Source organism: Lathyrus oleraceus, chromosome 3 (genome assembly GCF_024323335.1).
Source record: "Lathyrus oleraceus cultivar Zhongwan6 chromosome 3, CAAS_Psat_ZW6_1.0, whole genome shotgun sequence".
NCBI classification, from domain to species: Eukaryota; Viridiplantae; Streptophyta; class Magnoliopsida; order Fabales; family Fabaceae; genus Lathyrus; species Lathyrus oleraceus.
Window position 1 is genome coordinate 39,911,408 of NC_066581.1, and position 72,089 is coordinate 39,983,496.

The following is a 72,089-nucleotide window of genomic DNA, read 5'->3' on the forward strand; positions in this document are numbered from 1 at the left end:
AATAGTTTACCGGACCTCACCCTAAAGATGCACTCTGTAGGATTTAATCGTAGCTTCTATTTCTCGAGTCTACCAAACAGTTTTCTCAGATGGTCAATATGCCTGTCTTGAATTATAGACTTGGCAATCATGTCGTCCACGTAAACCTTTGCTACACCCCGATTTTGACCATGAATCACCAATTAACACATTCATCATAGTCGTTGCATCTTTGCATATCATAACATGCATTCCAAACCGCATAATGCCTAGAATGTCATTTGAAATAAATTTTCGGATTTACAGATAAACATGCTGAATCAATTATCAAATATGTGTCAAAACAGCGGGTGAAAAAGTTTCAAAATCAAGCTTGCAGACATCAGTTTTATTAATCTACGTTTCACATAATTTAACCTGGTGTGTTCGATTTATTTTTCGGCTAACTTTTCGGTCACATTTTGGTCCGTCTGAGTGTTTTAACCGGGCGTTTTCTATTTCAAAATTTGACAAAAAACTGTATTTTTCCGAGAAGTTTATTTCGTGCTGATCATTTTGGTACATTCAATTTAATTTTCGAGCATTTTTGTGCCCGATTTTTTTTCACTTTGTGTCTATTTATTTTTATCTTTTTGTCAACATGTTCATAAAAAATAAATAGTTTTATCTATGTTTTCATTTAAATTTAATTCTGATTATTTTAAGTTGTTTGAATTTTACTTGATTTAATTAATTTATACTTGTTTTTAATTCAAAGATTATCCAAAAGGGCATCATGGACATTTATGAGATTAAAAACCCTAGGGAACATGTATATATGCTAAGTGATGCTGAAAGTGAGAAAGGGGTACTCTCCCATTTTGACCAATTTGCAGCGCATGAGACATAGAGAGCTACACTCATGCAAAAGATCTCTCTCATTTTTATGAGCACACCTACTATTTATTTTGTAAGAATCTCTCACCATATGCACATTTGGAAGAAACAACAAAAAAATTGTTTTTAGTTTCCATTGAAAAAAAATACATATATTTATTCTTCTTTCAATCTACAGTAACTATCACACTTCCTGCACAATAAAATAGGGTGCTGCTACTAACCAAATTCATAATCTTTTTTTCCATTAACCAAACATGCCACCGCTTCAACTTGGATAACTGCTCTGTCGGTTTGACCCTTTATTGTGTCCTCTTTTTAGTTTTTTTTTATAAATATTTTCATTTGTTTACTTTTGTTTTTTTTGACAAATTTTAGTTTTTATATTTATGTTACCTCTCTCTCTCTCTCTCTCTCTCTCTCTCTCTCTCTCTCTCTCTCTCTCTCTCTCTCTCTCTCTCTCTCTCTCTCTCTCTCTCTCTCTATCTATATATATATATATATATATATATATATATATATATATATATTAATATTATTTTCATTTTTATTTTATTTTTAGTTTTATTTCAATTTCGTAGCAATGTGGATTTTTGGATGGATGGTGCATGTGTGTGTTATGTTAATTTTCTATCTTTTTCTACTTTTTTTTTTTTTTATTATTTTGAGTTGATGTAAACAAATTATGACACTGCTATAATAATAATAAATAATGTGTTTGATTGTTATTTGGTTTCTCATTACAGTACGATCTTGGAGTTAAAATCCAATTTAACTTTCGAAAATCATTTGAACACATAAATCATATTGCCCGACTTCTTGTAAAGTGATTCTTACATGAATTCACTCTAAGTTAGTTTGGAGCTAAATTCAATCGCTTTCGATTTCGGTTGGTTTTCAGTCTTATGGCTTACTCTTGGGCCTTCTTACAATGAGCTATTTTTTTTTGCGTGTTCGCATTTACTTGTCTGCATTTGAATTACCCTCAAATCACTTCAAATCATTAATCAATTTCAATTTCTTCAAAGCATTTTCTTAAATAAAATCGGAAGAAAAAGATTACCTGGATGAAAGGTCTAGTCGTAATCCCTAATGTTAGGCCCAAGTTGTAAAAGCTCGCAAGCCATAAGTGTTTGTCTTCTATTCAAGCACTTGTAAGTATTTAAACTTCTTTTCTCTATAAAATCGGAAGAAAAAGATTACCTGGATGAAAGGTCCAGTCGTAATCCTGAATGCTAGGCCCAAGTTGTAAGAGCTTGCAGGCCATAAGTGTTCGTCTTCCCTCCAAAGCACTTGTAAATATTCAAACCATTTTCATAAATAAGATTGGAAGAAAAATATTACCTGGGTGAAAGGTCCAGTCGTAATCCCGAGTATTAGGCCCAAGTTGTAAGAGTTTGCAAGTCATAAATACTCGTCTTTCAAACCCATAAGTACTTTCGACCAATCAAACTTTTTTCTTCACCGCCATGCGATCTTAAAAACCTTTTCATAAACAAAAGACATCTTGTCTTAAGATGATGTAAAATAATGCTTCGTCCATAATTGTTGAGTTGAGATAAATGACGTTTTTCCGAATGTTGGTTTATAAATCCATTTGATGTGTGGGATACGTCGGCTCTTCATCTATTTTGGGTAAAACAATGTTTCTCGTCGATTAATACAAGACAGCTTTCGCTAAAATCGACCAACAAACAAAAAATTTATACCTAGAACTACGTGTGCCTTGAGTTCTCTATTGATATACATAGGAGCAGGATTGTGAAATCTTGTCAGACCCATTAATAAAAAACTTAGGTTTAGTCTCCTTCGTTTCAAAATCAAAAACATTTTCTCTTTTCTATTCTTCTTTCCCTCTTATTAACTTTAGAAGCCTAAAATTTTAAGCTAACACTAACACACACAACTAACCTAATGGTTCCCATTGAGTACAACGGACGTGAGGGGTGCTAATACCTTCCCCTTGCGTAATCGACTCCCGAACCCTGATATTGGTTGCGACGACCATAATCATTGTTGTTCTTTCTTGGGTTTTATCGATATTTCCTCTTTCCTTTTTAGGAATAAATAAAGTTCGGTGGCAACTCTGTTTAGTCTATCATGCGGGCATGCGATTGCGCTTCGCTAGGCCGTGTTCTCATTTTTCAAGGTGCGACAGATGGCGACTCTGTTGGGGATATGATTTTCTTAAGTGAGTCAAGCCTAGTTAGGTCGTTTATGTGCCTTTGTTTGTTTACTTGTGTGGCTTTTCTTTATTGTATTTACTATCTTTATTATCATATTGATATAATATGTTGTATTAGTTCCATTATGCTTTGGTACTTGGATACTCTAATTGCAAATCTTGTGGGAAAGACTATCTACCCGAGTCTCGAGTAAAACATAAGATAGGACGAGGTTGAGTAGTGTGGGTCCGCGAGATGAATTTCTTGTTGGGTCAGTATGAGAACCTCACTTAGAGTAGATCCTTTGGAGAATGTTGTCACCCGACAAGTAAGTTATCATAAGCTTCGATATCTTCATTAGGATCCATGACTCTAATGACCACTTGTATAACCTTAAATCCTTTAGCCAATTAGGAAAGATGGTTGCATAGTGTGGGTCCACGAGATGAATTTCTCGTTGGATCGATGCGAGAACCTCAACCAGAATAGATTCACTTTATAGAGTTAACGCCCGACAAGTAAGTTGCTGCAGGCAACAAACAATCTTGTGGATCCATGAATCTGGGAACCTTTGTAACCCTAGATCATACCCGGTGAGAACCTATTCTTGGAAAGCAATCAGATTCATCAGTACCTAAGACTTTTGAACCTGTGTATTGAAAAAAAAACAAATATGCATGGCTTGGATTGCATTCATTCACATTCCATTGCATTTGCATCTCATCATAATGCATGTCATTTTCCAGACAAAATACAAAAAAAAACTCATCGATCCTTTTTCCATGATCAGTAAAGTGATTCCCGACACGCGTTTAGAACAAAGAACCATGTCTCAAGAGATGATGGACAAGCTAAGGAAAAGTGAAGAAGCATTGAAGGAGGAACTCAATCTTTTGAAGATCCAAATGGGATGGGCCGTGGAAACCATGCCAACCTTTTTGAGAAAAAAGGGTCATCCCATACCCATTTCTATAGTGAAGGAAGCTACTACTCCACATCCATCTGGTGTTACCCCAAGTTGAAGGCAATTCTATGTGTCAACTCCTCATCTACCGACATATGGCCCTCCCTCAAGATTTCATCATCAACATCCTCCTCAAAATCATCGAAGTCAGGTTCAGAACAAAAATCAAAATCAGAACAAGGGGGACAAAGATCACAGTGACCCGATTCCGGTGCCATATAACAAGCTCTACCTGCAGCTGATCCAGGATGCTTTGGTGACCCCTTGAGCTCTCACACCTACATCACCATACTTGCCATGGTACAATCCGAATGCAACGTGTGAATTCCATAAAGGGGCAGTGAGACATGACTTAGGTTCTTGTTTAGCGCTGAAAGCCTTGGTAGGAGAGCTGATTAACAAAAAGAGCTTAGTCTTTGAAGAAGATCACCCTAAGGTCAAGTCCGGATACCATACTGGAACAATGGGGCACTCCATCGAGGAATGCAAGAGTTTTAAGTTCAAGCTACAAATATTGATTCACATAAGGTCACCAGTACTCAAGGAGGAAGGCTCAGGTACATATATCTTGATTTTTGGGCCAGGTAGTGAGAAAGGCAAAGGACCCCTGAAGCCCCTCGAGGTTTTGTACCACAAGGAAGAGGTCAGGGATGTGGCTAATAAGATATCATTGTTTCCCGATAAGAGAATTGAGATATCGCCTTGGATTTCCAATGTCACGACCCATGCCAACAGAAGCAAAGGAGAAGTGTGTAATGGATCCAATAGGGTTGCGTACAACGATGAGATTAAAGGAAAAGAATTTGAAGACCGTCGTGCCAATGTCAAAAAGATTGGTGTTTCATTTTTCTTTTCCTTTTTAACATTGTTGATACTGAGAAGAAGAGAAAAGGGAATAATAGAAAGAGGAAACGTGATAGTTGTTTTTAGTTTTCCTATTTTTTATGTTTCATTTTCCTTTTTTTAATATATCATATATATTTAATAATAATACAAAAAAATATACCCCAGAATTATAAGGTCCAGTGCTGAAGCACTGCCTGCATCTAGATGGGGTCAGGCCTGATAATAATTGAAGTTTGTTTCATTTAACATTTATAGAAAAGTTATTAAATACACCATTAGATTATTATAGTACTATAAACAAAACTTTTGTTTAAAACAAAGTTATCATTTAGGTTAATGTTTTAAAAATCAAAAAATATTGATCGATCGAATTATAAATTGGAGGAGTTAACGATATGATTTGATTGCGAGATTGAATAATTTATAAGTAAGTGGAAAGATTAAAACCGACCAAAATGAGTAAAAACTGGAGAAACAACTATTTTAAAAAGCTGACAAATTTAATGTGTTTTATTCTTTTGTTATATTGGGAAAAAAAGAAGTAAAATTTAAAAGAAAGCAAACTCTCTTAAGGGAGCTAAAAAATATATATCAATATCTATTAGTGAATTTTTTACCTAAATAATTCACTTTTGTAATTTTATTTTCAAATTATCCCAGTTTTAAAAAAAAAATCTATATATACCCCCACTTTCAAACAATTGTTTTTAATAAAGTGGTGTTGTCAGGTCAATTGACGACATCACTTAATTTTTTTAATGGTGGTGTGAATTAGATTGACGACTATATATGATGTTGTCAGTCCAATTGACACTAGCGTACAACTTATCAAAGGTGACGTCAATTCATATGGCACCAGTGTATATTGTGAATTATTTTAACATAAGTAGTAAACATTGATATTTAATTTAAAATAATTTTAGAGACATTAACGATGACAACCGAGTTGATCATACCGACCGGTTCCACACCCATAGCTACCCTAACTCGTTGCACTCGTTGTTGATTCAACTCATATGTTTAAGGATTCAAGGTCTCAGGAACATCACCAAAATCCCTAAGAAGTTCTTATGTTTCTAAGAAGTCTTGTGTATCGAGCGACACACTGCCATAACTGAGTTCGTAACCCATGTCAGAGTAGTTGGGATGTGTTGATGGGGTTATTGGTGTGCGACTTGGACAATTGAAGAGGGACATTGGTTTGAATGATTCATTAGAGAAAGGTTGAAATAGTTATTGTGGTATTTAATAGTCTGAAGCTAGCGGAAATATACCCGGACGTATCGCACACTCGAACATACAACAGAGTCGCCATAGAACTTTATTTATCCCAAAAGGGAAGGGAAAATATCGATAAAACTCGGGGGAAAGAGATATGTTGGGTAAGGAAGTCGGTTATGCAAGGGGAAAGTATTAGCACCTCAAACATCCATGGGAACCGTTTTGATTGTTCTCGCTCAAATAGGTGTTATATCTAAAGATTACTCGCAAAAGAAGGGGAAAGGAAAATAAATAGATAAAGTGCTTGGTGGGGATTAAGGTCTTCATGCCTATGTATCCTCATAGTGCAATGAGGAATTCAGAGCTCTGTAGTTCGAAGAACTAATGGTGGGAGGTGAAAAGAAGTGTGATCAAAGTATGGTCTAAACCAAAGAATAATGTTTTGAACTTCGAAAGGGGTGAAAATATGAACCCAAGAGTAAGGTGGTTATTACCAGTATGTGGGCTAGTAAGACCGCCACTATAGGGTAAAGCCAAAAAGACGAAGAAATAAGTGTTTAGGCACAATCTCAAACATCTATTGGTTCACAAGGTGACATAAGAAGGAGAGCAAAAAGGTAGTGTGTTTGGCTCAAATAATAGGTATATCACATGGAGTGAATGAAGGTAGAATACAACTGCATCATGGAGATGAACAGAATAAAGTGACCGAGGTTACAGAATTGAATACTTAGTGACAAGTGACTGGAGAAGTATTGTTTGAAACCGAAAGGTGAAAGTGTATTGGAATCCATAAGAGAAATGAGATTTGTACCATAGAGGGAAACAACTTTAACCGGTACGTGGACTAGTAGGACCACCACTATAGGGTGTTTAGCCAAAAAAGAAGGAATTAAGGGTTTGAGGGTGTATCCCAAACAACTCTAGGTAGAAATACAGACTTTCATTAGGCGTCCTAAAAGGGTGTATATGGAATCCCAAAGAAAGTGTATTTCAATGTCAAAGGAATAATATGTCACTAGGTGAACGATTTATATTCGAAGGTAGATACTAAATAGTAAAAGATATGGATGGTGCCCTAAGGCAAAAGAGGAATAATTAGAAGTATGCTCGCCAAGGATTTGCATCCTCGTGCCTACGTATTCTCATCGTGCAATGAGAAAGTCAGAGCAATCATAGTTCAGAACAACGAGAATAGAAATAGAGACATACAATGATGAAAAGTATGACTTGTACCAACAGAATGGTAACAAAAGGTATTTGTCCAAGCGACAGGGGACTCACAAGACAAACCCAATTTCAGAGGTTAACTGCCATGAAACAAGGAGAAAGATATTTGTTTAGGCGACAGGGGACTCACAAGACAAACACCAATTCAAGGAATGATTGCAGTACTATGTAGTACAATGAATATTATCACTGAATGAGGAACCAACAGTTCAAGATCAAACGAAGGGTAGTATCTTGGATCCAAGAAGGAGGTAGAATCTGAATCAAAGAGCAAGGTAGGAATTTACCAATACATGGACTAGTAAGACCGCCACTATAAGGTAAATCGAAAAGGAAGGACTAAATTAAGTGTTTGGGCATAGTCCCAAACAACTATTGATTGATGAGGTGAACTATCATTAAGACATCCTAAAAGGATAGACAAAGAGTCTAAGGAGAAGTATGATTGATCTCAAAAAGATGGGATAGATTGAATGAAGAATGATTGAATTATAAATAGGGTAGCAATAGATAAGATAGCTCGCTAAGAATCTAAATTCTCCTACCTACGTATCCTTATAGTGCAATAAGGAAATCAGAGCTTTTGTAGTTCATCCCACAAGGGCTGAAAAAAAAGATGATTTGAGGCAAAAGAATGATTGAATGGTCGAACAAAAATGAATAAAAATGAATAGAGTGATGAATGAAGTAAGAGAATGAAGTGACAAGAGACTTGACAGTCGATTGATAAGAATCACACTAAAGTTTATGAATAAGGGCAAACTCTTTGAATATTTGGGGCATACGCCCCATACACAAAGTCGCTCTAGACGAGGATAGGAGAGACTCCGTATCGTCATTCCCTATTACTTAAGGCTCGTAGCGCATGATACTTCTCTTAACTGACAAGTTGTTGGTGAAGAATATTCATTGTTGATCTCGTGTGAAGAAGACTTGGTAGTTTAATCAATTCGTATCATACTAAAGTCTATGAATAAGGGTGAACACTTTGAATATTTGGGGCATACGCCCCATACGCAAAGACGCGCTAGATGAGGATATGAGAGACTCCATCTCGTCATTCCTTATTGCCTGAGGCTCGTTTCGTACAAATTGAATCATGTTTACCAAGTGTTGACCTTTGATTTGTCTTGTATAATCTGCTGCTTGGTATGCCTGAGGATGCCTTGATAGAAGATCTTGACTTAAGGCTTCAAGTTCCACAACTTAAAAAGGGAAGTATTATTAAGTGACCAAGGGTCTTTTGGTCACTCACTTTAGACTGTGGAATTATACGAGTTCAAAGGATTTAATTGATCAAAATTGCTTTTGATCAATTTAAATCGGAGGGTTTTAAATGATTTAGGGAACTAGGTTAGTCCTATTCTAAAGGTTAGAATTAATCAAGCTATCCTAAGGGATCATGCTAAAGTAGAAAATCCTAAGGGATAATGTTTTGGTTGATTGAAAATTTTATGTTAATTCTATTCCTAAAGGAACATGTGATTTCATGGGAAAATGTCCAAAATTACCCCTAAAGGGTAAAATGGTCTTTTTACATGAAACATCAATTATGGACAATGTTAAATTCTCATTAAAATTCTAATCGGAGCCTAATATGGATTAAGTTCTAAAGTTGACTTTAATCCTAATGGTGGAGACTAAACCAAATCCAAAAAGAAGCACCTAGAAACTAATTAAGCCTTAATTTCCTTCTAATAAAATCTATGCTAATTAATCCTAAATTCCAATAAAATCCAAAAATCCTAAAAAATTGATTAATCTAAATAATCGTGATTAACAAAATTAATCCTAATTAAATCTAAAAAGAAATTAAATGTAATTAAAATCACACAAGTATTGGGGGTGTAGTTCTGGAACTGGGTGTGTGGTTAGCGAATGGGCCTTAGGCCCAAGAATCTTCTTGCCAACAAACAAAAATTCCAATGTAGCAGCAGTTAGGGGTGTATGGGTTCACTGGGGTGATGCTGAAAGGAAAAGCCAGTTGGGCCCAAATTGCAAGCCCAAATGCCAATGTCTGAAAAACTCCTTAACCAAAATTGAATTTGAATCCTTATGCGCGCCTTTAGTTCCCACCATCTCTGATCGAAGGCCTTCGTAGAATACCGTAGGCCACCGTGCCTAAAATTTCTCCGGCGGCGGTGGCCACCCAAAACAGGAATCAAATACCTCATTTGAATCATCTTCACCTCCTCAACCCAAATCCATCCTCCAATTTGAGCAGAACCGAGTTCAACGTTACAAATCTAATTGTAGAATTCAAGAATCCTAGAGGCATGAACACAAATTAAACAGCGGTGTCTAGGATTCAGAGTCCTAATTGTTAGGGTTTTGAGTCGCCTTAAGCTATGCTTCAAAACGATAACATGGTTGCAACGAAAGGGTGCAGAAAAGCCTACCTTCGAAGTCGAGGATCGCTCCGACGAGATGTTGAATCGGGGAAGACGAAATAAGCAGAGGAAAATCACTTGATCAAAAGGTACGACCTTACATCTTCTTTTTTATGCTTTCAGTGCTTCTTCTAATCAACTTCTTCTTATGAAATTCGGTGATACTGTTGAACTGCGAGTGATGCAAGGTTAAGCCCACTCTTCTTGAAGCTTCAATGTGAAGCTTCAATGGAGTCTGAGGAGAGCTCTGAGTGAGAGAGGGAAAGAGATTCGAAAATGATTGCATAGGATTGAAGGTGATGATTGCCAAGGTCTCCAAAATGATGGTGGAGATGTGGCTTTATAGTGGTTAGGCTTGGGATTAATGTGGCTTGGAGTTAGTTATTGTCAGGTTAGGAGTTAGTTGGAACGAACTCAGTGAGTTTGCTGTTAACTCACTGAGTTGGGAGTTAATTATATGATCCAAAATTGGTTAGTTGATTGGATTTAAGTGATTCCTATAGTGACTGGTTATAGCAGGTTGACTTCAAGTGGATTTGGCTTTGAAGTTTTATTTATGACCTATTATTTAATTGGCTCAGGTGCAAGGTGTAATAAGCAGGTTTAAGTGTGACTTGCAGCTGTAGGTTAATGCAAAGTATGAGAATCATTGTGATTGTGTTGGCATGGCAGGAGTTTGTATTTTGTGGTGTCTCAATAGCTTGCAGTATTATGGTTCTGCAGTTGGTAGGTTGGGGTATGCCTTATGCAGGTATGGTTCGATAACATTGCTTCATGGTTGTTATGCTCATGGTGATGTTCGTACAGGTGTGCATTTGTTTTGTATGATTGACCTATGATTGCACCTGTGGGCACACTTCTGGACTTTAGTTTGGCACACTCGCAAGCCTTGGCTATCTTCGATGACAGGGGTTCATGTTCAACCTACAGGTCCAAATCTCATAGCAGTGTAACTAGGCCCTTTGAGGTTTATGATTTGCATCTTGCCCAACTGTTAAACCTGACTTGGTCCATTTGCAAAAATCATGTAAAACAAGCAATGAGTCGACTCAAACAGGGGATGAGTCGACTCAAACAGAGTTTATTTCAGGGTTGAGTCGACCTATGACTCGGCCTGTTCGGACCCGTGGCAACATGTTTCAAATGAAAATGGGAAATGAGTCGACGTAAGGAGTGAATGAGTCGACTCATTCAGGTTTCCCAGAATTGGGTCGACCTGTGACTCGACCTGTTCGGACCCGTGGCAACATGGTTCAAATGGAAATGGGAAATGAGTCGACGTAAGGAGTTGATGAGTCGACTCATTCAGGTTTCCTAGAATTGGGTCAACCTGTGACTCGACCTGTTTGGACCAGAAGGCTTTGCTTCGAGTCATGAGTCGACTCACGGAGCTGAAACTTCCAAAAATTAGTTTTGCAATGTATTATGACATGAAGCAAAAGAGATAAGAATAGCTGTGAAGTTGAAGTTATGTAATGCTAATTTATCGAAAGGTTTTGAGATATAAACGTGACCGAAGTTTAAAGACGAGAAAGGTTGGGATATGGGCATGGTGGTTGAACACAAGTGGTCAAGTTTGCTTTTGATGCTTTCAAGTACAAAATGGTCAAATCAAGATTGACATGAATTTGGAATATATGATTAGAACTAGGATGGGAAATTTGGGAGTTTAGGATGACAAAAGGGTTGAGTTGACTTTGGTCAAAGTTGACCAAAAAGTCAAGTGTTGACCAAAGTCAACATTTGGTCAACATACATTTTTTTGCATTTTTTTATATGTAATGAATATTTTATGGATGAAAATGAATGGAATTGGCCTATTGAATGAAAATGAATTGACTTAATACATGAACATGTCACTTGAAAAAGATTGAGTTTTGGGCTTCTATGATCATGATTTGAAATTAGGTATGGATAGACATGACCTGTATAAACTAATTTGAAATGGCTTGTATAAACTCAAACCCAAGATCCACAACTGACTCATGAAAGAAAGAAACATGAACCTTAGCAAGACCTATGGACCAAGCAATAATGGCATAACAATGATCAGATGAATAAATGGAGGTGGATGGAAGTTATGAGACTAAGGACTTAGGTTATGACTAATAGGCTCAAGCACCAATGATGGAACCACAACCAAGGAGACAAAATGAATGGACCAAGCACATGAGGCTGAGTGAAACACACACTGAGTGAAAGATCACATGAGATTAGGGTTAGGAGCCACCATTAGGGTTTTCATACCCTGAGGAATGCCATAATGAGGTCTTCATGAATGTATATCCCGCATATCAAGAGTTTGGGGTTTCCAACATCACCAGATGAAAAGTCAAGCCATGAGGCCCATTAGGACACATATTCCTTGATTAAGGTTTAGTGAAGCATAACCTTCAATCCAAGTCTTTGAATCAATCACGATGCTTCTCAAACAAAGCAAAAGCTCCATGACCCCCATCCTTAGAAGATTTGGGGTTTTGGAGGCCCTCGAGCCTTGGTGCAAATTCAAGCCAAGTTATTGCACAAACAAACCCTAGCTCCATAGGCCAAGCATTTGGAATCCATAACAATGAATGATGCTTATGCATGAGTTATTAATATATGCAACTGAACCCTGATCAAATGATTGGATAGAGATATAAAAAAGTGGGGGTGGGGGGAAAATTTTGGGGTACAACATAGTCATATGGTTGTTGTGATGTTTGAGCGTTTTGGATATGATATGAGGAAATGTTGGTATTATATGTTTCTTGGGTGTTTTTCCTATGGTAGGATGATGTGTTAGAGACATATGTATTTTGAGTGTCTTGATGATAGTCATTTTGTTGGCGATGATATATGGGGCACTCTTGGTATTGTGGTTAGGTGTCAGATATGTTTTGGTTGTGGCCTTATGTGTTTGTGGGTCGATAATTTTATTGGGTTGGGGGTTGTGAGTAACAAGTATGTTAATTTTGTGGGGGATTAGACATTAAAGCTTCTTATGTGTAAGTGGTTTGTTGTAGGTCATATAAATACCTATCTTCGGAGACAAACCTAGTTGTAACCGATCTGTACCAAGCCATATAATTATTAGTTGGTTTAGATTGGGTTGGCATCACAACGCCACATAAGACGTGGTTACGACGGTGCCTCCATTTACGACACTAAGATTTAGCGAAGTCCTTCCAATTGTCAAAGATCCATTGTTTATTAATTTTTCGTTGGTGCCATTGTCCGAGGCACGTCGGGGGATTTGAGATGTTTTGAAGCATTCCCAACTGCAATTTCACACGGTCAAAATGGTGCATCTCCATAGTGGTGAATGTTTTCAACGTGTACAACAATAACTTCCCGGTGGTAGCATTAGACGATTATTGACCTACATATCAAGGAGACATAATTTGGCACAGCGAAAATATACGATAGAAGAAAAATGATTGTCCCAACAACACGCGAATTAGAAGAGAAACGAATACAACTCATAAAATGGTAAAATTATGTGGTATATGTCGACAACCCGAAGACAATCAGACAAATTGTCCTAATGTTAGAGCAAGTTCTACATGATCATTTATTTCTTTTCTTTAAATTTTTGTAACCTTGATATTTATAATACATATAGCAACTTTTGGTTACATAAAAAATAACATAAACACCCTTAAAACAAACAATTTTTGCACACAAACAACACACAATATATCATACCAAGATAAATACGCACAAAACAACAACACAAACAACATATAAAAGAGACTTAAGACCACAACATGTCTAAGAGATTATAAAAATCAAAACAATGTCATCTGCTGCAGACATCATATCCATAACATCAGTGTCATCTTTAACTCGCACTCACATACGATGCATAACATTATTGTCATATACAATTGAGATGTACGAAACAAACCTCTTGATACTTTTAATTCTTTCCTCATATTAATCTCTTCATCTAACCAACTTTTCAAACTCCTTTCAAGATGCTCGAAAATTTGGATGTTACAAAAAATATTTTTATCAGAGATTTTGTTGCCGAATAACATACATGCACATGTCTTTTAGCAATCATGATAGATCTACTAAAAAATAAAATAATAATTTAAAATGAGGTGTGAAGTGAGATTTTTTTTTAAAATCTAAATTATTTTAAAAATAAATTTTAAAAAAATGGATTATTCAGATACAAAATTCAATATATATATATATATATATATATATATATATATATATATATATATATATATATATATATATATATATAAACTTCATCATCATATTTTAAATTTCAAAAACTTCATTTCTTTTTTTGTCCATATATGAAAAACTTCACCTTAATATGTATCCACCACTCTTGAAAGTTTACAAGTGAAGGAGCCTCCGGAACCAAAAGATAAGATGGGTTTCGTGGCGGTGGCGCCAGTGTCGTTCCCCGGAAGCCGCCATAACCTCGCCGTTCCAGATATTGCAACCGCACTTTCCATATCACTCAACAAGTACGCGTTTGGTTGGCATCGTCAGAGTTCACACAACAGTAGTAACTATGCACTCACCGGCGAAACTGCCTTGTCAACAACCGATGCAGGAAACTTAACCGCTACATCTTCTTCTTCCAATAGGTACATTCACTTTCACTTTCTTTCCGCATCTTACACTTTTTCTTATATACTGATACTTGCTTTTTCTTTAAGCTACCCGAAGTATGATCGATTGCTTCCATGTCCTACACACAAATTTCCACCAAGAATTGAACATTTGGTTGTTTCAGAAGGAGGACCTGTTCTAGAATACATTTGCAAAGCTTTGGATCTTCCTCATTTGTAAGTGCGAAAAATTGGATTTAAGACTAAACTCTGTTCGGATAAACAGCTTAATTTGCAGCTTATAGTATAAGCACTTATGAATAATCTATTTCTACTACACAAGTTAAAATAAAGTTAAGTTGTTTTTCATATAAGCTATTGTCTTGAACTTATAGAAATAAGCCGGAAATAACTCAAGTATATGCCATAAGTTGTTTTCATAAATTCTTGCAGTCTTTTAACTTACAAGTGCTTCTTATGCTAGTAGATAAGTTCAAATAAGCTAATCTAAATAGGCTCAAGTTTTACTTTGTGAAGGTTTGTTGCAGATCTGATTCAATTTGGAGCTGTATATTTCGCTCTTGTATCTCCGGAGCCTCCTTCTACTGCTACTGCAGAGCATATTAGAATTTTCAAAGAAGTAACAGAACCATTGGTTCTGCAAAAAAGAGCTTCCATCAAAGGAAAAACTATAAGAGAAGCCCAGAAAACTTTCCGTGTTACTGATGTGAATCAGTTTGTTGAACCAGGAACTTATCTGCGAGTGCACATGCATCCCAAGCGTTTTCCTAGGTAAAGTAGAATGTTTCTCGGAAATTGAAATTGCATTTTTGTTCTTATAGAGCCATGATATGATTATGTTATACTTTAAATCTATTTTTAGATGCTATGAGATTGACTGGAGATCAAGGATCATAGCTCTGGAGGAATCGTATGTGGTTTTGGATAAACCTGCTGGTACTTCAGTATGTAATCAATCCTACTCTATGAACTGAGAAAAAGTTATTAATCCCCATATAGGATTCTTATAGAATTGTTATTAAATCCTGGATTGAAGTCAACAGTGCTAAGTCCTGTAGTTTTGGTATCCAATGGCAATTTCTACACCGAGAGAGTGAAAATTGTTATCTGAATTCGGCTGATTGGTTTTTATCATGCACTCAATCTAACAGGTTTCGTAAATACCTGTCCATGTATTTCAATATCTTCCCTCTCTATCCTTCTTGATTTCATGGTAACTTTAGCATAATCTTGATTGAGTTTTGACAAAATTAAAAAGCTGAAAATTAAGTTTTCTATGGTGAGTTAATGTTTAGGGGATGGTTAGTAAGTGGCAAAGAACAAGGGTGGAAATGTAGTAAGTTGAGGTTCTATTTATCTTTGCTAGGGAAGAGTAGTATCTATTAGAATATCGAAGTTTGTTGGATTCTAGTGGAGATTCAAGCAAATAGGACCAGGAATGCCATTTTGATGGAAAGGATGTTCAGTGCTTGCTTCTTGTCAAATCAGATAAGGTTGGTGTCCTGTAGATTTTTTTAGGAAATAGCATGAGATGTGAGAAGAAAATAAACCAAAGTTGCACATCCAGGTTTCTTTAATTATCACCTAACTGAGAAGAGGAATTCATCGGAAAAACACACCAATCTGAATGAAAACACTGCCATTGTTTTAAATATAATCCCTATAATTTTATGAAAAGTATAATTGAATCTATTAGGATAGAAGCTATCTAACATAGTATGGAAAACGTGAGCTTTAAATTAAAATCTAAAACGCTTAAACAACCCAACTCCCAGGTCATATATGACCCACAGTCTGGTCTTTCAAAAAGTATTGCAAAATTTACTCAAACACGCCTAATTGAAATAAAAGCATCCGTTATAATTCCTAATTAGACCCCGGAATCTCTTCACCATTGTCTTGAAAGGTTGTATCCATATCTAACATTATTGTTTCTATCTTAACAAAGTAGGTGAGATTTATAATGAGTATTCTGATTCCTAATGCCAGATTCCTCCATCTTTTGATAGGCGTTGGGCTCCATTAACTTGTAGTCCTTATCAAGTAATAATGGTTTTGTAAAGCACTGTTAAGTTTAGCTATAGCAACCTCAAGAATGATCATTTGTTGGCTTGATGCTCAGTAGGTGGAGAAAATATGAGCAGTGGCTATGAAGGATGCTTACTAGATTTGAATGAGACATAGCATTAGATTTCTATTTCAGGGTGTCAGTAATTTAATATTCTGTATGACTTGTATTGAAATTATCTACATTATTAATTGCTCCCTCCGTCTCACAGAATATGTCATTCTAGCCCAAAAATTTGTCCCAATTTATATGTCGTTTTACAATAGAGCAATGCTATAGCCTATATGTCACAAACCCTTTGTTCGTGAAATTACACGGTGCACCATTTTGGTTCAAAACCATCCTCAAAACTGTACTTTCAAATTTGGCGGAAGACAGGTTCAGTATTGGTGTTAATGGCCGGTCACAAATATTGCCGTGGTGATGCATTCACGATGTTTGATGTTGGGACGTTTAGCACTTTCCTTTACAATATCAATAAAGCATTTATGTTTTTTTTATATCTATTATTCTTTTTTTTTACTCTTCTATTTCTCTTTCCCATAACATTTAAATTAAGTCACCATTCCCCTCTCATGCAAAATTAACTACATTTCTTAACTTGTGTGTCAAGTGATTGCCTAAAGTTTTTGTGCAATGTATTATTTTCTAAATTTGGTTAGGTGGGTGAAACTATCGGCAACATTGAAGAAAGTTGTGCAACCTTTGCAACTCGTGCCTTGGGATTAACAATCCCTTTGATGACTACTCATCAGATTGATAATTGCACGGAAGGCTGGTAACGTGTTTATGTTAAAATATAAAACTAGTGTTGCTTGTCATTCTGGCTGCGATAGATAATGTAATAGACTGTTATTTGCGTGCAGCGTAGTATTGGCTAGGAATAAAGAGTATTGCTCCATCTTTCATTCCAAAATCCGGGTAACTCTTGATGTCATTTCATAGCTTATACTAGAACAATCTTGTATTTATAAAATCACATTGGCACAAGGCATGAGCTGATTGATCTTCGTCATGAGACGGGGTTTAGTTCTTTGAAAATGTTCATTTCGCTTTTGCTCCAAGTGAATGTGCAAAATAATTTTATCTGTTATGTTGTTCATATGTTAATTCATATTGGCTGAACACTAAATTATTTTTTTTCAGGAGAGAAAAGTGAAGAAGATCTATCTTGCTCTTGCAGCTTCTCCTTTACCAATTGGAATCATTAAGCACTATATGCGTCCTATTAACATGGCTCCTCGACTTGTTTCTGAAGGTAACTACACAAATTGGAATGCTTAGCAAAGATTGTTTGAGAACCTTGAAATGAAATAGTGAAATAAGTGTACTTTCAATGATTATGTATTATAAGCAACTTCTGGGGAGAGCCAACTCCATGCCTCATGGTATTAGTGGCTCAGAAGTATTGGGAATTTATGTATATATAGTGAGCTGTTGCCTTGTTTCGAGAGTTGACTTTGGCCCAATCCTTTCCTCCTTAGTCAGAACTCTGTAAGAGACAGTTGGAGACAGCTGGCATACAGTTGTCATTATAGTTAGTTAGTTGTATCTAGCTATACTATAAATACACCAACATACTATAATTCTATCATAATTGAAATATACAAGATTCCAGTCTCAGATTCTCTCTCTTTCATTTACTTTCCATGCATCTCAGTTTCTAACAAAAGCATGACTTGTGACATTAGCTTTGCCTTTGTTTGATATTCAATATTCCACTCCCTGAAAAGAATAAAAGAAATAAAAGAAATGAGTTACTATAGAAGATAGAGTGACACACTTGGGAATAACATTTATTTTTATACTACATGAAGGAAATTGTGACATCATAAAGTTTTTAACCATATGATTTAGTTAGATGCATTAGCCAATATAGATATTAGCTACCTAATCAACTTATATCATTTTTATCTTCTTTGATTGGGTAGAATTTGAATAGGTGTTTGGCCAACCTAGTGTACTACAGCAACATGATGATTCAAAAGGCAAAGGCATTTCCATTGTAAAGTTAAACTTTAAAATGTTTGATTTGCTCTGCAGAGTAGGTTAAAGGTTTCAAGATAGTGTCTTGTTTTGCTGATTTAACCCCGTTAATTAAAGTGCAGATTTTATCAAGGGATGGCATATTTGTCAACTTGAGGTCTTGGAATGCAGAAAGATTCCCTGGCCCACTATTCTTGTTCAAGATGAATATTGTGTTGAAGACTGTGGGTGGCCCTCTCAAGATTACGCGTACGAGTGTAAAATCAACCTTCTGACTGGTCGAACTCATCAGGTCTGATAGCTGTACTTTTATGTATTGTTTGTATTTTTATTTTGTTAATTCTTAACACATTACAATAAATATGAATGATCAATTCAAAAAAATAATGAAAAGTAGTTGATTGATAATTCTTATCCTTAGATGAGCTGAAAAGTAGTTTACTTCCTACTTTGTTTTCTGTGTTTTCATATCACATGCCTTCATGAGCCGTAGCCGGTTAACCAGCTGCCTTTGCTAGTGAAGCAATCAGTCAGCTGCTACAAATCACCATTGTACAGACAAACTCTATTGTTCTAGCAATTTTTGGTTCTAATACTAGGCTATATTTGTCTTAACTGTCAAGTAGTGCTTCAATTTAAAAATATCTCCCCCTTCATTTGTTTTATGGAATTTATATCTTCTATGGTACCAACCAATTGAACGTTCAGATTCTTTTATATGAATGGTATTGAACGTCCTAATACCCTTTTACATTCACTCCCACCCTCATGTCTTTAGGTCCACATGTTTTGTCCATGATCTCTCTTCTGACCTTGATAAACTTTCGGGTCGATCACTCAAGCACGTCACGTTCTTCCTCGGTTATCATCAGTATCAAAACGACTATTGTTGTAACTCTCGTACTCTTCGACGACACCTCATTCCGGTCAATGTTATCTTTTATAAGTCTGTCCATTACTTTGAGTTGATCCTCGTACCTTTTTATCCTTAATCCCTCGTCGTTACCATCCCGCCTGTTGTTGTCCCTCTTGAGCCATTGGTGTTTATCGTCACTCAACCCTAGCGTGCATCTACCTCAATGTTGATATAGATGATATTGTCATAACTTGTATTCATCAGCAGAGCAAACTCCAGTTGAAACATCTCTTATAAATGCATATAATATGCTTTCAATGGTTAAATTTATAATGAATAAACAAAGAAAGTTTCCTTATTTCTTTTATCTGATTATCTTTTAGGAAGACAGAACTAGCGTTTTTATTGATACAGTGACTTTAATTTTAATGCAGATCCGAGCTCAATTTGCTGCTTGTAAGGCACCAATAATTGGTGATTCTATGTATATGCATGCTGCAATTGCAGAGATGACTAACCCTGGACTTAATCCATTTGGAAAATACAAGAGAGATTTCATTAGTGAGAGTGAAAAAGAAACAGCTGAAGTAAATTGGATTGCACAACATGGTAAAGAGCCTAGGGTTGCAATTGGCCTTCAAGCTTGTCAAATTTCATGGGATGAGGATGAACACATTTACAAAGCGGGTTTGCCTTGGTGGAGGCGTTAAAAGGCCAGAAATGTGCTCGAGTTGAGAATATGACTCAACTCCAAAGTTATGTTATAGTTTTGCCTCAGTTGAGTGAGTGCCAATGCCATTGCCATTCACGTTGGAAACATCCTGATTCAGTGTTACAACTGAATTGTATGCCTGACTTATATGCTAGTTTGTCCTTTTTGCAGCAAGAATGCAAAATTTCCCGACAATGGTAGAGGAATGCAGTGATCAGGTTGTGCCAGTTTGAAACCACAAACGGGAAAAAGAGGAGCTTCATCGGGGGATGGTGCATGCTGTCACATACCAGTGAGTCTTGAGCATCTTTTTCTATTTTAATCAACTCTAAATAGGTAAGCTAGAAGATGATAGATTATTATTTTAATCATGTATATTTACTTATAATTGAGAAAATGTCACAGTATTAGAAACTTAGCTGATTAGAATGTGGGATTAATACCTTGAGCTCTCGTTGTCAGTTTAACTTTTCCTGTTCTTTTGTTTAATGAACTTCAGACTATTATTACATGTTATTTACTGTTTAATATTTACGATACTCTTTTTTAAACGGATGAATGAATGTTAATGGTTCTAAACTTGTAAGTAAGTTGATTGAATTGTTGTTGTTGACAAACTCTTTGTTAACACATATCTGTCAGCTGGCATCCAAAAGAAATGTAGGTTATGTTCGACTTTTCTTTGATAAAATGCTGATTAATTTTAATGTGTTTTGTCCTATTATGTTGAATAATATTATTTGCAATAATAATAATAATGATCGATTTATTATTGCAAATCAATTTCATATGGTTAGGATCGGTCCGAACTTTTAAAAGGTGCAGGATAAATAATAAAAACGAACCCTTGATAAAAAACCGAACAATTAATCAAAAGATTTAGTTAAATAATATTAATATTTTTAATTTTTTAATACGGATTAATTACTATGCATCAGTATAAAAAGTTTTACATGGTCGATTCATCACCATCCGCTGTTTGCATTATTTTATAGGTTTTTAAAATAAAAGTCAAACTTGTTCTAATATCCAATGTCTATGATTAACTGATTCTGTAAAATTCTTTTACATTATCAATGTATTTCAATTAAATTCTTTTTAATATATTATTATAAAATAAATATGATAATATATCTTTTTATAAAAAAACCACCAATAATTTGAATTAAGTTTGTCCACCGCTTTCTTCTTATCTCCGTATTAGGAGAGTGGAAGTTGTTAGTAGTAATTAAATAAAGATACGTTTTTTTTGTTGTTGTCAGGGTTACATAAACACAAGTTAACATCAAAATATTTTCATATTTTTCAATGGGTTTTAATTGTGCGATTAAGATATCTCTTACATAATTATCAAAAAATATCTTGGCTGAAATTTAATCATACAACTATTATTTTTCGTAATTTTTTCGTATAAAATTTGTTTAATTATCGAGTTTTTGTTATATCTTAGAGCTATTAGATCAATTATATCCAAGACTGTCTCAAGCAATTTTAAAAACGACATTTAATAACAAATACCACAAAGAGTTCAAAAACAATAATCTTTTATTAATTTTATAAATACTTATAAATAAATAATCATCTTCTCTCACAAAGTTATATTTATGAAACTTTGATAAACTCTTAAAATTTATTGTAATTGATGTAGTAGTATGAAAAAATTTGAATTAATTAAAAAATTATAAAATAAAATTTAACAATATATATTTTTTATAGAATAAAATCACACCATTAATGATTATATAATTATATGATATTTCTTAGCCTAAAAACTTATTAATAAATAATTTAGTCATATAATAAACCTTTAAATATTTAATCACAAAATATATTTTTTTAAAAATTTATATTAAAGAAATAAAATCAAAAAGGTTAATGAAACTAATATTATATATATATATATATATAATATATATATATATATATATATATATATAATATATATATATATATATATATATATATATTATATATATATATATATATATATATATATATATATATATATATATATATATATAATAAAAAGTAGTAGATAATAATGAATTTATTTAGTTGAGTTGATAATGTATATGTATGTATTTCTCGAGGTAGTGTGCACAGGTAAATGTTCTAAGTAGTTTTGCCATTTTATGCAAATAACTAATTAAAAGTAAAAACAAGCTTCAAGGCTTGGCCGAAAGCAAAACACTCTTGTGTGTCATAACTCTAAATTTTGATCCGGTGCTTCATCAAACAATTATACTTTGTTTCTTACTCCTTCAAACAATTAGGTTTTCACTTAAGAAGGTACAATAATCTAAAGTAAATTTTATATCACTCATTGAAGCTAATAATCAACATCAATGTAAGATTTCATACTTAGACTTCCACCTCTTTTGAACAAAGTCTTATCTCCGGGGATGATTTTGAGGTATTGTAGAACACGTTCTATAACTTACAAGTGTCTCTCCATTGGATCATGCATACATTAGTTGGTCACACTAATTGCACATGTCAAATCTAGTATAGTATGCCAAGCAAATTAACTTTCTGTTGGAACAATATTTGTTCATACCCTTAAAAGGTTTTGGTGATAACAAAGTATTTAAAGAACAATAGAGTTTGCTAATAGTTGTTCAAATGTGCAGGTTCTGAAGTCAAACTATATCAAAGTTTTAAGCCTATCAAAAGACTCAGTTCCACAAAGAAGTGACTCAGATTCTGATTGATCAGAATCTGTAGTAGTTCATCAGCATCTGAATCAGACTCTGGTCTCGACCTAACGTCTGACGACAACTCAAATTCTGAAAGGCTGAAGGGCATCTAATCCGTACATTGTACCAAAGTAGTATTGTCTTATTAAAGCCCCATATTTATGGACAAAGTTAACTAGGGTTTCGTCTTACAAGGCTCAGGAAATAGAGATGTGACATCTTCAGTCTGTTCTACATTTTGGTAGATACCTAGTACTTTGAAAGATGCTGAGAGCATTACTATTATTTATTGGACAAAGCTTCCGACCAAATGCTAATCTCCAACGTCTCTTTTGGCACACTTCTTCACTAAGTCTGCTCGTTATTTTCATATCCTCCAACGACTATTTTCCCGGTCCTATAAAAGGAAGTTCAAGGATATGAAGAAGCGTGTGGAAATGTTGGTCAAGTTGATCAATATGGGTTCGTTGACTATTTTTGAAAACTCTGAAAGTGCTAAAGATTCAAATACTGTGGAAGTCTTTGAATAAGTTGTCAACATAATCAGACAACACAAAAAGGATTATATACAACCAATAACACTTTTGTATATCTATTAACTTGTACAATAGGGCCTTAAGATTTCTTATATTTGTTTATCTTAAAAATCTTAAAGACATCAGAATATGTGTTGTAACTATGCACCACTGATAAGAGTATCAAGTGCATTTGTATTTACTATCATAAGTTGTTGTCTAGAATTTGTAAAAGTCTCAGACTTAGTGTTTGAGCAAGCAAAGTCTTTTGTTGGGTGCTTGAGCAAAGAAGTCTTGAACCGGGAGTTTAAGTAGGAAGTCTTGAGCAGTTGGCTTTAGTAAGGAAGCTCTTTCTGATGATTGAGCATTCAAGTCTCATGCTTGAGAACCGAGCAATGAAGTCTTAATCAGTGTGATTGAGCATTGAAGTCTCATGCTTGAGGGCAGAGCAGGAAGTCTCGATCTGGTATGATTGAGCAGGAAGTCTTGAACAAGTAGTTTAGGAAATGAAGTCTCTTGCTTGAGGGCTTGAGTAGAAGTATCTTTCTAGTTTGATTGAACAAAATGTAATTTGTTGATTATAGTGAAAATCTCTTGTGCTGCAAGGGGACTAGACTACTCTCAGATTGAAAAAAAAACAGGATATATCGTGTGTCTCTTTGTTTACTTCTGCTTTTACATTCTGCTGTGCAACAAACTCTGAAGTCAGACTCTGATCTGATTTAGACTGTTACTTGGATCAGAATCTGATCTTGACATCTTAGGTTATTAAACAGGTTTAAGAAAAAGAAGTAAACTTTCACATACACAATTCAAGCCCCCCTTCTTGTATATATTTTTTCACCTTCCGTTGGTATCAGAGTCTGGCCGTGCTTTTTCACTTAATAGTGTAACATAAAAGATTCATTGAGAAAAACTATCCAGTCAGTGCTTCATCTTTCAATGAAGTTTTCTTCATTAGTCAAAGAATGAAAACTACAAAAGATAAAGAAAGATTAGCTGAAGAAAGTCATGCTAACGTTATACTAAGTCCTTAAAATAAGCATATGACTTTTGAGGGGGTTCTTTCAAATTTCTTTGGATCAAGAAACTTGTTTCTACTCTAAGTCATTTGTTTTGTGAGTATGAAAGGATTTTTAATCTTTAAGACTGACTCGTGAGACAAGTGTACTTGTTGAAGAAATCAAGAAACATGTTTCTGCTTTAAGTCATTTGCTTTGTGAGTATGAAAGGATTCTTTAATTTTTAAGTCTGACTCGTGGAGAAAATGTGCTTGTTGCAAGAATAAAGGTTTAATCTTGACCTGCTTATTGAGGAAGAGCAAGATTAAGAACTTTTGCAGCTTGAATCAAAGACAACAACAAAATATCTTGCAAACAATTTCTCGTGTTTAAAAGGGAAGATGACTAGAAGATCTGCTACAACTGTAAAAAGCCTGGTCACTTCAGAAATGATTGTCTAGATCTACAAAAGGACAAATCCATTAAGGGAAACCTTCTGAAGGAAAGTTTCAAGATAAAGTTCAAGAAAAGTCTAATGGCGACATGGGATGAACTTGATGATGAATAAGATTCAGACAGAGAAGTTAAAGAAGCCAACCTTGCACTGATGGCTTACACACTCTCTAATTCATAATCTGAGTCAGGTTCTAGTTCAGAATCTGATGAGGAATATAAGGTACATTCTAACCTATCTTGTTTTGATCTTACTCATGATCTCATGAGTCGTTGTCAATATAAGGCAGGGCACATGAAGGTTGTTAAGAAACAACTTGATTTTCTTAAAGAATAATTGAAATCTTCTATAGAAAATGTTTAAACATTGGAAAGAAATCTAACTGCTCAAGCTAGATAGGATTCCAAGGAACCTTTAAATGAGCAAGATATGGCTCTCTAAGATTTCGTGACAATGGGTCTTAACAAAACTAAGCTTGCATCCATGATCTATGGAGAAAGCAAGAGCAAATAAGAAGGTTTGGGATTTCATGAAAAATGCTTTGATTCCAAAATCTTGACATGGAAGAACCTCTCAGAACCATCTTTTTCAAGCTATGCTAATAAAGGGCTTAACGACTATTTTGTGTCTTTTAAAGACTTAAGTCTTTTCTAAGAAATGGTTTCTGATCTTATTAAAAAGCTCGATTATGAATATGGAGTATCAAAGACTAATACTAATTAGAAGTAGCTTCATCAAAGTCTTGAACAATCTCTGATGACACGTGACTTCTGAAAAGCATCAGGCTCTGAGACTCAGGAAAGGAATAAGGATTTCTTATAACTCTAAAAATGAAAAATCCTTTTTGACACCTATTTTTCTAAAAATCCACATGTCTAAAAATTGTTATGCTAGTTATGAAGTTATCTGGGCAGAATCTCTAGAGTAGTAATGCTTTACTCTTTGGATTCTCCGTGACCTATTTCTCCTGTCATTTCTTACTTTTTCTCTATACCTGTTTATCTTACTTGTTGGTTTTCCAAAAGATTTTCTATGAATTATCTTTTCAAAATCTAGCTGTCTTAAATCTCTTTCTCTCTCGGTTATGCCTTTCCATTCCCTATCTAAACCAATCTCTCCCAGTCTAAGTTTTTCATGCTTATTTTACAATTTGTCTCTCAAACCTGGTTCACATAGTTGTGCAACCTTTCCCTATTTTTTTAAAAGCTCTTATCTCTTGCTCCTGTCCTAACCTGAGATGACCTCTAGCTCAAACCTTGGCGTGAAAAAACCAACTGGAGAGCATCAATGAAAGGATAGTCCTCCTTGAAGAATTGGGAGTCTTTGACTATGATCTTCTGCTCATCCTTCACTCGGGCATAAAGAAGGAAATTTCCTAAAGTACTTTTCAACCTCCTGAAGATAACATTACCTCTCCTTGAGATAAAGTTGCTCTTCATTCCTTCTGAGCGAGTTCTGAGTGAACTCTTCTCTCTACAAGGAACATTTGTAAATATGGATGAAGTTTCATTTAACCATGGGATGAAGAGTTGTCGGTGAAGATTATGTCATTTCGTAAGGATAGTCCAACTTTCTCTTCCTCCACTCAAGCTTTTCCAGTCTTCTTAACCTGCCTTAGACTTTTTTTATTTTTTTCTCGCGTCTTTGTTTTTCCAGTTCCTGTAATAATTTGTATCTCTTGAGATCCAATGCTTCAGATATGTTTATTGTTGTAAATTGTATGACTTTTTGTTGTACCCCAAAATTTTCCCTCTTCTTTTCAACCATATTTGGCTTGTGTTTTATCATCATATACATTCATGCATATCATTGGTTCTATGGTTATGGGAGCAAGGCATCTCTCTTGTAACCTTCTTCAAGCTTTAGAAGGAAGAGTTGTGACAATCAGTACAAAGAGGGTGAGATATCCTCAACTTCATGATCACTCAAGCTACAAGGATTTTCTTATGCCCTAAGACATCTCAATTGGTCCATTACTTCATCAGTTGATTGAGAATTGCAAGATATTGGAAGCTGATCACACTCTTTTATCTCTTGGTCCTTAAGCTAGGAGTGTTGATTATCTCAGTGAGTGGCATACCCATGAACCATTTTGAATCATATTCATCATGTTATTATGCAAGACATATTTTCTCAAAGGCATCTCCACTTTCCCTAGAGGAATCAAGGTTGTGGAGTTGTGCACTCATCTCTTGTCTTTTTCGACTAAAATTAGGGTTTGTGATAAAATCAATTTATTTATGACTTTTTGAGAAAGACTTGATTCCATGGTATTCTATGTGTCCCTAAGTATATATGTTTGGAAAATTGGCCATCAATTCTATTCAGAGGAAGTTCAATTGCTCAGATGATCAATGGTTTGATTCAATTGGGGAAAAGTCAATTGAGCAGGTTAAAAAAGTCAACTCTTAATCTTTTAGCCAAAATTAGGTTCCACAAGTTAAATATGGTCTATGGTTGAAATTTGATCAAGAAAAGTCAAGAGATCCGTCAAAAATCAAGAATTATGGAAAACTACCTAAATTGGAAATTAGGGTTATAGAAACTTGCTATTTTTGGCAAGTTTGGTGTTAATGAGCAACTACCTTCATGGCCAATGTTCTCAATGATCAAGACCCCCAAATCAAACTGGACTTAACATGAAATGTTTTCTCCTTTCTCCAAGCTTTAAGTATATACCAAGTTTGAAGCATTTGGATCATCATGGCTCGAGATATGGATATTGGAAGTTTGGTATTTCAAATTCATTCAATTATCCCAACACTTAGAAAATTTCTAAGTGTTCCAAGTCAGGATTTACAAGCATGTTCATGGCAGTTTTAAGGAATATTAGAGGCTCCATCTCAAGATGTTTTCAGCATAAAAATTATAGTGTCAAGTTTCCTTTTTCCAATGGTTCCAAGAACACCTCATTTGGTGAGCCACAACTCAAGATATCACCCTCTAAAGTCATGACCTTAAGTTGTTGATTTGGTTTTATACTTAGTGAAAATTTTGCTAAGTTTTTGATCATTTCAAGCAATCCACTTCATGCCCATATTTCATTTAGTTGTAAGCCTCATTTTGATCTGACCTCAACATAAGTGTTATAGATCACTTTCCCCTCTCCACTTTTCCTTCAATTTTTTTCTCATTTGGTAGATTAATAAAAAAGTTATTGACATGACAAGTTGGGACCTCAAGATCACTAAGTGACCTATAATTTGCATATCGGTATGCAGTTTCAAGCAGTCATTTTCGTGGCCATTTTTAAAGGGTCTTAAAGCCTTGTTTCAATTTTCCTACAACATGAAACTTGTTCTTCTCCTTTCCCTCTTTCCAAAAAGCCTTAGTTCATTCCATTTGGCCAAGAAACCATGGAGTTATGATGGCTTGGACATGCCTGATCCTTAATTTCCATTATCACACTTGTCATTGGTTTTGTGCATGATGTTATCATTTGTTTACAACATGGCTACTTCACACACAACACCTTATTTTCCTTTCCCTAAATGGCCTAAATAAACATTCTCCATACATATTCTTGCTCCTATACATTTTTCAAAGAAGAGATGTTTCAAACAAGCAAACATGTTGGGTCTGCCCTCCCTCACGTGCCAAGCCCATGCTGATGTTTTTCACCCATTTTTCTCATTCCAAAACGCAACAAGCATGACCAAAAAACATTCCAAAATGCAGCCTTGCACACCACTTCTCAATTTTTGCATAAACTTCCATTCATGCTCTCCAACGGTTCTTTCACATTGGCAAACATCACACCTCATCACAGATACAATATATAAGAGGTCCATGGCCTAATTTCGAGGGGGAGGCCATTGAAGAGAGAGAACCTGAATCTGCAACTTTGGAGCTTGAAAACTTTTTTTCATTTAGAAGCTTGCCCTCGCCATTTGTTCTACTTCATCTCTTCCTTTAGAAGAATACCAAGCTTTGTTAGAGGGATTTCTGAAGCTCCAACGAGTTCAAGAGGTAGTGGATCTTCTCCACTAGGTAAGTTTTTTCCCACTTCATCTCCTTTATTTTTGATTTACACATGCCATGAACAACTTGAATATGTTGCATGTAGTTGGTTTAACATGTTTGTTCTGATTGATTGTTTAAATATTGGATAATTGAGTTGCTGAAACTTTGTGAAAATAATGTGTTTTACTTGTCTTTCGTGCCAACTTTCTCCATGATTTATCCATCCTTTTAAGTTTTTCTTGACATGGTTGTATTGTACTCCATGAGATCTGCATCTTTGCTTTTGGTTTCATTTAATTTCATGAGCTTTGGATGAAGTTATGAATGGTTGAAGTTGCTGTATGGGATTACATGGGATTAGGGTTCATGTCGTGTTTCATTTTTGAACCGAGGTTGAAGATGAGGTGTGGAACGTTTTGATTGGTTGGCGCTTATTTTTGTCTTTTGTGACTTATTATATGTGACCGGTTGACACCAAGTCACATGTTTATTTTGGTTTATTTAAAAATGTCACGCCCTTGTTTATTCTGATTAAATGAAATAGACCATGGGCCTTGGATATTCTCTTTTTCCACCCCCCTGCTTTTGGCCCATGCGCGTGTTTCACCTAATTTCAGTTCATTTCCCATTTTACTTATACGTTCCCCCTTTCCATTTTCTCTTATTTAATTTTTATTTCTTTTGTTTTTATTTAAAATGCGTCCTTTTATCCAAAAATCCCCAAATAATTCAGGATTAATATTTGGCTTGTTATTTAGTTTTCCATATTTTTTATTTCCATTTTTGATTTATTTTAATATTTGTTTTGATTTTTTATATTTAAATGTGTTTAACTAGCCTAGTTTTATTTGTTAGGGTTTGATTTTGATCTTCCCATTTGAATTTTGATCCAATATTTTGTACACATGTAGACGCATGTATATAGGTCATTTGAGCTTCCATTTGTTGCTTTGGTTGTTTATTTTGAGTCATATTTGAACCTATTTTTGATTTTTTTTCTTTGTATGGTTACTTGTTTGTGCATAGCCTAAATGATCTAATTGTTTGAACAAATTTTACACATTATTTTGAGTATATCTTTGGGACACTTTGATTTTCTGACCTCATCTTGCTATGAATAATTTTTCATATTTTTTCTATACTCTTAACTATTTTTCTTGAATTATTCAAAGCATGCTTGTTTCTTTGGATACATTTTGCATTTAGTTGATTATTTTGGGATGCACTTGTGCAACCATATGGGATATCTTTCTTATTATTTCTTGACCTTTTCACCGTCATTTAGTAGCCCTAGATTCACTTATATGCACCATTTTAGATGCCTCTCATTGATGCTTCTTTGCTTGACTATCTTGAGTACTTCTTGCTTGCTTTGGAGACCATAGTTGGATTTTGTTTTGTGCATTCCAATTTGAATAATATGAGTCCATTGGAATTTATTTCCTCTTGTCTACACTTATGATTTCATTAGTCTTGGTATCCTTTTACCTTGCTCTTATGATTCTTTGAATGGTATTCCATTGCTATTCATCATGATGGCACATTAGGAGCTACATTCTTTTCTTTCTTGAACTAGTTTTGAGTTTGGTGGGTGGTGAAGCTCTTAGGAGCTTGGGATCCATCCTTGTGTATTTTGATATTGTTCCTATTTCATTTCTTCATGTATCAATTTCATTTTACATTTCCCTTTTACTTTGGTTGGACCAAGGACTCCTTGCTTGGATGATATCCATCCTGTGACTTGCTAGTTATGCATGGACTTTGATTTTGTTGGTTTATTGATGCCTCTTGAAGTTTAGAGGTTGTATGCTTTGGATAGGACTTCACTATTGTTCTATGACCCTATAAACACCTATCTCTTGACCCTTGTTTATCCCATTGCATTTTGATGAAGGATTCCTTTCCTAAGATGACATCTTTACTTATTTGACAAGATATTTGACTTTAATGTATGTGTGAAGTTTGAATGACTTCTCTTGTTACCCTTAAACCTCATATTAAGTTAACTTATTGCACAAGTCATACATATCTTGATGTCATGTGTATGCTTCTTTGTTTGTTTACTTCTTGCTTAAGCTCATTGGAGCTAGTGGGTTTGTTTGCCCATCTTTTGGCCTATTCTCTGAACATAGTTTGTGTAATTCATTCATGATGTTTGAAAGACTTGTATGTAGAGTTTAATATGTCATATACTTCTGACTTATGTGGTTTTACACCTTTCCTCCTTAATTTTTACTTCATCTATACTTATTTGGAGTTCATTAGCCTTTAGGAGCATGACTAGTTTGATTGAGATCACTACTTGTCTCAACCCTTGAGTATGCTTTGATATGATGCCTTTGTGATGTCTTGAGTTTCCTTATGTATTGGTGCTATGTTTTTGATATCATTTATCTACTATATCCTTTTCCATGTCTAATTGTCTACACACTTGTATTCATATCACTTTACAAATTTACATGAGGATTGTGCACTTTGATGCTTGAACCACATATGCATGACCTTTAGAAGTAAGACATGTCTTTATGTTTATTTGGATTTGGTGTTGCTGCTCATTTTGATTTGATAACTTGTCATTTGATTTAGTTATATTCACAACTTGCTTGAGCTTTATTTCCCTTTTCTATGACTAGTTTGATTGAGTAATTTCAAGAACTTTCTTCCCTCCCATGACTTGATATGGATTGCTTCAATCTTCCTTCCATGACTTGATATGGATTGCTTTGGCTTATTCTTTTCTTCCATAACTAGATATGGATTGTTGATCTGTCATTGTTCACCTTTTTCTCCCATGACTTGATACAAATTGCTTTTATTTCATTTATTCTTCCATAACTTGATATGGTATTGTATTATGTTGTTCCATGACTTGATATGGAACGCCATCTTCTTTTATATCTTCTCCTTGTATGGATAGCATGTTCCCCATAGGATTTCTTTGGTTAATTCTTGGTTAAGTTTGAACTAAAGTAGACCTTAGGATTGTTAACCAAGCATGATAACATTAGGTAGACCTCTGAATCCTTAACCCTAGGTTAATCTTTGCATATTAACTTAAGTAGATGATCCCCTTTTATCCTGAATTTTCCTTTCTCTTTTGCATTCATCCTAAAACAAGAAGCCATTTCTTAATCAAAATCCAAAAACATTCTAAATACTACTTGAACTCTTTCAACAATAAGAGAGAAGTACTCAGATACCTCCTGCCTTGGGTGGATCATTTGATGTATTCTTTCAACAAAAATACTCAACCAATCAAACTTCTTTTGCCACTTGGCTTTTCTTATGAAAATTTTCAATACGGGTGGCTACCCATAAAAAGCACCAATAAACCAAAACTTTTGAGAAGAACTACGGTGCTCTGATTCTTTATTGATACATAGGCATTGGGTTTCAAAACCTAAGTAAGCACAATAATAAAAACTTTATTTTTGTTTATAAATAATTCAATCCTTTTGCATGCATTCCCTTTTAGTCGGTAAGTTTTAGAATAAACATACCCTTTTGATTAGAACAACAAGATTGGATCCCGTAGAGTACTACAGATGTGAGGGGTGCTAATACCTTCCCCTTGCGTAATCGACTCCCTTACCCATCTCTAGGTTGCGAGACCATTAAATTCATTCTTTTATAGATTTACTCAATGATTCATTTCCCTATCTTGGGATAAATATCATTGGTGGTGACTCTGTTTTGTATGCGCATTTTTCAAGATGCGACACTTGTCAAACATTTCCAATCAATAAATGTATTGTGTAAGTTATTATATCAAAAATAGTACTTTTGTTTCAAGGTTGGATCATTTATGTATTTCTTCTTCTTTTGACTATTCCTTTGTAATTTTATTTTGCTTAAGACTTGTATCTTCTGATTCTTAGCTTAACTTGATGTATTCTTTCTTAGCCTCTGATTGTATAACCAAAACAATTTCTATGGTTAATTGGATGTATCAAATGAATCGAATTAAAAAAGAAATATCAAGTTAAAAGCGTTGTGTTTTTCTTTATGAATTCTGAACTTCTTAATCAATTTACATTAAAGGAAATAATTATGATTAAAAGGATGGCATGCAAAAATTAAAAGGGGAAAAGAACTTTATTGAATTAAAGGAATGATTATAAAAAACATGTTTATAACATTAATCCTAATCATCCCTAGATTTTCACACGTGGGAAAAGTTTCCCCAATCTAAATCCAATTCTTCTTTTTCATTTGAATCGAAATGAATCTGTTCTCTTAACCTTCTTCTTCTCTTGAACTTATTCTTCTTACTAATCTTCTTATGTGGCTTCAGTGCCTAAGGAAGAGAGGTTAAAAGAATTTCTTCAGAGGGTATGACCTCCTAATCAGAAGTTGCCTCAGAACTATAGGAGCCTGAAACAATGAGAGTAGTAGATTGCTCAAAAGTTGTATTCATCTTGAACCAGATGTATGTTAAGTGAATGTGGATTTGTGATTTGGTTGAACAAGTTGTGTGATTTTATAACAATTTTTTTGAAAGATCAAACACTTTACGTGTTTTAGTTTCTGATCTTTGAAATTCTCAAAGCCAATCACTAATTAAGCATGTCATATTGGATCATAATTACTTCTTGGAAACTGAAACAGTAGTGATTTACCATAAGAAGTAAATAATTTATTTAGTTAACTGTCTTTTCTTTCAGATTCTTAAAAAGGCTTTAAATTGTCTTCTTCTTTTAATTTTTTTAATCCTTTAAATTGGTTTTTAATTGTTTCAAAAAATTTAGTGTTTTAAATTCTTTCAAAATTATACGCATATAAATTGTTTTAAATTTTATTTTATTTTTCTTAGCTTTATTATTTTTTCTCTTTCTTTTAAAAATCTTTTTGATAATGACACAGGGAGAGAAAATGAATGGAGTATTTAAGAAGAGATTGATGCATTTCTAAAAGCATCATAACCTGAACAAAGCAATTTCTGCAGTTATAAGTTTTAAGTTATTTATATTTTTTAGTAATTTATCTTACTGAGCTTAAATGATAGATTTAGTTAATAAAGGCAGGACTTAGGAAAAGCTTACAAATCCCACCTTAATGAACTGTCAGACTAAGGGGAGCTTACAAACCTCAAACCTAAAGTCAGTTTGTTGAATAAAATTATAAGATTCCATTAACATAGATAAGGAGTTAAGGGGAGCTTGCAAACCTCGTCTTAATGAACTATCAGAATTAGGGGGAGCTTACAAACCCCATCTTAATGGATTGTCTAACTTAGGGGGAGCTTACAAACCTCAAACTCTGATGTTAGACTATATTAATTAAATCATCAACCATTATTCTTAAATATATTTGTTTGTCATCATAAAAAAAAGGGGGAGATTGTTGGAACAAGATTTGTTCATACCATTAAAATGTTTTGATGATAACAAAGTATTTAAAGAATAATAGGGTTTGCTAATAGTTGTTCAAGTGTGCAGGTTCTGAAGTCAAACTATATCAAAGTCTCAAGCCTATCAAAATACTTAGTTCTACAAACAAGTGACTCAAATTCTGATTGATCAGAATTTGTAGTAGTTCATCAGCATCTGAAGGAATCAGACTCTGAAGGTTCAAACTCTAGTATAGACCCAACTTCTGATGACAACTCAGATTCTGAAAGGCTGAAAGGCATATGATTCATACACTATACCAAAGTAGTCTTGTCTTATCAAAGCCCCAAGTTTTTGGATAAAGTCAACTAGGGTTTTGTTTTGCAAGGCTCAAGAAATAGAGGTGTAACATCTTCATACTGTTCAACCTTTTGGCAAATACCTATTACTTCAAAAGATGTTAAGAGTATTGCTATTGTTCAATAGGAAAAGCTTCAGACCAGATGCTAGTCTCCAACGTCTCTCTTGGCATACTTCTTGACTAAGGCAACTCGTTATGTTCAAATCCTCCAACGTCTATTTTCCTGGTCCTATAAAAGGAAGTTTAAGGATATGAAAAAGCGTGTGGAAATGTTGGTCAAGTTGATCAATATGGGTTTGTTGACTATTGTTGAAAACTCTGAAACTGCTAAAGATTCAAATACTGTGGAAGTCTTTGAATAAGTTGTCAACAAAACCATACAACACAAAAAGGATCTGATACAAGTAAGAACACTTTTTTATATCTGTTAGCTTGTACAATAGGGTCTTAAGATTTCTTATCTTTGTTTATCTTATAAATCTTAAAGACATCAGAATCTGTATTGTAACTATGCATCATTGATAAGAGTATCAAGTGCATTTGTATTTACTATCCTAAGTTGTTGTTTAGAATTTGTAAAAGTCTCAAACTTAAAGTTTGAGCAAGCAAAGTCCCCATCTGAGTGCTTAAGCAAATAAGTCTTGAACCGAGGGTTTAAGCAGGAAGTCTTGAGTAGTTGGCTTAAGCAAGGAAGTCTCTTTCTGATGATTAAGCATTGAAGACTAATGCTTAAGGGCAGAGCAAGGAAGTCTAGATCAATGTGATTGAGCATTAAAGTCTCATGCTTGATGGAATAACAATAAGTCTCGATCTGGTATGATTGAGCAATAAGTCTCTTTCCATGGGATTGGCCAGAAGTCCTAAATAAGTAGTTTATCCAAGAAAGTCTCTTGTGCTTGAGGGCTTGGGCATAAGTTTCTTTCTAGTTTAATTGAGAAAAATGTAATATGTCGATTGTAGTGGAAATCTATAATGCTGCAAGGGGACTGGACTACTCTCAGATTGGGAGGAACCAGGATATATCACATGTCTATTTGTTTACTTCTGCTTTTATATTCCATTGTGCAACAAACTTTGAAGTCAAACTCTGATCTAATTTAGACTCTTACTTGGATCATAATTTGAGGTTGACATCTTAGGTTCTGAAACAGGTTTAAGAAAAAGAAGTAAACTTTCACATACACAATTCAACCCCCCTTCTTGTGTATATTTTTCTCACCTTCACTTTCTTACTAATATTTGATACTGACTCTTGCTAACCTTGCTATTTTATTTCTTAAGGTTTATCCTATGATTTTGCTCAATGGAAATACTTGCCGGTTTAGATTCAAGTTTTACCATTTTCTGCAAAAGATCAGGCACCTATTTTCATTGAGAGATAAAAATACCTTGTTTTGAGTAGGCTACTGATGACAGTTAGTCATACTATGTTTTTACTGCATTTTTATTAGTATTATAAATATATTTTTAGTTAACATTATATGAAATAGAGCAAAATAATAACATAATTCAAAGTATTGTGAAAAAGATTGATTTGAGGCAAAATTATCCTAACCATATAAATTCTAAGGCAATTTATTAACAAAGTTATAATGACGAAGAAATGATAAGAATCGCACACAAGAAACAGAATAAAAATAAGAGAAATTGTAAATGAAATCAAAAACATGTCGCAACTATAAAGTAGAACATGACAATTTGAGCATGGAAAAAAGAAAATCCACACATGAAGAAAATGTATCACACCAAAGCCAAAGCAACACAATATTTAGCTACTGGAAAAATCACGACACTCACACAAATTTATAACCACGTGTTAAATACGATCATAAAATGTCACGTAAGAAACATTCCAAAAATCGCGGTGCTTCTTTATGGTAGAGCAGTATGTTTGTGCGTTTCAGTTTTATCCATGTGTAGTATTTTGATCATATATGAAGTTTTTGTGAAGTAAAGCCTCTCCAAATATTGGTTTTTATGAAGAAAACTTAGAAGACAATGCTCACAGAGAAAGAATGAAAAAAGCCTCATGGTCAAAGCTAAAACATCAAGTGCTATATCACTTTCAACGTTATGAAGACTAGCTTTGGAACCTAAATGTTTGATCATATATTTTTAAGGTACAAGTTGTAAATTCATTATGTTATACTATAATGCTCAAAAAATCATGTTGATTATTTCACATGTTGCATGCATTCATTTTTACTTCATATGGCATTGGTTTGGAACTATTTCTTAGCCTTTTTCAAAATCAAGCCAGGTGTAACCGGTTATACCATTTATGGTAACCGGTTACATGAACACATTTTTGAGTATTTTGGTTTGTAATATCAGGTGTAACCGGTTATACCATTTACGGTAACCAGTTACACATACGAAATTTTCAATTTTCAAGTTATATCTCTGCAGGTGTAACTAGTTACACTTATTGTATTAATCGGTTACCACTGAAGCAGTGACATTTTTTCACTCAAAATCCGATTCTAACGAACTTATTTTTACAATCGATTAGCATGACATCTTTTCATGACTACACGCACTTTCTGAAAGGTGTTATAGTAGTATAAATACCATACTTATTAGATTTTGTTTTCTTACCTCTTTCATTGCAATTTAAACTCATTACTCTCTCAAACTTTCAAATAAGTGTCTTGTGATACAAACTTTATGTGATACTTACTATATTAAACTTCATTCCATCATTTAAGTTTCAACATTATTTCTGAGCACTTGTATAATATCTTATGAATTGCTTACTTAAAAGAGAAGATCAATTCTAGCAATTGATCCATATCATCCAACTTCAACTTCTTGTATAAAAATTTAGAATAGTATGAATACCTTGTTGTCCAGGATTGTTGGAATCCAGAGAGTGAAAAAGAGAGTATCGTTCTCTTCTTTCACTTTGTAAAGATCATAAGGGGTTTGTCCTTATTGATTGAGTTAGTAACTTGTGTATAGTGGCTAGGATAAGCTTGTACAAGGTTCTAAAACTTATTGAAATCTCTTAATGTGTAAGAGGACTAGAGTACTCTCAGATTGTGAGGGGAACCAGGATATATCGCCGACGTTCTTTACATTTTTGCATTTTACTGCTTTCTAAAACATCACCAAACCAGAAAGTTAAAAGCATATTTTCAATAAAACGAAAATCGATCAAAATACCTAATTCACCCACCCCTCTTAGGTGCACTATATACTTACAGTTTCGTAAGTCCTATTAAGGTGAAACAAGCGGAAAATGAAAGCTGATTTTTTGGGCTATAACTTTTGTGAAAAAGTCAATGTCTAATTCAAACTCTAACAAGACATAAATATAGAGCAATATTTTAATGTTGTTAAAAAGTTGAATTGTAAAAATTGGACTATTTTATAATTTTATTTTAACCCTAAAAGGCCATTACAACACTTATTTAATGAGAAAAAAACAAGGGTTTCAATGTCCAATTTTTTTCTTCATAATTTTGGTTTCAACCAGGTTTGAATTTGATGAGAGAAAAGGCACATTCTGAGGTATTTAAAAGATAAAGAAAAGATTAAATTAAGGGTTCATCCCTAATTATTTTTAAGGTTTAATTTATTTCTTGTATTGAATGGCCATGATTCCCTTAAGAATAAGTGATCGGTTCTCTTAGATTAAGTCCCTTAGATGAATTGATCCCCTAATAATGTGAACCATGTATTTTTTTAGATTCGTTGCATAATGATGAACTTCTTATAGTTATCTAATAACATGTTTAATTTTTTTCTCTTCTGCGAAATTAGGGGATCTATCTATATAGAAATTGAGAACTAACCGTAACTTTTGCTATTGAAATGAAATATTATTGGGAAGTTGTTTTTAATCACTAGACATAAGGTATAACCGATTGTGACATAAGTATTTTACCTTCGATTAAACCTTCATCAGTTGTGACTTTGCCCAAGTCATAGAGGGATTGTAATCAGTTAAAGTAGGCTACACTACGAGAAATGTTGCATACCTATTTTGTAAAATATTTGTGATATACGAAGACTCATTATAGATTTAGGAAGAGTTTAACCACGTGAAAAAGACAAAAGATTCAAATAGGGCTTAAGTTTAGTTTAGTTAATTTTACAATTATCTGCACACTCAATCAAATTACGCTAAGCGTCCCCCCAATTTGCTTTATGTTGTTTAATCTCCTAAATACAAGTATCATCACCTTTAAATTGATCAAATAATAGTAATATTTGTGGATACGATAATAACACTCACTATTTGTGGGTTTTTTGTTAATTTAAAAAATACTACATAACTGTCATACCCCAATTCTGTCCGGCCATTTGTGGTTTACCCATGAGATTTCTTTGTTTCAAAAGGCCCATTCAGATAGACATGTCTATGATTAATGTTGCAGAGTGTGGTTTGAATCTTTTTACGACACTGATCCAAAAGTCCATTTGATTATCAGTAAGTATTAAGAGACATGATTATTTTTATGATCACCTGTCATTAAACCCATTTGCACATTTCAAACAAATATAAAATCTCTAAACCGTTCATAAAAAAAACCTTAAACTAAACTTGCATCTTTTCTAAGTATGACTATGTTTGGTTTATATCAAGATACCACATATATGAGTATTGGATGGATTTTTAGGATCAAAGTTTGAAATTGCACCATTTTTTGTGGCATGTTTTATTCTAGACCTTTTGGCACATTTCATTTTGGTTAATATTAATGTGTTAAAGTTAACCAAGTTGAAAATCCATTAAATTACATTTTTTGGCCCAACCCATTTTTTGTTTGAGATATAGTTTAAAGTTTTCTTTTGATTAATACAATTAAATTGTTAAAACAAAATTTAAAATTTTAAAAAAAGAGACTAATTGCACAAATAATATTCCAAATAATACTCCAAACAATATTCCAAATAATAGCCCAAATACACTTTAATAATTCAATTCTTTCCAAGTCCAACAAGTTACAATGGCCATTAGACTTTTAATTCAATAAGTTCCAGAATAGCCCAAATACATTTTGTCTTTAAAAAAAATTAATTAAACTAAATAATTATATTTTAACTAAGTGGAAATTTGCTGCAAATGGAAACAGGTTCCTTGACTTGGGCGCGCCTCCAACTTACTGTCTTACAACCCACTTTTTTTCCCATTCCATCAAAGTCATCTCAGAGTTGTAACCTGCAGAGAAGAAAATAGCTTATTTTAAAAGCACTTTTCAAAAGCACTTAGAGAACTGAAAAACAACTAAAAAATTACTCAGATTAAAACTTTATCCATAAGGTTAACCTAAACATCCAAAAAGCACTTTTGACATTAGCTTAAAACAGAACAAATTAACAGTGATGAAATCCCACATAATCTGGGATGGGAAAATCGAAAAAGGGAGAGTTTTTCAAGACTTTAAAAATTCTTCATAAAGAGATTGAGAAGTTAACAGAAGGGGCGGCGAGACCTTGTTTCTCAGAACCCACACGAACACAGCAAAGCAATTTTTCTCAAAAAAAACCTAAACCAGAACACAACAGCAGACGAATACTTGCAAGAACACACAACAAAGATTTTTTTCAAAAAAACCTAAAGAACACAACAGCAAGAACATAGCATTTTTTTTGAGAACCCTAAAACGACAACAGCGAAAACACACACCAAGAGTTTATTTCGCAAAACCCTAAACAAGAACAGCAAAAACACACACCAAGAGTTTATTTCGGAGAAGCAGGAGAAGTTGAGAATCACATACCTGTTCGTTCAGCTCCAAAGCACCTCGATCTGGTAAAATCCTTTGTCATTATCTCTGATGCAACCAAATGCATACATAGTTCTTCACTTCCCCACATGATTTGCACCACTGTGAATGTTTGGTTTGGTTTTATGTTTGGGTATTTGGGTTTCATGTGCGAGTAGAGTTCATAGAATTCATGATTGCCAAACATAGATTTATTACTGCGATTTTGAAGAAGGTTTAGGGTTGATTAGAGGCAAGTTTTTTGAGCGGTGTCGGAGGAGATAAAGAAGGTTTGTTTCGTTTGGGGAGAGAGCGACGATGATGTCGTTTTGGTTGGAACAACTGATTTGGGATTTTCATTCCCGTTGATGTGGTTTAAGGGATAGCTTGGGCATTAAGCCCAATCTCCCTTATTCATTCATTATTTGGACCATACACCCCACTTCATTATCCATACCCCCATACAATTGGGTTGTCCCTTTTAGGCTCATGCTGATTGTTTTAGAATTTAATTAGATAATTTTTTATTTAGAAATAATTGTAGATTAATTAGAATTCAGATTTGTTTTAGAATTTTAACTTAATTTAAAATGATTTTAGAATTTAATCTTTGTTATTGTTTTAGAATTTAATTAGATAATTTTTTTATTTAGAAATAATTGTAGATTAATTAGAATTATAAGGTGATTTAGAATTGTTTTAGAATTTTAATTTAATTTAGAATGATTTTAGAATTTAATCTTTGTTAATATTTTAGAATTTGATTAGATTTCTTTTTTAGAAATAATTGTAGATTGATTAGAATTCAGATTTGTTTTAGAATTTTAACTTAATTTAGAATGATTTTAGAATTTAATCTTTGTTATTGTTTTAGAATTTAATTAGATAATTTTTTTTATTTAGAAATAATTGTAGATTAATTAGAATTCAGATTTGTTTTAGAATTTTAACTTAATTTAGAATGACTTTAGAATTTAATCTTTGTTAATATTTTAGAATTTAATTAGATTTCTTTTTTTTAGAAATGGTTGTAGATTAATTAGAATTATAAGATGATTTAGAATTGTTTTAGAATTTTAATTTAATTTAGAATGATTTTAAAATTTAATCTTTGTTAATATTTTAGAATTTGATTAGATTTCTCTTTTAGAAATGATTGTAGATTAATTAGAGGTGATTTAGAATTGTTTTAGAATTTCAATTTAATTTAGAATGATTTTAGAATTTAATCTTTGTTAATATTTTAAAATTAATATTTTGGATAATAGTTTAGAATTGAGATTTTCGATTGTTTAATATTGTTTTGAGTTTTAATTTAATGACACTTTTGTTAATTGTTTAAACTTTAGTTATTTGTTTTAGATTTAATATTTTATTGCAATTCTCTTATTATTTCATGTTGATTTCAATTAACACCTAACATTTAACGATTAACTCTAATTTTTAATTTCCGCAATTAACATCTAACTCTTTTAAATTCCGCTTCTAACATCTTTTTATATATATTTACTTTACTTCGCTTTATGCTATATCATTGTACATTCTTCATCTCATCTTAAAATGAACCTAAAAATGATAAAGACTTAAAAAATACAAAAAGATTATAATTCCCATGCCATCAATTCAAACCAATTTTTAAAACAAATAAAATTTCTCGATTCAAAGTCGAACCCATTTTAAATGCCTTTGTAAGTCGATCGCTTGTAAAAGCATCGCCATCAACCTCGCATGGCTTACTCTTAGGCTTTCTTACAATGAGACCTATTCGGTTTTAATTAATCGGTTAAATGGATTATTCACCAAATAAATTCAATTCATTCACATGAATGCAAATTTTAAAACCTCGATCCGACATCGAAAGTTAAATTAAAATACTTAATCACATCTAAACAATACTTCATTTGAAAATGAAAAAGGGGATATGGTTTTGAGTTTTCAGCTCCTCTCCTCGATTATTTGAATACGAGTTTTCTTACTCGGTTAGTCAAATGGTCGTCATTTCTAATCCATTTAAACACAAACAAATCAAATCCTTTTATAATAAGAAACCAAAAGGGAGATAACTTTGAGTCTTCAATTTTTCTCCTCGACTATTTGAATACAAGTTCTCTTACTTGGTTAGTCAAATAATTGTCGTTCCTATACCAACTTCCAAACTCCGATTAAATCAAATTATTTTCATAATAAGCTAAATGAAAAGGGAGATGACTTTGAGTTTTCAACTTCTCACCTCAATTGTTTGAATACGAGTTCTCTTACTCGGTCAGTCGAACAATTGTCATTTTTTACAAACATACAACTTAATCAAATCATTTTCATAACAAACTGTACGAAAAGGGAGATGGTCTTGAGTTTTCAATTCCTCTTCTCAAATGCTTGGATATGAGTTGTCTTACTCAGTCATTCAAGTGCTTGTCGTTCATTCTAAAATACGTCAACCATATACAACCTTATTTTCATAAATATTCAGATGGAAAAGAAAGTGGTCTAGAGTCTTCTACTCCCTTTCCCGACTGTTAGGATACGAGTTGTCTTACTCGATTATCCGAGTATTCGTCATCCGTTCAAAACACTTTAACTATTATCAAATCATTTCTATAATTAAGGATGAAAAAGAAAGTGGTCTAGAGTCTTCTACTCCCTTTCCCGACTGTTAGGATACGAGTTGTCTTACTTGATTATCCGAGTATTCGTCATCCGTCCAAAACACCTTAACTATTATCAAACCTTTCCTATAATTAAGGATGAAAAAGAAAGTGGTCTAGAGTCTTCTATTCTCTTTTCTCGACTGTTAGGATACGAGTTGTCTTACTCGACTATCTGAGTAATCGTCATCCAACCAAAAACACCATAACCAATCAAACAAAATATCCAACATATTAATCCAGTTTGTCACCCCGTGTGACTGAAACTCTTTTCAGAAAGAACACTGTTAATCCTTTCTAATGTGCATAACAAACCAATGCTTAAGCCTCCGCCGAGAGTAGACAAGCCAACGTTTAGCCTTTAGGATGCGATCTAAACAGTTGTTCATTAAAAAAACACCAACAAACTGTAGTTTCCCGAACTACGAATGCTCTGATTTCCTTATTATACCATAAGGATACGTAGGCAGGAGATTGTTGTATCTTCGCGAGCACACTAATAAAAAACCTCCCCTTTCTCCTTTCTAAGGTTCTCATCCATTTCTATTTTCAATATTTTATAACCCAAAGATAACAAACAAACATAAATTAACACTCAAAACGCAAATTAGAACTAAAAGGTTCCCGTTGAGTACAACGGACGTAAGGGGTGCTAATACCTTCCCCTTACGTAATCCACTCCCAGGCCCGAATATGGTTGCGACGACCATTATTCCATTTCCTAAAGGTTTTATCGATATTTTCCTATTCCTTCATTGGGATAAATAAAATTCGGTGGCGACTCTGTTCGAACATAATTTTTTTCCGCGACCATCGCGAGGAATCGTATTTTTTCGAGATGCGGCAGATGGCGACTCTACTGGGGAAAAGCTCAAAGCAAAAGAGAGTGAAGCCTAATTTAGTTCGGTTTCTGTATTATGTGTTAATCTTGTTTGTTTATCTGTTATTTTTTATTTTGCTATTATTATTCTGTCATAATTATTATATTGTGATATATTGACTATGTCTTATTGGGGGTGCTCTGGTTGATGATACTTTGTGAGATAGGCTCTCCACCCGAGTCTGAGAAAAACCATAAGATTAAGTTGGTGGTTGCGTAGTGGGCGCCCACAAGGAGTCTTCCTTGTTGGGAAGAAACGAAGACCCTGCCTAGAGGAGATTCTCTTGAAATATTATTGTCCGACGAGTTTTCGTCACGACGATAGTATTCTCAAGTTGGATCAATGACTCTAGGGACCTTTTAACCCATTATATCCGGTGGTTATGTAGTATTTACCTGAAAAATCTCAGACTTATTAGGTTAATACGAAAGCCCCAATCAGATGAGATCCCTTGGGCGTATTACTACCTTACAGTGGTATTCCCAACCTCGATCTATGACTCTGAGAACCTTATTAGAACCTTGGACTCGAGAGTTGTGTAGTATGGGCCCACTAGGAGTTTTCCTCTTTGGGACCATACGAAGGCCTCACCCAGATGAAACTTTGTTTGGGGATGTTATTTGCAGATGAGTTTTCATCATGACAATAAATTTCCTAGATATTGATTGATGACTTTGGGAACCTTTTAACTTTAGCATCCTCCCAAAAGGGTTTTGGTTAGTAACCAAGAATACCCGCCCTCCCGACTTGTATATTAACCTACATGTGACACGCATAATCTCACTCATAGCATAACATTCATATTATTTTATTTCCAAGGAATCTGAGTATCATGAGTTGCAGAAATTCAAGGAACATGAAATCAAGCAAAAGAAACATTTACTCCTTCAAGTTCAAAGATCCCGATCTAAAGAATTTACGTAACTTGGTCTCTCAGATGCACCCTGTATACAAAATTAACTTTGGAAAGAATTATGGCAATTTGCTCAGCATCCTCAATCAACAAGTGGACCATACAACCTTGATCACTTTAGCCCAATTTTATGACTTACCTTTAAGATGCTTCACATTCCAAGACTTCCAGCTAGCACCAACGTTGGAAGAATTCGAGCGTCTTGTTAGGATCCCTATGAAGGACAAGTCACTATTTGAAGGGACAGATGAATCTTTGCCCCTTGAGGTCATTGCTAGTGCGCTTCACATGGATGAAAAGGAAGCAAAAGACAACTTAGAGACCAAAGGGAATACCAAAGGGTTTTCACTAAGTTTTCTTTTGGAAAGAGCTCATACCCTGTTGAAGGCAGAAAGTTGGGATGCTTGTTACTCTGCTATTGCATTGGCTATATATGGCATCATCCTGTTCCCGAATATGGATGGTTTCGTAGACATGACTGCCATTTGTGTTTTCCCTACTGGGAACCCAGTACCCACTTTGTTAGCCGATGTCTATTATCACATAAGTCATAGGTATACTAAGAAGAAGGGATTGATTGCTTGTTGTGCTCCTTTATTGTATCAGTGGTTTCTAGAACATCTTCCGAAGACAGGTGCTTGGGTTGAACAGACAAATATTAGTTGGCCTCAAAGATTAGGATCACTCCGATCTGAAGATCTCTCTTGGTACTCCAAAGAATATATCAATGTAGACATCATATTCAGTTGTGGAGATTTCCCAAATCTACCGCTCATTGGAACTCAAGGATGTATAAATGCTAATCCAGTTCTATCACTCAGACAACTTGGCTACCCAATGGAAGGCCCTCCAGAGGCAAATTCTTTGGAAGCTTTCTTGTTACTTGACTTTGGGGTTGAGAATCCTAGCTTATTCCAGCGAATCAAAGAAGCTTGGAAGAATATCAATCGAAAAGGGAAAGCTGAGTTAAGGAAAGCAAATGGGATTACAAAAGAACCATATTTTCAATGGGTAAAGGAAAGGGTGCAAATAATTAAAATGCCATTTGTCATTCGGACACCTATACCTCTTCCTGAACCTAAGCTCACCCATGTCCCTATTGAAGAAATGGAGGAACTCAAGACCGCCATGGCAAAGTTAGAAAAAGAGAATGAAGAGCTGCAGATAAAACTCCAGCAAACCATCAATGAGAAAAACAATATGAAGTGGGATCTTGAGATAAAAGAAGCACAACTTCAAGCACATGTGGAAAAGTTCAACAAGGAGGAACATAAGAGAAAGAAGATCAAAGTAGGATTAGAACAGGCTGATCATTGTTTAGATACTCTTAAAGGTCAACTACGACAAGCTCAGAAAGAATGTCAAGACAATGAGCGTTGGTGGCATCTAGCCACAAAGGAGAACAAGACAATAAGGGATACACTTGGGGCTCAGATAAAAGAACTCACCAATTCTGTTTGTCATGCAAAAGATGAAGTAGATCAGGAGCGCCGACTCAAGAATATAGCAACTGAAGCTTCTAGGGTGTCACCCATGGTATGGGAGGAGAAGTGTCGAGAAGTAAGAGATGCCAGGGAGTCTGTAAGCTATTGGAAGAACCAACTAGAGTCATTACGCCAGGACAGCTCCATATGGTTGAAGGAGCGAGACTATGTGATTGAAGATTATGAATCCTTTAAGAAGACCATAGACTTCTTACCGGGAGATAGGGATAAGTTTTGCGCAAAACTCGATGGGCTAGTAAGATTCTGTAATTGGGCAGCTAAGGAATTGCCATGGAGGTTGAGAGACGCAGTCGAAGAGTTGAAAGAAGATAGCACTCCTCCAGCCATATCAATTTCGTTCTGCTCTGCAAAGGGTTGTTGAAGAGATTTAATGAGGAACTGGAAGAGCTTCAGGCCAGAAAGCCAACTATTTAATTTGCTTATGTCTTGTATTTTGCTCCTTTAACAAATGAACTTTTGAACTATGACTTCTTTGGACCTCTATGTTATGTATTGGAATGAATGACGTTTAAAAATTACTCCATTATTGCTATCCTAAATATTTTTTGTTTCTTCGAATTACTAACAACTAATGAAACTCGAATGACTCCCTGGAAATAAAATATGCATAACATTTGCATCTTCATTACGCATCACACTTCATGAAAATAAAAAAAAAACTTACCCAACCTTTTTACCCTTTATCCAGCCACACTGACTAATCAACACCGGTACGAGACGCGAAGCAAATACAAGATGACATTAGAACAAGTTGAGGCCAACCAGGTTACCATGAGGACAAACATCAATACGATCCAGGAGAAGATGGATCAAGTGTTGGAGACAATGCTGGCGATTGCTCAGAGAGAGAGGAGCGAGGAGGAAGAAGCTAGGGAAAAAAGGAATGATGGCGCACCAGGTCCGAATCCCTAAGACAAAAGTTACGTCCCCACCAAGAAGAGATTGGTTCAGATACCGGTAGGAGGAGATCGTGCAGAACCTTCTGATACGTCTAATCATCATGGATCCGAAATTGGAGATGACCAGTATGATGCATTCTATATGCCTGATCAACCAAAGCCTAAGATACTTTCAGATCCCGCTGCAGATAGGCTCCGTGCCCTGGAAAAGAAAATCAAAGCCATAGAAGGAAACAACATCTTCGGTGCTTCTGCCATGAACATGCGTTTGGTATCGAATTTAGTCATCCCGACTAAATTTAAAACCCCTGATTTCGAGAAACACAAAGGACAAACTTGTCCAAGAAGTCACTTGGTGATGTACTTCAGGAAAATGGTTGCTCATACCGAAAATGACAAACTACTTGTACACTGTTTCCAAGACAGTTTGAGTGGAGCATCTCTGAGATGGTATATGAGTTTAGAACAGGGGTGAATCCAAAGTTGGGAGGATTTGGCTGACACATTTTTCCATCAGTACAAATAAAACTTAGATATGGCACCCGACCGAATGCAGTTGCAAGGGATGGCTATGAAGGAGAGTGAGTCATTCAAGGAATACGCCCAGCGGTGGAGAGAGTTGGATGCTCAGGTAGAGCCACCATTGTCTGAGAAGGAAATGACCGGGATATTTATGGACACCTTGAAGGACCCATTATTTGATCGATTAGTAAGTAGTGCAGCATCTGACTTCGCACATCTCGTCACGATTGGAGACCGCATAGAGAAGGGGTTGAGGGATGGAAAGATTCATGGAGCAGTGACAGCATCTAGCGCACCAAAGAAATATTCTGGAGGCTTCCCAAAGAAAAGAGAAGGTGAAACAAACTCCATATCCAGGAACTATAAAGGAAAGCAACAAGCTTCATATGGTCAAGTCGCCGCCATGGTACCTATACCCTATCAACAGCCAATGCAGCAACAACAAATGTATCAGCCACAACATCAACAACATCATCATCAACAAGATACCGCACCACCAAGACAGTTCAAGCCAAGACCTCCAAGAAGACAACTTGATCCTCTACTAGTACCTTATAGTCAGATATTCCCATATATGCAGAAGGAGGGCCTTCTAACATTGAGGGAGTTAAAACCAACTGTTTTTCCGTATCCACCTGGATACGACGCTAATGCCCATTGTGAATTTCACATGGGAGCACCTGGTCATACTTTGGAAAACTATTTCGCATTTCAGAATCGAGTACAAGACTTGATTGAAGCCAAGGCCGTTTCTTTCACTCCAAGACACCCGAACGTGAATACCAACCCTATGCCGACGCATAAGGATGCTTCCGTCAGTGCCATTGAGGAGAGTGATGAAGGAAAATTGATCCGTAAGGTTGAAGAGATTCAAACCCCTATCACCATGATAGGAGCACAATTGCTGAAGAGTGGTCTGATCCTGGAAGAGCTGGTTGAGGAAGAGAATAATGAAGAGTTGAGGAGTTTTATACAACAAATGCTGGATCGAGGCGAGTTACAGATAACTTACCATGTCAAGAGCAAGCGTCAGGAAGAGATAGCCGTGGTAGATATCCCCTATGATGAGGTCAAAGTAGAAATACCTATAAGCCCGTTAGTGATAGAGTTCCCAGCACCATTCAAATATAAAGATGAGAAGGCAGTCCCATGGATATATCAGCCCAGAGCTTTTAAGCAGGGGCAGGAAGATAAACCTTTAATGATTAACGAACCAAATGTCACTTCAATTGTGGGCCCAGCAGGAATGACGCGCAGCGGCCGAGTGTTCGCACCAAGAACTGCTGATACTTCTGAGAGATCTAAAGGGAAGGAGGTTGCTGTCCAGATCCCTGTTCCTAATCAGGGGATGCAAGACTTGCACCTGTCTCCTAAAGCTGTTGTTACTCGTGAGGAGGCTGAGGAGTTTTTGAGAATAATCAAGAAGAGCGATTACAAGGTGGTGGACCAGCTAAACCAAACACTCTCCAAAATTTCCATGTTATCTCTCCTACTCAACTCAAAAGCACACAGGAATTCGCTGTTGAAGGTATTGAGCGCCGCTCATATCACCAAGGACATAACAATAGAACAGTTTGATGACGTAATAGCTTGTGTGACTGCTGGAAATTTCTTGGGTTTTAATGATGACGAACTACCGATTGAAGGAAAGAACCATAACAAGGCTCTCCACATCTCTTTGAAATGCATGGATACTATACTGTAAAGGGTGTTGGTAGACACAGGTTCCTCCTTGAACGTCATGTCAAAGACGACTTTGATAAAGCTGCCAGTGGAAGGGATAAGTATGAAGCCCATCACCCTAATCGTAAAAGCATTTGATGACTCAAGGCGAGCAGTGATAGGAGAGGTTGACTTACCAACCAAGATAGGTCCAACTATTTTTAATATCACATTCCAGGTCATGGATATACATCCTGGTTACAGTTGCCTACTTGGGAGACCCTGGATTCACTCCGCAGGTGCTGTCACCTCCACTCTGCACCAAAAACTAAAATTCATTACAAATGACAAAATGATTATGGTTGGAGGAGAAGAAGATATCTTGGTCAGTCACTTAACATCTTTTCGATATATCGAGGTGGATGGCGAAATCACTAAGACACCATTCCAATCCCTGGAAGTGGTAAACATGATGGTCGTTCAACAGACCGTGGAGGTCCCGAAATCCGGGCCATCCATGGCCTCATGGCAAGGAGCTAAAGCTGTTATGGAAAGTGAAGATGCACAAGATTGGGGCAAAGTGGTGGAATTGAAAGAGAAACGAGACAAGTTTGGCCTGGGGTATGACCCATCATCACACAAAGTTGGTAACCAATCTGACAAAGAGAAGATTCCTTCTGTGGAGAAAACGTTCACCAGCGTTGGTCACATCTTTGGCAAGCAAGTGGAAATGATCAGTGAAGAGGACCGCAAGGAGGGGGTGTCCAGCTGGATGCGTCAAGCTGCACCTAATGAAGAACTAGAAAACTGGAAGGCTGTGGAAGTTCCCCAAATATTTCAAAAGTAATTTTATCATTTTTAGACAAAACCCTGTGCTCTGCCCAAGGCATAGTGGCATGTTGTAGGGCCTCCTTTATCTTTTTCAAGAGTTTTTATCATTAATGAAATGACGTTTTGCATTCAAATTTTTGTTCCTTTTCTTTCGTTTTGATCTATTTACGAAAATGGCAATCAATTTTTATGCACGCACTTTCTAAATAAACTGCATAAATCATAACATGCAAAAACACCACCGAGACCATTGATAACGACACTGCTATGGTCCAATATGACTTTGATTGTCCAATCTACCAAGCTGAAGACGAAGTGGGGGAAGATTGCGAACTCCCTGAAGAGTTGGCCAGATTACTCAGACAAGAAGAAAAGGTTATTCAACCACACCAGGAAGACGTTGAAGTTATCAATCTGGGGACAGAAGAAGATAAGAGAGAAGTAAGGGTAGGCGCAGCGCTTCAAGATACGGTGAAGACAAGACTGATAGAGCCCCTCCACGAATATGACGACGTATTTGCTTGGTCATACCAAGACATGCCCGGATTAGACACTGACATCGTGACCCACAAGCTTCCCCTTAAAGAGGAATGCCCTGCTGTCAAACAAAAGCTAAAAAGAACTCGACCAGATATGGCTCTCAAGATCAGAGAAGAGGTGAGAAAGCAGTTTGACGTTGGTTTCCTGGAAGTCGCTAAATACCCACAATGGGTTGCCAACATTGTACTGGTGCCGAAGAAAGATGGAAAAGTCCGCATGTGCGTAGACTACCGAGACTTAAACAGAGCTAGTCCCAAAGATGATTTCCCATTACCTCACATTGATGTACTAGTGGATAACACAGCTTAGTTCTCCGTGTTTTCCTTCATGGATGGTTTCTCAGGATACAACCAAATTAAGATGGATCCCGAAGACATGGAGAAGACCACGTTCATTACTCCTTGGGGCACCTTTTGTTACAAAGTAATGCCATTTGGTTTAAAAAACTCTAGGGCAACATATCAACGTGCCATGGTGACTCTCTTTCACGACATGATTCATGAAGAAATTGAGGTGTATGTCAATGACATGATTGCCAAATCCCAGACAGAAGAAGAGCACATCACCAACCTAGAGAAACTATTCACACGTTTGAGGAAGTTTAGGCTGAGACTTAATCCTAATAAATGCACATTTGGGGTTCGATCTGGAAAGCTTTTAGGCTTTATTGTAAGCCAAAAGGGAATTGAAGTAGATCCTGACAAGGTTCGAGCCATTCAGAACATGCCTGCACCAAAGACTGAGAAGGAGGTTCGTGGTTTCTTGGGGAGACTAAATTACATCGCCAGGTTTATCTCTCACCTTACTGCAACATGCAAACCAATATTCAAGCTTCTGAGGAAGAATCAAGGCGTGGAGTGGAATGAGGATTGTCAGATAGCCTTTGACAAAATCAAAGAATACTTGCAAGAGCCACCGATTCTAATGCCCCCTGCCAAAGGAAGACCTCTCATCATGTATCTAACCGTGCTCGATGAATCCATGGGTTGTGTATTGGGGCAACAAGATGAGACTGGTAGAAAAGAGCATGACATCTACTATCTGAGCAAGAAATTTAATGATTGTGAGACCAGATATTCATTACTCGAAAAGACTTGTTGTGCACTCACATGGGCTGCTAAGCGTCTCAGGCAGTACATGCTAACTCACACAACTTGGCTGGTATCTAAAATGGATCCTATCAAGTACATATTCGAGAAACCAGCTCTCACTGGTAGGATTGCTCGATGGCAGATGTTGTTGTCAGAATATGATATCCAATATGTTGCACAAAAAGCGAACAAGGGAAGCGTACTAGCAGACCATCTTGCTCACCAACCACTAGAGGATTACCAATCTTTGAAATTTGACTTTCCAGATGAGGACATCATGGCTGTTAAGGATGTTGAAGACTCCGAACTAGAGGAAAGCCTCGAGCCAAGAGCAGGCTGGACGCTCATGTTTGATGGTGCCTCAAATGCGATAGGCCATGGAGTTGGGGCAGTGCTGATGTCTCCCAAGAATTTCCATCTACCATTCATCGCAAAGCTCTGTTTTACCTGCACAAATAACATGGCCAAGTATGAAGCTTGCATACTAGGGTTGGAAGAAGCTATTGAGTTAAAGATCAAGATACTAGAAGTAGTCGGGGACTCTGCTCTAGTCATACATCAAATCAGAGGCGATTGGGAAACAAGACATGCTAACCTAATTCCATACCGGGATTATGTGCTGAAGTTACTCCCAAAGTTTGACGAAATCACTTTCTCTCATATTCCTCGAGAAGAGAATCAGATGGCAGATGCCTTAGCAACTTTGGCTTCCATGTACAAATTAATATAGCCCAACCATCAGCCTCATATTGAGATTAGGCGTTTTGACGAACCTGCTCATTGCCTGACAGCAGCAGAAGAGCCAGATGGTAAACCATGGTTCTTTGATATCAAAGAGTATCTGGAGAAGAGAGAGTATCCGGCCGGGGCGTCCAGCTTTGACAAAAGGACCCTCCGGAGGTTGGCATCAAAGTTCCTCTTGAATGGAGAGGTATTATACAAACAAAACTACGACATGGTTTTGTTAAGGTGTGTGGACAAACATGAAGCAGATCAGCTTATGAGGGACATACACGAAGGTTCTTTCGGTAGGCACGCCAATGGGCATGCCATGGCCAAGAAAATTCTAAGGGCAGGTTACTACTGGTTGACGATGGAAACTGACTGTTATCATTACACCAGAACATGCCACAAGTGCCAAATCTATGCTGACAAAATACATGTACCACCTACTCCGTTAAATGTCATAGCATCACCTTGGCCTTTCTCTATGCGGGGCATCGATATGATTGGAATGATAGAACCCAAAGCATTAAATGGACACAGATTTATCTTGGTGGCCATAGATTATTTTACCAAATGGGTGGAAACCGCGTCTTATGCAAATGTCACAAAACACGTAGTCGCCCGTTTCTTGAAAAATAATATCATATGTCGATATGGTATTCCCAACAAAATCATCATTGATAATGGGTCCAATCTCAACAACAAGACCATGGATGAGTTATGCGCAACATTCAAGATCGAACACCACAACTCATCACCCTATCGACCTAAGATGAATGGGGCTGTTGAAGCTGCAAATAAAAATATCAAGAAAATCATCCAAAAGATGGTTGTTACGTACAAGGATTGGCACGAGATGTTACCTTTTGCGTTACATGGCTATCGCACGTCGATACGAACTTCAACAGGGGCAACTCCTTATTCCTTGGTGTACGGTATGGAAGCAGTTCTCCCTATAGAAGTAGAGATCCCCTCGATGAGAGTCCTCATGGAGGCTAAGCTAGACGAGGCGGAATGGGTTCAATCAAGGTATGACGAGCTCAACCTTATTGAGGAGAAACACTTGAAAGCGTTAGGTCACTGTCAACTCTATCAGAGGCGTCTTAAAAAGGCATTCGACAAGAAAGTTCGTCCCAGGGTGTTTCAAGAAGGAGATTTAGTGCTGAAGAAAATCTTGCCTATTCACAAAGACTCCAGAGGGAAATGGACACCAAATTATGAAGGCCCATTTGTGGTGGTTAGAGCCTTCTCCGGAGGCGCTCTAATTCTAGCAACTATGGATGGTGATGAGTTGCCGCTTCCCACCAACGCTGATGCTGTTAAAAAGTACTTCGCCTAAAAAAATGGAATAATAAAAGCCGCTAAATCGAAAACCTGAAAGGGCGATATAGGCAAAAAAATGGCTATCCCGGTGGATCGAAAACCCGAAAGGGCGATCCAGGCAAAAATTAGGGATAAAAATAAAAGAATTTGACCCGCTGAGTTGAAAACCCGAAAGGGCGACTCAGGCAAGAATGGGTATCCCGGTGGATCGAAAACCCGAAAGGGAGGTTCAGGCAAAAGTTAGGGATTAATTCCAAGGCAAAAAGTTGTACTTACGGACATCTGACATACCCTCGAAGACAAAGAATCGATCTACCTCACTTTTCAAAAGCAAAGTGCTCGGGCTGTCGAAGACATAAGGATCATAGCAGTGTGGAAACTCAATAAGAACTCAATTCTCATTGCCATTTTGTTTTCTATGCACAACAATTACCTCATTAAGGAATTGCGTCTTTATGTACAATCACCCATTTAAGGGTCAAATCAATAAAAGAGAATTTTTTCTCAACAAAGTGTGCCCAAATCATTTTTTTTATTTTATCTGTTTGTTTGCAAAGAACCTTTTTGTTTTTGATAAACATCACTTTTTAAAACTATTGGAGAAAATAAAACGCATGTTTAAAAAAAAAGTGGTAAAATTGCTTTTGAAACAGTAAGCGGACGAATCCTTTAGTCTCCAAGATTCACTTTTGTCTTTCATAAAGGTGCAGGACTGATTGCAGACGGTTGTGTTCCTTTCAGCTACTGATTCATACCTCTCGTAAATGTACTCATGGTATAGCCAGACCGGGGCAAGGCTCCATCACATTTATGACAGAAACATTGATAAATCATGGACGGAGTATCGCGTGTTGAAAAGTCTGAACCTTTCAATGACTCGGAACAACCCAAATATATTCCCAAAACCACCTAGTAGGGGCATTAAAATTTGATCTCCATTGATCGCCCCAATGATAAAAAGTCCATATTGTTGGCATCATACCTCAAAGCGAAATGTCTTAACCGGGGCACATCCAATTACCCAGTTGCATTCCCACATGCATCACACGAATCATCCATACATGGTTTTCCTACCAAACAGAAAATTCAAAAAAACACAGTCATATCAATCATCAGCATACTTATGCATAACCTTATACAAAATAAAAATCATTCACATTCCTACATGCACAACCAAATATCCCCAACAATTGCATACTTGCATACATCCCATGTATTATCCCATGCATGGAAATCCTACCTAAAGTGGGACATCATACAAAAATCAAATATAAAATGTCAGGATCCAAGGTCCTTCATGTATATCTTGGACATTCCTCATTCCAAATGAAGTTATTACCCTACATAGGCTCGTAGGGTTATTTCTCAGCAAATCACTTTTCAACTTTTTTAATAATGATATTTCCAGCATTTTTCTTTACAATCATTGCTCCCCAAGCAGAGGTTACCCTAAAAAGTCTCTTATGAGCTTTTCCCATGCAGAGCATTTCTAGTAAATCTCCCTCAAAAGGAGTCTTTTCAAAAATTCCCCCCAACAGACGAATATTCGAGATACTGCTTCATTTATCTGAAGAATCTCACTTTTACTGTTTGAGATACTGCTTCATCAATTTGAAGAGTCTCATTTCAGATTTTTTTAGAGATACTGCTCTAAGTATCCTCGGAGAGTCTTAGATTCAATTTAGGTATTTTTCCTTTGCTAGAATATCCTAATTCTATCATATAAGATACTGTTTCGACTCGATACAGATAATCTCACCTTTACTGTTTAAGACACTGTGTCATACGGTGAACTGACTTTGTGTGTTTTTGCTTTGGAAAGCAAATGTCGCGTATAGCAAGAGTCGCCACCGACTTTTCTTTTATCCCATAAGGAAAGGTGGAAAAGAACAGGAAAGACCTTAATTAGATTTTGGGTTCGGGAGGTACATTATACAAAGGGAAGGTGTTAGCACCCTTTGTATCCATGGTTATCCATGGGCTCTTAATTGCTGGATCACTTATGTTTGTCTGAAAAAGTGTTTGTGAATTGCTTAAAAAATGTTTTGAAAAGAGAGTTTAACTTTGTAATGATTCTTGTGCGAATGTATACAAAGTATTTATCTCGTTTAATTTTGAAAGCGGTTTAGAAAAATATAACTTGGCAATGATTCTAGTACGAATGTATACCAAGTGGTGATTTTCTAGTAATTGCAAAGTGTGAGGTATGAAAAATGTTTTAGGTTGTGAGCCAGCAATTAAGGGTTATACCTACCCAAGGTCTTTATGGGCATTTCCTATCCTTATGAGGGTAAAACTGTCCTTACTATTGAGAAGTAAGTAGTTTTATCCTTTGGATGTAAAAGGGTCATCGTAGGGTCATCGATTGGTCATTGAAGGCAACATTTGTAAGGATACCTTAGCATTCGAAGGGACAATCATCATTTAATCGTAGGCTACACCGAAGGGTCATCGAGGGAAAAAATCATATATTCGAAGGCAACATCCGAGGGACTATGATTTATTTTATAGGGACATGATGATTTAATCGAAGGGTCTTTGCTAAGTGTATCCCCACATTCGCGGGACATGACCGTAATACCGTAATACCGTAAGGCAACAAAGAGAGGTCCAAGATCACATATTCAAAGGCAATATTTTATAATCAATTAGGTAATTAGGATGAATCTCCACATTAAAATCAATTAAGTAATTAGGATGAATTTCCACATTAAAATCAATTAAGTAATTAGGATGAATCTCCACATTAAAATCAATTAAGTAATTAGGATGAATCCCCACAAGGGTATCCCACAAATAAAGTGGAATACCTAGCAAGCTACCTTTTCCGAGAGTATGTGAACCCTTACAAAATTCAGCAAACAGGTCAGAATACCAAATCAGGGTGCAATCGAGAATTGCACCAAACAAAAGGAATCACAACAGTAATAGGGTCAGGTAAACAATACATGGCTATGATAAAACATGTCAGATGAGCAAAAATCAGAACAGAAAAGTCAGAGACTGTCACGTTCGCTCCTGCCTCGCCTAGCGAAGGCTTAGCGAATACTCGCTACATGCTCGCTTAGCGATGTGCTAGCGAGCGGCTGCGGGTTCTGGTTTTGATAACAGTACAATTTCAGCAAGCTTCACACCCTATGGCATCCATTACAGAGATTACATGGTTAAACATCCAAGATATTCATACATACTTAAATTCACATGCAAAACTTAAGATATTTTTATAAATTCAATCATAATGCCATATGCAAATTAAGAACATAAAGCGGTAATAGTAATGCAAACCTGTTTGCAATTGAATTGCAACCCTAAATTGGCAAGTCGGATTGAGTTGGGCGGAGGTAACCTTGGTGCAGATGAGTTTCCTTCAGGGTTTCCTTTAGGGTTGCTCTGAATTCTCTGGGTTAGCCTCCAGGGTTTGTTGTGCCTTCTCTCTATCTCCGGTTTTCGTTTCGTTTTCGTTCTCCCTTTTTCTGACTGAAGTTGTGGTATTTATAATGCTCTTTTTGTGACCTAATGGGCTCAGAATGAAGCCCAGAATTTTCTGGTATTCGCAAGCTTCGCTAGGCGAGTGGCGTAGCGAAGGGTTCGCTAAGCGAAGGAATTGCTCGCCTAGCGAGCAAGCCAGTTTAGGCCATTTTCTGGATTTAGCCATCTGTGTGCTGGGTCTTTGTTCTTTTGTCTTGAAAATGCCTTGTAATATTAACGGGCAAATTTTGGGGTATGACAGGTGCCCCTGTTCAATATTCTTGAACCGAGAGAGTTAGAATGGTGTGTATGCCATTCGTGGTCTGGAGGTGGAAGGTTATTGAACACTAGAATGCCCCGAAAATTTGCTCTTATTAATCAAAGGTTAGTCTTGATGGAGATGGGCTTAAAGATGCCATCCAGGAAGTTGGATGATGAGAACTTCAGAGTGCGTCGTACATTAGACGATATCTGTAGACATGGGTGTCATACCGGGTCATACGCTAGACCATATAGTGAGTCATCCATTAGGCTATCGACTTCGCTGGGGAGTCAGAGTGTGTTATACGCTGTTGGGGATAAGGGATCAGAATGGATCATACGCTAGACCGTATCTGAATAGCAGAGTGAGTTGTTCATTAGGCGGATGACTTCGCTGGGGATGAAAGATCAGAATGGATCGTACGCTAGATCGTATCTGAATCGTAGAATGAGCCGTCCATCAGGCTGTATCTGAGGATGAAAGGGGAGTCGTACGCTAGACCACATTTCAGAACGTACAGTATACTAGGTAGTATCTGGATAGCAGAATGAGTCGTCCGTTAGGCTGTATCTGGAGAAATAAAGGTCAGACCGGATCGCACGCTAGATCGTATCTGAGTAGCAGAATGAGCCGTCCGTTAGGCTGAATCTGATTATGAAAGGGGTAGTCGTGCGCTAGACTACACGTCAGAATGTACCGTACGCTAGGTAGCATCTGAGGAGATGACCATCCAAATGGTAGACCGTCTCTGAGCAGCAGAAAGAGCCGTCCGTTAGGCTGAATCTGATTGTGAAGGGGGTAGATATGTTGTATCCGCAATAAATGTCTGGGATGGGCTTAGAGATGCCATCATTAGGAGGATGTCAGAATGAACGTTGACATGGAGTATATCTGAAAGATGTATCTGAACCTTGAATGTAATCAATAGGAGTATCCATCTGACTGGATCTTTACTTTGACTGCATCAGGAGGATAATTAACCTGAAAAATAAAGTTAGCTTCATGCCATGTCATGATGCATGAGATGTTTTATGCTTTCGAAAGTAAATGCGAACATTGTATGCATGCGTATGCTGTGAAATGATGTAATGACTGAATTATGCATGGGGAAAGTTCTTTTCTGGCGACTCCCTGGGGAAAATAAACCCCCATCTTCTGGTTGGAGATACTTGTACTGATGACCCTTTCTTAGCTAGGGATACTTGATTTCTGTCTGATGGTAGGAATATTCAACAGAGCCTGGCTGGGGGATGGAGGAGATGACCAGTCTGTCTAGTGATGCCAACCTCTTCTGGGAAATAGCTGGTTTTTGTTAGGGAATAGAATTAGCAACCAGATTCATTGGAAAGCATGATTAGACCTTCTCCTCGATCCTGAAGTCTTGTAGTAATCGCTATCTCTATTTCATGCATGCATTTTTGGTAAACATCGATCATATTCAAATGCATATATTAATTCAAATTAAATCAATGGACGTTTACGCAAACAAAACAGAAAAAGTAAAACAAAAGCATCTTTTTGGAAATAAAATTATATTGATTTTGAAAGAGGGCCTATAAACAGGCAGTTTGTGTACAACGAGACAGAAATCCTAGTAAGAGGAAATCGTCGAGACAGCAAAGGAAAGCTATGCAGAAAAAGTCCTATTGATTTTAAATCCCCTACTGCCATTATGTCTTCAAGCGTCTCATCTCCTGCTGTCGGATATAAGTGATTGGCTTGTTCAGTCCCTTTGACTTGGGTGAAGCTGACTGAGAACGGGACATAGTCATACGCTTTAATCCCTAATTTTTGCCTGGACCGCCTTTTCAGGTTTTCAGTCCACCAGGATACCCTTTTTTGCCCAAGCCACCTTTTCAGGTTTTCGACTTGCCGGGTGCACTTTTTTATATGTTTATCCCTAATTTTTGCCCGAACCCTTTTGGTTCGCCGGGATGCCCTTACTTTTGCCCAGGTACGTCGACCTAGCGGGTCTCTTTTATGCGTAGTATTTTTTGACTATGTCTGTGTTCACGGGATGCGGGAAGTCTTCGCCATCCATTGTAGCGAGTATCATGGCTCCACCAGAGAATACCTTCTTAACTACAAATGGCCCTTCGTATGTGGGAGTCCATTTGCCTCTGGGATCACCTTGTGGTAAAATGATACGCTTGATCACCAAGTCGCCAATTTGATACACCTGTCTCTTGACCCTTTTGTTAAATGCCTGGGTCATGCGCTTCTGATATACCTGTCCATGACAAACAGCCGCGAGTCTCTTTTCATCAATCAAATTTATCTGATCGAGTCGAGTCTGAATCCATTCATCTTCATCTAAGCCCGCCTCTTTCATGATTCTTAGAGAGGGAATCTGAACTTCCACCGGTAAAACGGCTTCCATTCCGTAGACTAAAGAGAACGGAGTTGCCCCTGTCGAAGTGCGTACTGAAGTGCGATAACCGTGAAGAGCAAACGGTAACATCTCATGCCAGTCTTTGTACGTTACTGTCATCTGTTGTATAATCTTCTTAATATTCTTATTAGCAGCCTCCACGGCGCCATTCATCTTTGGCCGGTACGGAGAAGAGTTATGGTGTTTTATTTTGAACTGCGTGCAGAGTTCAGTAATCATTTTGTTGTTCAAATTAGTGCCATTGTCAGTGATAACTATTTCAGGGATGCCGTATTGACAAATGAGATTATTCTTGATGAATCGTGCCACCACATTCTTGGTAACAGAAGCAAATGAGGCTGCTTCTACCCACTTTGTAAAGTAATCAATAACAACAAGAATGAAACGATGTCCATTAGAAGCAGTAGGTTTAATCTCTCCAATCATATCTGTCGTACCCCAATTTTGTCCGGGCTTTTTTAATTTCTAGTAGAATTAGTTTCAGTTTCATTTTTTGCATCATACACATAACATGACACACATTTGCATCATGAATAAATGCCGGAAATATCAATCAGAGGGAATTTATTTGAGAATAAAAAAATCGGTTGAATTGTCAAGATTCGAAGAAAGACTGTGATTTTCCGAATAAATTGTACTCATTTTTAATTGGTAATTTTCTTTTTGTTTAGATATTTAAATTAAAATAATTAGTTAGTTTTTTTTATTAAGTTAGTTAGTTTATCTAAATATTAATTAGTTTGTTTAGTTGGATTTTGTAATATTAGTTAGATTTTTCTTTTCAATATTAATTAGTTTTTTTAGTGTTAATTAGTTTAAGAGTTAGTTAGCTTTTTTATTAGTTAATTTTTAAATAGTAATTAGTTAGAGTTTTTAAAATATTAATTGGTTCTTTTTTTTATTTATTTAATAATTATAAAAATATATTTTGCATTGGATTCCAATCCATAAAAAACAAAATCTTCCAACGTCTCTCTAATCCCACTACTCCGCTACTTTCTCCAGCCCACCCACTGTCTGCTCCACTACAACTACCTCTCCTCTCTCTCTACTGTACGAGAAACGACAAAAAAAATAAAAAGATAAAAGGGGCTCACCACTGTTCATTCTCTCCTCTCAGAACGCTACTCTCCCTCGCTCACATTCACCCTCAGCTCATACGATACCCTTCACCTCCCACTCTCACACCCTCTCTGAAAACAAAAAGAAAAAGAAAAAATGAAACCCTATTCATCATCTCCCAAATCCAGCCGCCGCCTACCAAACCCTCATTCTTTCTGAAAACCCTCATTCACTCTCTCACAGAAAATACACGAACCCAGCTCCACTCTCTCCTTCACCGCGCCATCATCATCATCGCTCACCATTCTCACAAAAACTCTCACATACCCTCGCCTCTCTCAAACTCCTCCCATCTTCTTCACTCTCCAAAAGCCACCTACCGCCATTACCATTCTTCTCCGTTTCCATCATCAATCGTCTTCATCGCTCCCTCAGATTCACTCCGAATCTCCACCTCACAACCCTTTCCGCCTCCCACCGGCGAAACCCCAATCGCAACCCTCCATTCACCTCAAAATCGTCCCTCAAACCCTCGCCGTCTACCACAATCGCCATCGTCCAAAACCCCACCGTCACCTTTATCTCCTCCCTTCCGCCGTTACCCTTCAGCCCCTTCCATCTTCATTACAAACCCTCGATTCGTCTCCACCATCAAATAATCACCAATAACCCTCTATTTCCGCCGTTCACCTTCAAACCTCCAAGACGACTCTTCCGAATCCATCGCTGGACACCGACCCAATCCAGCAGGGAACAACAACGGATCTGTCCTTTTTTCGCTACCGCCGACAACAACAGCTAAGCAGCAGGCTCAAAGCAACACCAACAACGCCTTGCTGACGGTAACAGTTTGAACTATGAGTTTCATGTCAATGTGTATTTTGTTACGCCAATTCCATTTGCTTTACTTCTATTGTTAAACATTTTGATAATTGGAAATTTGGTCATGACTTGTAAATAATGGTGGTTGCTATTCCGTTTCATTTTGCTGAAGGTTTCCTGTTTGGTTTTGTAAATAATATATGAATGCTTTGCCATGCTTCTGTTTGGTTTCAATTACGTTACGAGTTCCAAATTCATTACTATTCATGGTAGTTTGACGAAATTCTGGAAACTAGCACGATTAAGCTGTTTTGTTGCGTCTGATTTTTCTGGTTATGTGTCTATTACTTTAGGAAGTTGATATTGAGAGTCAAATGTCTTAGTCCTTTAATCTCCTCATAGGTTTGTTTAAATGTTATTCTGGATTGGGAAATCATAACAGCATGTTTCTCCTTTAAGGTTGACGTTTCAAAACCAGTTTTTGCAACGAATGAGTTTCGAATTTTGACGGACTTTTGACTTTTTGTGGGTTAGCTTTGGGACCATTGGATTAATGTTGGCTGATTCAGGTTTATGTGTTATTTTGATTCAATAAAAATTTTATGCTTAAGAATGATTAATTTTCTGCTTAAAATTCAACAGTTATTTTATGATGCAACATGTGGATGCTTGCATAGTTTATGTTGATGTTGTAGATATATCTTGACAAATTAAACTTTGATTGTTGTTTGTATGCTGTGGATTCATGCTTGATTAATATGTTGATGCTGTGGGTGTAGTATTATGATAGCAGGGCGTTATTCATGAATGTGTGAACGAAATCTTAGAGCTTAATCGATAGAAAGGAGAGGTTTCCCGCATGAGATTAATTTGGGTGGTTTAAAGGACCTGTTTTGGTTTTCCTTGTATACAGCATGACAATTGATTGTTACACCCACTCTTTTCCTCTTTTGAATTAATTAAGTGATTAAAATTTTTAATTAGTTTAATTTATGTTAATTGATTTTAGTTAACTTAATTATTTAAATTAATTAAATACTTTTGATAATTAATTTTAATTGATATAATTAATGAATTTAATCACTTAATCATACAACTCATAAATCTCAAACAAACCAATTTCATGTAATCATCTTTTCAATAAATCATTTTCAAATCATTTTCTTCAAACCATTCAACTTCTTCAAAAAGAACTTTCTCTCTTAAAAATAGATGTGGGATGAAAAGGAGATAGGAAGCGTACGCTTCATTATTTCTCAAGTACTCGAATAATTGGCGTACGCCATATTGCGCGAGTTCTTGTCACCCGATCCAATCTTAAAACTCACAATTTCAAATCACTTAGATATAATTTCCAAATTCAAATCATTTTTCAAATCAAATACAATTTCTAAAGTTTTTTTCTCTTTCAAATATAAATTGGGATGAAAAGGAGATGGGAGGCGTACGCCTTACTATTTCTCAATTACTCGAATAATTGGCGTACGCCATATTGCGCGAGTTCTTGTCACCCGATCCAATCTTAAAACTCACCATTTCAAATAACACTTCAAATCATATTTTCCAAATCATTTCTATAAATCCTAAACCCTTTTTAATATAAATCTCCGATGAAAAGAGGATAGGAGGCGTACGCCTCACTATCTTTCGACTATTCGAATAATTGGCGTACGCCATATTGCTCGAGTTCTCGTCATCGAATTAAAACCTTAATCATATACATTCAAATCACATTTTCTTAATCAATTACAAATCCTATAAACATCTAATTCTATATTTCAGATGAAAAGAGGATAGGAGGCGTACGCCTCCCTATCTTTCGATTATTCGAATAATTGGCGAACGCCACATTGCTCGAATCTTCGTCATCAATTCAAAACCACAATCAAATAAACTCAAATCATCTTCAAATCCAAACTTACCAATCCAAAATACAAATTATTTTCACAAATCCAATCCGATATCCAAACATATCTTTTACAATTTAAACCTCGGATGATAAAAGAGATAGGAGGCGTACGCCTCACCATCTCTCGATTATTTGAATAATTGGCGAACGCCATATTGCACAAATTATCGACGTCCGACTAAAACACACTAAATAAACTTGGATAAGAGAATAGGTGGCGTACGCCTCATTATTCTTTGGATAAGCAAGTAGGGGGCGTACGCCTCACTACCGTGCATATTCAACATCCACAAACAAACTTTCAAAATAATTCGAACGAAAAGGGACTAGAAGGCGGACGCCTTGTTATTCCTCGAGAGAATTGGACGATTGGTGAACACCACATTGCTCAATCTTTCGTCGTTCTCCAAAAACATCTCCAACAAATCAAACTTAACTTCTCGCCCCGTGCGATCGAAACTAAAACACCAAAACACATCAAATCAACTTGTCACCCCCGCGTGACCAAAACCCTCTTTTCAAAAGAACACTGTCAATCCTTTCTAATGCGCACAACAAACCAGTGCTAGAGCCTCCCCCGAGAGTAGACAAGCCAGCGTTTAGCCGTTAGAACGCCGACCAACACAGTCGTTCATCAAAAACAAAACCCACCAAATATTCGTAGTAGCCCGAACTACGAATGCTCTGATTTCCTTATTGCACCATAAGGATACGTAGGCAGGAGATTGCTGTATCTTCGCGAGCACACTAATAAAAAACCTCCCATTTCCCCCTCCTGAGGTCTTCATCCATATCTATCATCAATTCTAATCACTCGAAGCAAACAAGTAACAGTCAATTAACAGTCAAATAGCAAAATCAGACTAAGAGGTTCCCGTTGAGTACAACGGACGTAAGGGGTGCTAATACCTTCCCCTTACGTAATCGACTCCCGAACCCGAATATGGTTGCGACGACCATTATTCTTATTCCTAAAGGTTTTCTCGATATTTTCCTATTCCTTCATTGGAATGAATAAAGTTCGGTGGCGACTCTGTTTCGAACGACATTTTTTCCGCGTCCTATCGCGAGGGATCGCACTATCACTCATTTTTTTGAGGTGCGACAGACTGGCGACTCTGCTGGGGACCCTGCTCCATGCAAGAGAGAGTCTAGCCTAACTTAGTCTAATTTTGCTATGACTGTTGGAAGATTTTCTTTCTTTCCATGTTTATCTCTCTGTATTTTATATTGCTTATGTTGTATATAATTTACCTTGATACTTTGATTTGGGATTTGGTGTATGCTGTGAGATAAGCTCCATACCCGAGCTTCGAGAAAAACTTAGAACCCGGAGTTGTGTAGTATTGAACCGAGGGGCGTACGCCTATTGGGACAATACGAAGACTCCACCTAGAGTAGATCTGTTTGGAGTTCCCATCACAATATGGCTAGCCCATCATTGCGTTGGAGGTTCTAGATACGATCCGTGACTCTAGGGACCTCGCCCTAAAACCAAGTTTTGTTTTCATGATCGGTGATTATGTAGTATTGAACCGAAGGGTGTACACCCTGTTCGTACAATACGAGAATCCCACTTAGATTAGATCATTTCAGAACTCCCATCACAATGTGGCTAGCCCACCATTGCGAGGAAGTTTTGAACTTGATCAGTGAGTCTAAGTTCCTTCCTTGAAAACATAACTTTAGAACCTACCTTTGGGGAATTTCTAGTAGTCAGAGAAACCCGTACTTCTTCCTGTTATCCTGACGTACCCGACGTGTGAATAATTTTGAGTTTGTATTCCTCTGTAAAAATCATGGCAAAATTTCATGCATTTGCATATCATCAGCATGCATTGCATATCATTATCTAGGAACAAAAACTTACACCATATTCTCCCCTTGTCCAGTAAACGCTGACTACTCGACACCGGTACGAGACACGCCGCAACTATAAGATGACACTTGAACAATTGGAAGCAAATCAAGTTTCAATGAGGACTGACATCGACTCCATGCAAGCAAAGATGGATCGCTTGCTAGAAACTATGTTGCTCTTAGCCCAGAAGGAGAAGGATGCTGAGACTAATGCTGAAGCTAGGAAAGTTGCTGCCCAGTTTGGATCGCCATCGCTCAGTATCCCTGGAGTGATTGACCTTGATGGTAACTCTAATCAACCTAGAGAAGGATCGATCCATATTCCTGTTCCCATGGTCAACATGAACCCCCATGAGCATTCTGCTACATCTGCTCGACATGGATCCATGATGGGTGATGAAGATCCATACGACGCCTTATTCATGCCACAACCCGCCAAACCTGCTGTTGGAGGTCTCCCAGACCCAGCTGTTGATAGACTCCATGCTTTGGAGGAAAAGTTTAAGTCCTTGGAGGTTCACACTACTCCCGGTTTGGACGCTGTTGATATGTGCCTGGTACCAGGACTCGTGGTTCCCCAAAAATTCAAAGTCCCGGACTTTGACAAATACAAAGGGATCAGCTGCCCGAGGACTCACCTTAGAGCTTATTGCCGCAAAATGGCTGCCCACATCAGTAATGATCAACTCCTGATTCATTACTTCCAAGATAGTCTCAGTGGGGCATCCTTGGAGTGGTACATGCAACTGGAGAGAGGTCAGGTCCAGTCATGGAGAGACCTTGCTGAAGCTTTCCTCAGGCATTATCAGTACAACACTGATCTAGCACCCAATCGCACACAGCTACAAGACATGACTCAACGCAACAACGAATCATTCAAGGAATACGCCCAGCGTTGGAGAGAGCTAGCAGCTCGTGTCCAACCTCCTCTACTTGACAAAGAACTAATGGATATGTTTATGGGAACCCTGCACACCCAGTACATGGAAAAAATGGTCGGATCCAGTTTCCCAACTTTTGCTGAGGTTGTCTCCGTGGGAGAACGAGTTGAGAGCCAGATCAAGAAGGGAAAGCTACCTTGCGCTGCCAACACTTCAGGTGGGATGAAGAAACCCTATCCCAATCTCCCGAAGAAGCCAGAAGGTCAGACCAATGCTGTAATGAAAGGAGGAGGATATAGGGCAACTCCATATGCTCCTATGCCTTACGATCAGGTTTCTGCGGTCATTCCGACACCATATCAGCCACCCTATCAGCAACCACATCAACAACAATATCAACAGCCTTATCAACAAACAGCTTATCAGCATCAGAATCAACATCAACGTGCTCCACAACCACGCCCCCCTAACCAACAGAGGGCAAGGAGGCCTGAAAGGCATTTCGATCCGTTGCCAGTATCATATAGCAAGATCCTCCCCTACCTGCTAAAAGATGGATCGGTTGTTCTGAAGGAGATAACACCTGTAACTCCACCATACCCTCCAGGCTACGATGCCAATGCTCACTGTGAGTATCATATGGGTGTTCCAGGGCACACAATAGAGAACTGTAAGGCTTTCAAGCACAAGGTCCAGGACCTGATTGATAGTAAAGCACTTACGTTCACGCCAGTGAGGCCAAACGTCGTAACAAATCCCATGCCGGCGCATGCAGAGTCAAGTGAAGCTCGAAGATAAAACCTCTCACCAACCTGATCAGCAGAGCAATTCTGACGAAGAATCAAGAGATGAATCCCTGTTCATTTGAATGAAGGCAATCATTATGCCATTTTTACCATTTTTGCATTGTAATTTGTTTCTTGTTTGTTTAAGTACTGTATTGCTTTAAACATTGTTATTTGCATCTGGTTTTATTAATGTGATGATTATGCATGCTTTGAATCAATCTTTCATATTCACTTATCTATCACATTTGCAAAATCACAAACACATACTTTTCCACTTCACTTCCTTTATCACACTATTGCTAGTAAATGTTGGAAGGAGGATGACGAAAACAAAATACTCATAATTGCTGATCGAATGCTTTCGGATAAAATCCTGCTAATGATGTACAGGCATTGTTTCAAATCCCCAAACACCGGAGAGATAAGGAGTTAATCCCTAGTCAACCACTTCGAGCCTAGAAGTAGGAGTTTCTTTCGGATCTACAAACCCTTACGCTTAACCTGGGGCAGGGTAGTGTTCAGTTAACCTGATTACACATACAAATTACAGAGGTGAAGTATCCCATACGAGGATCAACCATACGACACTCTTCACACACATCCTAAAGTGGTGAAGGAACCATACAAATCCAAATCTATGTCGGTTGTTCTTCAAAGACCAATGGCATGGCAGTCACAATTTCCAAAAAAAATCAAAGAAAAAGCCCGCTAAGTCCAGCACCTTGAAAGGAGACTTAGGCAAAAACGGGGGCAATCCCGATGGATCAAAGCTTCAAACAAAGCGGTCCATGCAAAAGTTAGGGATCAAAACAAAATTGAAAAAGACAATGAAAGTCTCCAAAACAAAACAAGATTCAGTGACCACCATACCAAAATCAAAGGGTCACCGACATCCAAAAAAACGAAATAAGGTGGCTGCCATTCCAAGAGACCTTGAATCACCATCTTTATCCTTACACCTGCAAAAGACGAATACGTGTGAATTAACTGAACATAGGATTGGAGATCATCATGAAGAAGGGGTGGGTTAAAATAAACTTTGAGCCTTATATCCTTTTGTTTCAATAACCATGAACCAAGCCACGTTACAACCCTCAAAAGACCTAATTGAGGTAGGGTTTATTCTGAAAGCATATTACAGCAAGGTTGAGTAAACTGACTCCGAAATATTTGCTAAATCTCTTCCCACTACATCATTCACACACCAGCTAAATCAAGCACCGCGTTTGGACTTTTGATCCACTCGTCACACACTACCACAACACTCCAAATGAATGATTATTTTTCAAAACTTGCATAATTGTTGCATTAGAATCACCATTTCTTGGATAACAATTCTTAATTGTCAGTCAGTACTTGACATCAAGAAAATTCCAACAAGGGGCAATCCAAGGGGCACTTGATCGTTGGTGCTGACACGAATCCAGACCATCCTATAAATCAGGGGCATGGCATCTTTTGATCATGTTAACCTAAGAAGTAGTCAGCATAAGATAAATCTCCAAGCATCGGTTGATCAAGGAGGAAAAAACACTTCAATACTCAGTCCATCTGGGGCAAGTCCCTCAAAGGCTAATCAGGGGCAGACCATTGCAAGATTTAGGAGCTGAAAAAAACTCAGACCATGTCATGGGATAATCACTCCTAAGGTTTCCTTTCAAGGAGAATTCTTTTGAACACCCTACAGTCAGGGGCAAGACAAGTTGCAAGGGGCAAATTCCCTCCATATCCTCGAATCAGTCAAGCAGATTGCATCAGACACTAGTAATTGCTTGAGTTCACAACAAAAGCGTCGAAAGTTCATACCAGTACAACGTCATGTCTTGACAAGAATCCTTGCAGCACATCAAAAGCACAATCAACATGTGTTGATCACGTCGCTATGCTCAGTTACAGGCTGGCAAAACATCTCAGAAGAAGAACTGAGATCGTCTCAAAGACAAATACATAATATATCAACAAGAGAACAAGCTTGGGGCACCAAGAGTATCCGCATCTACTGCGTGTTCATCACATCATCAACTACCGAGTGTCGGGAAGTCGGATCCTCCCACCAATCAACCGTCCAATCCACGTTGACAATTACTACAAAAACCAAAGCCCACCTTGCTGGCACCCACACAAAAACAAATACAACCAACTTTGGTTTCCACAAAATTCATCGCCTTTGAAAAGGGGGGCCAATCCCAAACAAGCCAATCAGTATTTGCATTCAAACATGCATCACATGCATCGTCTCATACATCTTTTCATGCATATCATTTACGCATATAACACGAGTCAAAATCCAAGGTTTAGTCGTAGGCATCCAGGCCAATCCTCAGTCGAGTCATTGTCACTTTTTCTAAGTGAGTTTCTAGCTTATCATCGGGCGTTCCCCATTAAGCTATATCCTTCAGCCTTTTGTTGATAAGACATTATCCTCAGCTAAATCAAAGCATTGTTTCTCTAAACACTTACCTTGTTTCACATTGAGCATTCCTCAATGAGTTGTTTCCCGTAACCTTTTGTTGACAGAAATTACATCTCCCCAGAGAATATTATTCTGCAACCTTTTGTTGTTGATACCCCAAGCAAGTCTTACCCAGCAATGTCCCAACACTACCCAGCAAATCAGGTTTACTGAACTTTGACAGTAGCCTTATTTTTCCAATATTTTTCTCACTATCATCCTTTTGGTGAAAGTTCATTGAGGAATAATATTAATCATCACCCTGATTACGATCACCGTTATCCTTTTGGTAATGGTAAATCCTTGACTTTTGTGATCTTATTGTCATCCTTTTGGTGTCGAAGATCCTTGGAGTTTTGGTCCAACCTTCATCCTTTTGGTAAATGGTGACCCCTGAAATTACTACAGCTTACCGTCATCCTTTTGGTGTCGGCGATCCTTATGGTGATAAGCAATCTTTGTCATTTTGGTTCAACCATCATCCTTTTGGTGATGACGTCCAGTTCAATCTAATATCATCCTTTTGGTGATAGAGACTACAGAGTTTGGTTTAAGCTATCATCCTTTTGGTGATGGTGACATTTGGAAAGTCCAACCCCACTGTCATCCTTTTGGTGTCAGCAGCATTTGAAGTTATTATAACTTATTATCATCCTTTTGGTGGTAACAAGTTTTGAAGTTATGATCTCACCTTCATCCTTTTGGTGATGGTAATTGTGGATTCATTATCATCCTTTTGGTGATAACGAGTTCTGTTGTTTGTAGTACCTTCATCCTTTTGGTGATGGTGACTATTGACTTATTATCATCCTTTTGGTGATAACAAGTTTTGTCGTCTGACCTTACCTTCATCCTTTTGGTGATGGTGATTGTCTACTTATTATCATCCTTTTGGTGGTAACAAGTTTTATCTTTTAATTATACCTCCATCCTTTTGGTGAAGGTGAATGTTGACTTATTATCATCCTTTTGGTGATAACAAGTTTGTGTCTTGATCCTACCTTCATCCTTTTGGTGATGGTGATCAATTGCGTGTGTGCTTATTATCATCCTTTTGGTGGTAACAAGTTTTGTCGTTTGACAATACCTTCATCCTTTTGGTGATGGTGATTGTTGACTCCTTATCATCCTTTTGGTGATAACAAGTTTGTGTCTTGATCTTACCTTCATCCTTTTGGTGATGGTGATCAATTGCGTGTGTGCTTCTTATCATCCTTTTGGTGGTAACAAGTTGTGTCTTTTAACAATACCTTCATCCTTTTGGTGATGGTGATTGTTGACTTCTTATCATCCTTTTGGTGATAACAAGTTTTTGTCTTGACAATACCTTCATCCTTTTGGTGATGGTGATTGTTGACTTATTATCATCCTTTTGGTGATAACAAGTTTGTTGTGTGATTATACCTTCATCCTTTTGGTGATGGTGATTGTTTGACTTATTATCATCCTTTTGGTGGTAACAAGTTGTGTCTTTTAATTATACCTTCATCCTTTTGGTGATGGTGACTGTTGACTTATTATCATCCTTTTGGTGATAATAAGGTTTTGTTTCGATCTTACTATCATCCTTTTGGTGATGGGGATCCTTTGAGTTGTGTGACTTATTATCATCCTTTTGGTGGTAACAAGTTTTATCTTATACTATACCTTCATCCTTTTGGTGATGGTGATCATTGAAGTTATTTGACTTATTATCATCCTTTTGGTGATAATAAGTTTTGTTGTTGGATCTTACCTTCATCCTTTTGGTGACGGTGATCTTTGAAGTCGATGAGTCAACTATCATCCTTTTGGTGATAGTCTTGATACTATACTCTTAGTAATGGGAAACTTTACCAGAATGACTATCATCCGTTGGTGACGAACATCATCCTTTTGGTGATGGGAATCTTTGGATTGTGTCTAGCTTTCATCCTTTTGGTGATAGCGAGATTTGTCGTTGATCTTACCATCATCCTTTTGGTGATGGCGATCTTTGTTGTACCCACTGTAACAATTATCCTTTTGGTGATGACAATCCTGACAATCGTGGTGAATTAATATCATCCTTTTGGTGATAGCAGTTAAATCTACTGTCATCCTTTTGGTGTCAGAAAAGCACGTCCACCTTTGTCTTTACATCAGAAACGACCTGGGCAAGATTTGAGTGTTGACTCGAGGGTTGACATTGATTTGGCATTCTACCCCTATTACCTTGGTGCTGTTAGAATCCATTGCATTTTCATTTGCATCTCTCCATTACATTTCAAAGGACAAAATTTGGATCCTTTAGTATTTAATTACCTTCCACCACGAATGTATGATGACCTTTGTCATTCTTACTTTCTAGTTCAAGATAATTAAATAGGGGCAGCTGTCGTACCCCAATTTTGTCCGGGCTTTTTTAATTTCTAGTAGAATTAGTTTCAGTTTCATTTTTTGCATCATACACATAACATGACACACATTTGCATCATGAATAAATGCCGGAAATATCAATCAGAGGGAATTTATTTGAGAATAAAAAAATCGGTTGAATTGTCAAGATTCGAAGAAAGACTGTGATTTTCCGAATAAATTGTACTCATTTTTAATTGGTAATTTTCTTTTTGTTTAGATATTTAAATTAAAATAATTAGTTAGTTTTTTTTATTAAGTTAGTTAGTTTATCTAAATATTAATTAGTTTGTTTAGTTGGATTTTGTAATATTAGTTAGATTTTTCTTTTCAATATTAATTAGTTTTTTTAGTGTTAATTAGTTTAAGAGT

At 36.5% G+C, this 72,089-nt stretch overlaps 1 protein-coding gene across 3 annotated transcripts; it reads left to right on the top strand.

Annotated features, from left to right (window-relative positions):
- The first annotated feature begins 13,943 nt into the window (after positions 1-13,943).
- LOC127132360 (RNA pseudouridine synthase 6, chloroplastic) lies at positions 13,944-20,376 on the top strand. 3 transcript variants are annotated; one of them, XR_007806677.1, is made up of 10 exons: positions 13,944-14,266; positions 14,339-14,467; positions 14,768-15,022; positions 15,114-15,195; positions 16,982-17,097; positions 17,186-17,240; positions 17,466-17,577; positions 18,428-18,597; positions 19,596-19,943; positions 20,029-20,376. XR_007806677.1 is itself a non-coding variant. In XM_051061303.1 (9 exons), exons 1-9 carry the CDS (start codon positions 14,046-14,048, stop codon positions 19,869-19,871), a joined length of 1,416 nt encoding a protein of 471 aa, XP_050917260.1. In that variant the 5' UTR covers positions 13,944-14,045; the 3' UTR covers positions 19,872-20,376. The 3 variants fall into 3 exon arrangements, 1 of the variants encoding a protein (XP_050917260.1); XR_007806676.1 differs by having other exon boundaries at positions 20,045-20,376; XM_051061303.1 differs by having other exon boundaries at positions 19,596-20,376.
- Positions 20,377-72,089: the final 51,713 nt, after the last annotated feature.

Excerpts from the sequence above, each read along its gene's own strand:
- LOC127132360 (XM_051061303.1), top strand. The coding sequence starts at position 14,046 with ATGGGTTTCGTGGCGGTGGCGCCAGTGTCGTTCCCCGGAAGCCGCCAT. Across the intron at positions 15,196-16,981 it reads ATAAACCTGCTGGTACTTCA|GTGGGTGAAACTATCGGCAA; the intron begins GTATGTAATCAA and ends AAATTTGGTTAG. Across the intron at positions 17,098-17,185 it reads GATAATTGCACGGAAGGCTG|CGTAGTATTGGCTAGGAATA; the intron begins GTAACGTGTTTA and ends ATTTGCGTGCAG.